We start from the raw sequence: 60,948 nt of genomic DNA, 5'->3' as shown, positions 1-60,948 counted from the left end.
TTCGGAATCACTTTCAAAATATACTGCAGGGATAAAAGCGTTGTGGTAAATATAAAAGTTTCAAATCATATCTAGAGCAGGGAAAAATCCAACAACCAAAATAAAGTGATGTTTGGTAAAGGATGGTTCTTCTTTGGGTTTATATTGTATAATAATGAGACTTGGTCGCTATATAAATTAAACAATATACAGAAATTAATATATGTGTATAAAAAGTAATATTTAAGTTGACAATAGTAAAACGACTTATTACTAAACACTGCAAGAAGCTAGGATGTCGTTGTAGACGACATTTCGAGTGTAAGTTCCAGGAAGACCCTTGATTGTCCCTTTTTTAACTAAAACTTTCGTTGTCGTCTGTGATACTCCTCTTGATAAAGCAACATAGAGTCACCGTGCGCGAAAAAACATGATCGGACAAATAGACCCCAACATTTGGAATGGTTTGACCCTGTGATTTGTTTATTGTCAGAGCAAAACTTAGCTTAATAGGAAATTGTTTCCTAGTCATTTCGAATGGCAACTTTGCATCCTGAGAGGGGCACAATGGAATGCAAGGCAGGAAAATTCGATCACCAACGGAATTTCCAGTGACAATTTCTGCATCAATTACATGTGTGTCAAATCCTCTGCATATTAGTCTTGTTCCATTACATAGGCCATTTTTAGGATTCAAATTTCTCGTCAGTATAATGGGAGCCCCCAACTTTAGCTTCAATTTGTGAGGAGGTATACCACTTGATTGAATTCAAGTATTCTTCTTTGGTATAGACCACTTAGAGTCATTCGAATCAATCAAAAGAGTAATATGTGACTTCTTCACCGGGAAATAGGTAAATTATTTCATCATTCAACAGTTGGACAATATCATTCTTAGGAGTTACTATCGCCCTACTGATCATGTAGTCTTTGTTACCAGCATTTCTATCTAATCCTGTAAAGATTTCATTTATAAGCTTAAGACGTGAATACTCATTCTCCCACGGAATGACAATATCTTTGGGCAGTTCAATGATGTCAACATCACAAATAATTGGCTGAATCCCATCGCCGATGGCCATGAGTAACTCTGCAAAGCCTCGGTCATTTTTAGCACGCATATTTTCCTGTAGACGTAACACACGAACTTGCTCCCAAAGTGGAGAACTTGTTATGCATGCATCAATAGTCTGTTCCCTTGTACCACGAGGAACAATTGGCAACACCTGACGAAAATCTCCACCCATTACAAAAACTTTCCCTCCAAATGGTAAATCACTGTCTGTAATATCTCTTAAAGTTTTCTCTAACGCTTCAAACGCATAACGATGTGCCATCGTGAGCCTCATCCCATATCAAGATGCTTTCGCTGCCGTAACAAATCATTTAAATTGCCGGCTTTTGCTTATTTTGCAAGTGGAAGTGGATGTAATTGAATTGGGATTTTGAACCTAGAGTGGGTTGTACGACTCCCGTGCATCATGATAGCAAAGAATTCCCGAGGTAGTCATTTGCAATAGCAATCATCCGCTTTACTGAGTCTTGCTAAAATTGACTTATATAAGTATGTTTTACCTGTTCCGCCAGGGCCATCAACAAAGTATACACCACCATTCTTCTGCTGAACAGAACTAAGAATCTGGTCAAAAACAATCTTTTGTTCTAGGTTAAGCTGACTTATAGAAGAAAGATTGTCACGCCCCGAGACCCAACACACATCCCGAGGACGTGGAATGAATCTCGAGGCAGACACCTATCCCGATTCTACCGAAATTTCGGCAGAGTTTCTTTTGTTTGATCAACATTCGTAAACCCTAAAAACCTGTCATAACCTGGAAATCCTAACTACAACCTTCCAACAACCATATATATACAAACCAACCTTTTAAACAACATCAAATCCCATCCACCAACTATGTAAGTGTAACTGCTACTTAAATACATTAAATATTACATCAAAATGGCCTAGCTCACTATATATACAACCAAAGGAACTAGCCTCTTACTATACAACCAAAAGAAAAGAGCTATGCTCCTTATATACAGCAAAAGAATAACCTAGCTTATCTCTATACATTGAAAATATAAACTTGACTCTGCCTCTCGCCAAAGCATACGGAAATCCTCCCCAATCCCCATAACCCCCCTCATTAGGGTTAGGAAAGCCTCCTCCATAACCGCTCAAATCGAAATGTTAAGTAGGATGAGCAACAACTATGCCCAAGAGAAACATACATAACCAATAAATAGTTTACTTATAGAAAACATTTAAAACATGCGGGGTTTTCTATAATAGTATTCAAATATTGTGACTATGTATATATACATCACTAACTAGCGTAAATCATCTCGACATGCTTCATTGATATACAAAATATAGTTTTTCACAAGCATCATACAACTATTGTGGGGTCACGATCCTATTAGAATGGTGAGGGTATGCGACCGTACTCTCTCAAATCCCGGGGCAATCTCGGTTCAAGATTTCCCGGTGTGAACCATGCACCGTTGTTTTCCCCGATTTTACCGCAGTGGAGCTGAAATGCCGTTGTTGTGTTCGATTACACAAAATCCCCAAAGCTTTTAGGGCTCGGGTGGGCCCCGGACTACCCACGACCCCCATACACGTCACGTCACCTAACTTCACGGTGGTCAACCGTTCGGCGACCGCAGATCGCCGGGATCCCGACACATCCGAGTGGACTAAACTCTCACTCCTCGCGTCTAAACCTCATCGAGGTAGCATGTAACCCCACACAAGCTAATCACCATACAGCGTGACACGTACAAGCAATGGTTATCTAGAAAAGTAGAAAAGGAATTCCCGGACTACATCCAGTGATGCATCCCTTTAAAGGTGGCCCACCACCTCGAAAGGTGTACACCACAGTTGGAATCTGTGAGCTTAACTGCCGTCTCCGGAAATGCGACAACAGGTTCCTCTTTTATAGGAATTCACAATTCCTTTTCTAAATCCCCTCGTGATAAACATAGTAATATCTATATATATACTCGTATTACCGATTGTTTTCAAATACTCTAGTTACATATTTAGTTTTTCTTTTAAAACTGTTGATTATATAGGTGTGAGTTCCTGGATTTCCGAAATCGAGTAGAAACCCTATGACTCCCAAACGGGCGGTCATAGTAAATAACAACCGATGATTCCCAAACGGCGAATCATCGTAAATAACAACAACCATTTCGAGAAAAATCAAAAACCTCGCACCTAATTACAAACAACCGGGAAATCCTTCCCCCGCATTACAAAATCCATCTCTGTCTCCTTACTGAGACAAGAGACGCGAACCTTTCCCCAAAACCAGTTTTTCACTTTTAACAAAGAAAACAATCCCTCGCTACCCCGATTTTACAGAAAACCCATTTCACGCGAAAGCTATCTATATATATAGTTTATAGCGAGGAAATACAATGCAAAATATGAATATCATATATACATGCATGGTTGATACACAACTATCTATTTCCTAGTTAAACAATTCAATCATGCATGAAAATAAGCAGGCTATATACTGGTATGTAGGTTCCTACCTTAGCAAGCTCCGTTCTCCTCAAGCCCACTTAACCAAATTGAGCCCGCTTACCCGAATCAACTCGAATTCAATCCTATACAGCATATACATATACGTCGGTTGTTAGAATTGATCGAACAACGAGGAATTCTTAACTTAGTATAAGCCGAGAAGAAATCTCAACGTTAAGAATTGGGTTTCGGTTAAATTTCCATCTACTACCGTTAACAGAGTTACAGGCCATTTCTGGCACTGTTACTCTGACGGTCTCTACGGCTATTTCGGCCATTGCAGGCCCTCATATCGACGCCAATCCTATCCCATCCCAATTCCAAGTCCAAATTTCAACTACAACCCATTCTATACCTCTCAATTAACATTAATTCTATTAATAAATCGGTGGGTGTTCCTTATCCCTCGATCATTACTCAATCAACTCTTATACAGTTATAATTCGACATAAATTTCTTGAAATTGTAATGAATAACCAAATTCTTACCAAGTCAGAAATAAAAATCGTTCCTAGCTCGCTGCTCCACCAAAATCGCAGCCCTCCTCCAAACCGAGCTACTGCCGAAGTATACAACCAATTCCAATTATTATTATCATTTTTCTTTTCAATACCACTAATGAACTCGAAATCGAGTTTACACTATCGATTTGTAGGCGAAATTCACTAACCTTTCGCAAAAACCCGACGCACTCCAAGAATTTTCGGCTCCACCACTGTTTCCCTCCACTCCAGCTCGTCCAACTGCTATTGCCGGCCTTCAACACCCCCAATACACTCAGTTACAATCTATATATCCAATTCTATCAATATCTAAATCAAATTATCAAATAGATACGAAATCGCACTCACCTCTTTCTGCGATCCGACGAAATTCCAAGAGTTCTTGCATCTCCACACTCGAATTCACGATTTCTAAGGTTTGGATGTTTAAATTGTTGGTTTGAATCACTGAATTTGGGGAAGAAGGGAGTTTCTCTCTCCTAGGGTTTTAAAGGATGCGAATTGGGGAAGAAGAGAATGGTTTCGCGATTTTTGGTTTGGCCGATTTTTTTCTATTTCGCGATTTTTTTTTTTTTTTTTTTTTTTTTATTTGGGCCGATATATTTAGGCCCAAGCCCAATACATTACAATTTAAGCTTAAGGTCCTAATTCACGCTAACCCCTACTAATTCGACTTAGCATCTTGATTATTTTTCGGCCTATCCCTCTAAATTTAATCTGCTATATTCTATCTCACCGCAGGCTATGACAATAACCCACTCATGCGGGTAAGCTGTTAACTCGTGCCAGCTTCGCACGCAGAAAACCGCTAATCGGCATTCTGTCAAATTTTCGCATATGGTCGCTTACCTAACGTGACTTATGAGTCGGAGTTAAGTTCCAGTAAGTTACGTACGTTTGAAATATAACCCCGACAACCAATTTACATAAATGACCCTAGATTTAATATGAAATTTACAAAAATACCCTTAATAATAATTCAGGACTTTACAAAGATCTTCTGAAGTAACGGGAATAGAAAGTTCCTCTGTGACCAAACTTGATATATCATCTTGGTCAACCTGATCAGAACACATCTGGGGCAAATCATAATCTGAAATTGACTGTCCATATTGTTCCAACAGCAACTTAAGCTCGCTTAGCAAACGATTTGTCACATAGGTTGTGTTAAAACTCCCTAACGCGTAATCTTCGGCCATACAGTTATTAAATTCATTCCACAAATTACGTACTCCGATAGGATTACAATAAACCAGAATTGTAAGAAATAATTGCCGTAGAGAACATGGCATCTCGCAGGTTTGATGCTTCAAGCAAACATTGATTTAACGCCACCGTCTCTTTCTAGCAGCCCCAATTCCTCGCCAGGTTTCTTTGAATGTAGGGTATAAATTAGATCCAACAAAGGCGCAAATGTTCATATGATGTTGGGCCTTTGACATGGTTCAAAGAAGATCCTCAAGTAAAATCTTTCACCTTCCATAGGGAAACTGCAAATAGCCTTCCAACGACACGATTTTGGCCAGCTCTTGGTTGCCAATGCTTAGTTGACTCATCCCACACATAATGCTCAGGAATTTCATGATAAAGATATTGTCTAGCAGCAACGTCCACGCTATTCAGACGGAAAAAATTGGTTAACATCGTGCGAGAGTTCCTATCATCAGCCAAAACATCCTCGATCAGTTGGTTATCTTGATAGGTTATTTCATGCATATTTTCCATGTGGACTTGCAAAGAATATACTGACGGGTATATTTGACTTAGTGGAAATTCGAAGATTCTCCAAAGGGCTTCTTGCGGGCAAATCCAACGGCCATCTACAAACTGCTTTATTTCATCTTTTTCATCTCTATTTGTCGACATAACTTCCATCGCTACTCGGTCTGACCCCTTGTAAATATACTTGTACAAATACTTGACGCTTTTAATACTCGAGCATATTTCGACATTGATATGGCAGTTGTACTTTTTCAATAACCATGGATTATAAGGAACAACCCAACGATTATCTACACGATAATGCCGACCATGATTCTTAACAATAGCAAAAGCGTTGTTGTCCCACCTCATATATGTAGCATAAGAATCACTGCCTTGATTAGTTGCTGGAATGAATTGTTTTGGGAAATTTTTTGAACACTTTCGATCTCTCATGCAGACACAATTAAGATTAACATTACCGCACGGACCATGCATCATGTGTTTAACAACAATCTCATATAGTTCTGCCTCAATAGCCGGATCTGGAATTTATGCTCTAACAATCTTATCGTAAGCATCTGCAGTAGTTAACTTGTCAGCCTCATCAAGGATTAAAAGGATGTGTGCATGCGGCAATCCTCTTTTTTGGAATTCGACTATATGAACATGTGCTGCCACTTTTCCAAGGATTCCTTTAACGAACAGATCATTTTTCAACTCTTCCAGCTTGGCACGGAAAATCCTAACTATCAAATCTGGTCTATCATTTGGAACCTGGCCTTCTAACAACTCAGCTTCGATCTCTGACCACGATGGATTGCATGTCATTGTGATAAACAAATCTGGTCGCCCGTACTTTTGAACCAATACCATAGCACCATGATATCGACGATGCATGTCACAGGGACAGCCCACAAAAGTGGCAGGCAAAATTGTTTTGCGACCGACATTGCCTTCAATTTAAAATAAAAAATGAATTTAAGGTTTTCCATTTGACTAAATTTTAATAAGTTTTTAAATTCAAAGTGTACCTGAATGAAGTTCCCCCAAACTTAAAGAGTCTTGCAATCCTTGATAAAGTTCAGCCCTTATTTTTTGTTGGTGATCACGTATCCACCTCAATCTTAAAGTTGATATTTTAACATAGTTGTCGACTATGTATTATTGTAGAAGACGACCACTACGGAGCAAAAGAGAAGGATCATCTGGGCGAATCTAATAAGGGAATTAGAAATTAGTGGCATCTAATTGGGTCAAAAAATATGTATATATAACATAATATTATAAAATGTTAGTAAAAGGCTTACTTGTAGCAAGTAACAATAAAATTGTTGACATGTAAGTCGGGCCCTATTAGAACGAAACATATGTAAATTCCATCTTGGACTGCCATGAGGGAGTAGAAGAGGGTATTGAAATGGATCATAATAGCCTGCAGTGTCTGACACATTTTCAAATTCACCAGAAATCCTTTGGGCTATGATGTCGCGTTCATTAAGGTTACTTGGATCTTCACTACCAACTAAAATCGCAGCTACTTGAGAAGACGTAGGAATACTATATTGATGATTTCCGGTTAGGTTATCTTTAATAACCAGCCGAACATTTGGTGATGTTAATCATTGCAACACCTATCAGAAAATTTGGACGTATGGATTCTCTTTTAAAACGTTATGGATGATAGCCAATACCCGTCGGTCTAGTACTCCATTTTCAGCCATCCGATAATCAAGTTAAGTGATCTCATGTCATATATATACATTTGTAGAAATCTGGGTCTGTGTCCTGGACTTGGTAATAGGCCACCAATACGGTGATAAATAGCACCCCGAGCTTTATATGTGTAAATTCCTTCCCTACCATCAGCGAGTGCATCATCAATGTCAACGCCCATAGAAGTGAAGGAAAAAACATGGTTGTACGCACGTATGTTTTTCCTAAATTCAACGCCGATTATTGATTGAGATGCATATATAAATTAATCAAATCAGTTGGCGCTACCATAGGAGGTAAACTAATTGTCCCATTCGAGCAACATAAACTGGGTGGTTCAAGATTGAATAATTTTGCTCGACATTTAGAACAATTCCGAGGTGGTGGCAAACGATGTGTTGCTACAGTAGAAGAGTCATCATAGCCTCGAGCGCAGTTATGATTACGCCTTCTTCTAGTCACAAAGCATGTTTGTCGACTATTCTTAACGCCACCTGAGGCAACATGCTTTCGATAGTTAATATACGTATTACATAAACCAAGTAACTTAATGCAAGTAAATGGCTTATATAGATATTCTTAATTTAAGTAGTGAAGCCAACCTTGCACAGCGACAGAAGGTTCTCTTAAACACGCGTTGTCGCCTCCAATTCCATCAACATCTATTACAGCATAAGCATTTCTTAATGAATTAGTTGTAACCATGTCTCCATATTCGTGGTCAACATCTGTTTATACAAATAAAAATAAAGTTATATGCGATACGTAATGAAGGGAAAAAAATATTGAGTAATTATCAACGCAACTATAAGTTTAGATGTATAACCTACGAAAGGCTCGCCGTCACTGTCACTAATGTTATTAATGTCATTCCGATCTGGATTGATGGTATTGATATCATATTATCGCAGAATTTCATCAAAGATGGATTCCTAGAACTTAACAAAGTTACATTTTATTTTGTAAGTACCACGGTATAAATGGAATAAATCTTTTATCAAGACATAATGGAATTGAAATTGTAGCGGAGTAGTTGGTAGAAGGGGGTTTAGCATTACCGTCATTGCTTGCACTTGTGGCTGCAGTTGACGTTGCATCGATAACGCTGGAACCATCGCTTCCCAAGTTCTAAGCATATTGTCGCATATGAGTCAACCTTCTTCGCTGTGTAGTACGATCCACACAGAGTAATTGATCGGAAATATTTCTAGGTTGAGGTCGCAGGCGAGTTACCCTATGAGTAATGCACATGTTGGAGCGTAATGATACATTATAATTACTGCTTGCACTACCTGATCTATTTGGTGCTGCTTCAATAAATTCTGAAACTTCGTTTACCAAGTTGCGAGTGGAACGCCTTATATGAGTTAAACGACTTCGTTGCGTAGGTCGACCATCACAAACCAACTGGTTTGCCATATTTCTTGTTTGGTGTTGTACCTGAGTAACCATCTGAGGCATTAAATTGTTGGAGTGCAATGATTCCTCAGTGGGAATCAAGCGAGGAGCTGCCCACGCTATACGCATGCGGTCTCTTTGAGCAGTTATTGCTTCATTTATTTGTCGTCGCATTCGTTGGTAATAATTTCTTCGTAAACGATTTCTTCTCTCGGCTACCTGTGTTGAATCCATATTAGCTCGCCTCTCTCGTTCCCTAATCCGCCGATTTCGTTGTTGTTGTCGTTGAGCACTATCATAACTTTGGAGATCTAAATTCGAATTACTTCCATTCAAATCCATATGCTAATGCTAAACAAACGGCAATACAAAGTAGAATGATTCAAATTTCACCGTGTATCTACTTTGCTAATGTTTAAAAGTGGAATACGATTAGAAATACTTGTGTACCTGAAATTGCGTTGGAAACAAACTTCAAAGATTTGGTGACCCAAGCATATGAGTTCAGTTGTTTCTCGTTGAAAACAATCTCGCTTTGATTATCCACAGGACAGTGTATGACACTAACGCTGGCAATAAAAATCCTACAGGTAAAGGGCAACAAAAATTTCATTACGTACCATCTTAAAGCAAATTTCCCAGTTGTTAACGTAAAATAGTCATATGAAAATAATATAGCATATCCAACTAATAAATAAGTATATAAATAATTAATGTCTCATAATGCATTTGATTAAAAAGAATAAAGTCAGACTGTAACCAGTATATAGAGTGGTTAAGGTGGACATGTTAGCTTTAGCTATTCATCATTTTTTTGCGTGCAATTTGTATGTGATGTAGTGATACAATTTAATAACATGCCAATTTTAAGGTGCTACATAGTCAATAAAGCAAAATGCCTAAACAATATTGTTGCCAAAACTATTATTGAAAAATCCTTTTAAGCTATCGACTGAAATATTGTTAATGGCAAATGTAAAGTCCTGAATTATTATTAAGGGTATTTTTGTAAATTTCATATCAACTCTAGGGCCGTTCTGTAAATTGGTCGTCGGGTTTATTTTTCACCCATACGTAACTTACTGGAACTTAACTCCGACTCATAAGTCACGTTAGGTAAGCGATCCATATACGAAAATTTGACAAAAGGCCGGTTAGCGGTTTTAGATTAGCCGTAAGCACGAAGTTAACAACCTTTACGCCAGGAGTGAGTTATTATTATAGCCTCATGGAGAGATAGAATATGGAAGATTAAATTTAGTGGGATGAGCCGGAGAAATAATTACGACGCGACGTCAAATTCGTTAGTGGTTAGGAGTCTAAGTAGGACGTTAAGTCTAATCAGGATATATTGGGCTTGGGCCTAAATATATCGCGGCCCAAAAATAGAAAAACCCGAAATCGCGAAAACACAAAAATCGCACTTCATCTTCCCCAATTTTCGCCCTTTCTAAAACCTAGGAGAGAGAAAACAAAGTTCTCTCAATTCCCCATCGATTTTACTTCAATACTTCGGCCTCAAACCTAGAAACACTAGAATGAAGTGAGAGGATTGAAATCTCTTGGAAATTCGAGCATCCCGACGCCAAATCGCCGCTGCCGGGTGAGTGAATGCGTCTCCAATCGATTCCACTCAAAAACTTAAACGCCCAAAACCTTAACAACACTCAACCAAGCGTGGGAATTCAAAAAATTATTGGAATTAAGGTCGTATTGCACTTGCCGCCACGTGAGTTAATTTGCTTCAATTTCGATTTCTTGAGGGTGTGATGCTGAAATGGATTGTATTAGGGTGTTTGAAGGTCGCAATAGCGGTTGACGAAATGGAGTGGAGTGAAACAAAGGTGGAGTCGAAAAATTATTTGAATTAAGCGTCGTGTTTTACGAAAGGTGAGTAATTTGGTTTCAAACGATTAGTTTAAACTCGTTTTAGTGGTATTGATGAAAGATATTTGAATGGGTTGGTTGTACACTTCGGCAGTAGCTCGGTTGGAGAAGGAGAGCTGCGATTTTGGTGAAGCAGCGAGCTAGGAACGATTGTTGCTGCTGACTTGGTAAGAATTTGGTTATTCATTACAATTTCAAGAGATTTATGTCGATTTATAACTGTATAAGAATTGATGGAGTAATGATCGAGGGATAAGAACACCCACCGATTTTATTAATAGAATTAATGTTAATTGAGAGGTGTAGAATGGGTTGTAGTTAAAATTTGGAATTGGAATTGGGATGGGATAGGATTGGCGTAGATATGAGGGCCTGCCATGGCTGAAATAGCCAGAGAGGATCGTCGAGAGTAACAATGCGAAAATGGGCCTCAGTAGCTCTGCTAATCCAGTAGTTAGATAAAAATAAATACCCAAACCAAATTAAGTAGTGTCGAGATTCTTCTCGACTTACGTTATATAAGAATTCTCGCTCGTTCGATAATTTCTAATGGTCGACGATATATATATATGATGTGTAGGAGTAAATCTGAGGGGATTCATTAAATTGAGCTTGATTCGTAAGTGGGCTTGAGGAGAACGGAGCTTGCTAAGGTAGGAACCTACATACCAATATATAGTCCGCTTATTTTCATGCATAATTTGAGTTGTTTAAAATGTTAAGAAATAGTTTAGCATGATCAACCATGCATGTATATATGATATTCATGTTTTGCATTGTAGTTTTCCTCGATATGAATTAAGTATATGGTTAGCTTTAAAGCGTGAAAATGGTTTTCTGAAAATCGGGGTAGCGAGGGATTGTTTTCTCGTTAAAAGTGAAAAACTGGTTTTGGGGAAAGGTTCAAGGCTCTTGTCCCTAAGATGGATTTTGTAATGCGGTAAGGATTACCCGGTTGTTTGTAACTAGGTGCGAGGTTCTGGATTGGTCCCGGGATGGTCGTGTTATTTACGATGATTCGCCGTTTGGGAATCATCGGTTGTTATTTACTATGACCGCCCGTTTGGGAGTCATAGGTTGTTACCGCTTCAATTTCGGAAATCCGGAACTCACACCTATATAATCAACAGTTTTAAAAGAAAAACTAGATATGTAACTAGAGTATTTGGAAATAATCGGTAATACGAGTATATATATATAGATATTACTATGTTTATCACGAGGAGATTTAGAAAAGGAACTGTGAATTCCTATAAAGAAGGAACTGTTGTCGCATTTCCGGAGACGGCCAGTTGCGCTCTAGATTCCAACTGTGGTGTAAACCTTCGAGGTGGTGGGCCACCTTTAAAGGGATGCATCACTGGATGTAGTCCGGGAATTCCTTTTCTACTTTTCTAGATAACCATGTTTGTATCGCGTGTCCGCCAGTTGTATGGTGATTAGCTTGTGTGGGGTTACATGCTACCTCGATGAGGTTTAGGCGCCGAGTGAGAGTTTAGTCCACTCGGATGTGTCGTCGATCCCGAAAGGTCTGCGGTCGTCGAACGGTTGACCACCGTAAGTTAGGTGACAGCCCATGGGGGGGTCGTGGTCACAGGGCCCACCCGAGCCCTAAAAGCTTTGGGGATTTTGTGTGTCTGAAACAACAACAACGGCATTTCAGCTCCTGCCGGTAAAATCGAAAACAACGGTGCATGGTTCATCACACCGAAGTCTTGAACCGAGATTGCTGTGGATCGGGTCGAAACCCGTCGAGGATGCGTGACCCCACAATAGTTGTATGATGATTGTGAAAACTCTATTTTGAATATCAATGAAGCATGTCGAGATGATTTCTCGCTAGTTAGTGATGTATATATACATAATCACAATATTTGAATACTATTATATAGAACCCCGCATGTTTTAAATGTTTTCTATAAGTAGTCTATTTATTGGCACATATGTCGTTTCTCTGGGCATAGTTGTTTGCTCATCCTACTTAACATTTCGACATTTGCCGATTCATGGAGGAGGGTTTCCAACCCCCTAGTGATGCGGGTATGGTGATTTGGGAGGATTCCCTTATGCTTGACGAGAGGCGAGTCAAGGTTATATTTGACCTCAGATAGAGATGACCTAGGTTATTCTTTTGTCAGATATGATGAGCCTAGCTCTTTTCCTTTGGTTGTATAGAAAGAGACTAGTTTCTTTTGTTTGATATATATAGAGCTAGGTCATTTTGATGTAATAATCGTGTTTGGCAAATCGGTTCTCCTTGTTTTGTAGTTATATCGTCATATCCCTTTAGAGTTAAGTGTAGTATATATGGTTGTTGGATGTATGTATGGTTGTTGGAAGGGAATTATAAGATGTCCAGGGTTTATGACAGGTTATGACAGGTTTTTAGGGTTTACGAACGTCGATCAAACAAAGGAAACTCTGCCGAAATTTCTGTAGAATCGGGATAGGTGTCTGCCTCGAGATTCATTCCACGTCCTCGGGATGTGTGTTGGGTCTCGGGGCGTGACAGCAAGTCAAAAAAAAAAAAAAAATCAATCTTCAAACAAAACCCAATATGCAAAGTAGCTAAGTTTGATATGATAGTTCATCAATTTGAAGCCACAAAATACAATTTATCAACCCCCACTCTCTAATTTTTTTTTTAGGAACAAAAAAAGTTATGGTCCTATAACACGTTACATAGTTCATTGTAACATAATAAACATTTTATTGTACCTGATTAATGCACTATGATCATATACAATTTTTTTTTTTTTTTAATATACTATAACGTTTTTGTACCACCTTTGTATTGCTGGGTACCAAAATTCTGTTCAGTAAATTTGGGCAAACGAACCGAAAATTACCTGAAGACCACAGAGGTCAGTAGTTAGTTTAAAAAACAGTAAAAAAAAATGTTAAAACAACAAATGCTAGGGATTGAGTCAAGTAATTTTCCGTTTCAGTTTACCTATCTAAATGGTTTTCAAAGTTTATGAATTAAATTTTGGTGGTTCAAATCGACGTCAAACTGTATTGAAATGGTGGTAAAAAGCGAACCAAAACTGCTAAAATTAATTCATTACAATTTAAATAACAAAAGAGCTAGGAAAAAAAAAAAAATTAGTAGATACCTGGAGTGTTTGACGATTACAAATAAACATTGTATAGCATCAAAGGTTTTTTTTTTGTTTTGCATAAAGCAGTTTAACGATTTTCTTATCAAACACTTATTACGAATGCTGCGGCGGAGGCAAGTATTTAAAGAGGAAAGAAAATAATGGTGGGGATATTAGAAAAACTTTAAATGTAAAGCAGGTTTGTTGTTTAGTGATGGTGGGGATGAAAATAGTATGCTGAATGAGGTGCTTCAAATTTGGGGAGGTTAGATTAAACATTCTTTCCACAAGAGAAGTTATAGCCACAGAGTTATGCATTTAGACAGGGTCCCACATAAGGCTTTTAGAAAATTAAACAGACACTTATCGGAACAAACGAATAGACTAAATAGGAAAAGCAGGTAGGACTCAAACTCATGTCTAATTTGCACTGCTCATATGCGTTAAACCCTGTGGAGTGGAGCCAAGCATAAAAGAGGCGTACATTTGATGATAACTTCAGAAATACATAAAAGCCCTCTGTATATGCACTTAAATTTTACTAAAGCACAGGCTAGAAATGGAAAGCAAAAAATAAATTACAATGTTGTCCCTTTGTTCGCCAATAAATTTTTTTTTTCTCAACATTTAGTAAGGGCAGCACGCGGGTCTAAAAAGGCTGATTACTTTTAACGTGTCAGGTTATTTATAGTAGTAGTGATTATGTTTTTGGCAAGTAAAAAACTTATGATACCTGAGGTACCGTTAAAACCATACTTGCACACACTATCGAATTATTAATCTCCTTCACAAATAGGCTTATCCACCACCACACATTTTGATGCAATTATTGTTAGCTAGCAAACCGTTAGGTGATAATAGTAGAGGTCAAGGCTCAAACCCGTCGGTCAACATTATAGAGTTACTAATCTCATTTAAAACATGATTGTCAATATAAAAAATAAAAAATAAAAAATAATATATATATATATATATATATATATATATATATCCACTATTATGCACAAACCAAAGTGTTGAGTTCAATTGCATTTTTTTTTACTAGGGGAGAGGGAGATAAAAATAAAACCATTTGTATTTAAACAAAAAACAACATTTGTTTTTTGGAGTTGAATGGTTATATCTTCAATATGATTTAAATATACACTCTAATACAAATAGTAGGCCTCATAACAAAAAATAGTTATTCCTAACACACCTCAACAATATATATTGTGTCTCTACATACTTCAACAAATTTTATTTTGTTTTTTCCAACATCACAAACAATATGAGCAACCTTACACTCACACTGAAAGTAGAAGTAACAATCTCACTAGTGTGCAATGTCAATAAGAGCATAATTCTCAATCTTACTAGAATGAGCAAACACTAGTCAACACATTAATGGTAGATCTATATTGACTCATTTGAAAAACTGAGAGTGTCCTGGTTGAGGTGCTCAACTTGTCGTTTTGAAGAGTTCACTCTCAGTCAAAAGTCAAAAGTGTGGAAGTCTTATTTAGCAAATAAAAAATATAATAAGAAAAAGCAATGACGACAACCAAAAAAAACAAAACAATTTATATTTTATTTTTCAAAACCGGTTTGAATACTTGTAAGAATTGTAATAATGGAAAATTTGGATCACGGTTCGTTTCGTTTTTATTTTATTTTGTTTGAGTATTTACATTTTAATTTTGAAGGGTTCCACGCACAATCGATTAAAGGGGAGACTCTTAGCTTTCCTAAACCCTATGTCAATAAATATTTCCCTTCGACGCGTTTTGATTTCCAATTCCTTTCGCCGTATATGAAGCTATATCGTCTATCCTATTTTAAATTTCATATTGCTAAGCATGCAAGTGGCATGTTGTCATGTCCCTGGACATGGACAAATGGCCTAGGTGTCTTACTTTATCTGTATTTGAGTAGTTTGGTATTTCTGTCTTGTAGTGTGAGGTGTTGCTAGATGCTGCCACATGGATAACTTAGATAATTTCAGGTTGTTAGCATATAGAGGAAAAGGACAAGAGATATATGTACTAAAGGAGAGGAAAAGAAAAACATACAAGAAGTTAAAAGAAAATAAAAGAGGCTCTCGTCTTCAGTTGAAGCAGAGAAGTTTCCCTATATATGTTAATGTTATTTATTGATAAGTTGTTATCCAAATGTTTGGTAGTATATAATGTTAGAAATATACAACTTAATTGTACTCACTCTTTACCAATTACCAAATTATATATAGACTTTTTGTCTTGTAAGTGTCTTGTACTTTTTAGTTAAATATGAGCCTAGTGCAAATACACTATGTCATTAAGACAGATTTTCTCCCTCACGGTGCTTGAGGGTTGATGGAAAACTGCTTTCCAATATAGAACGGATTTCCTTATATAGAAAGCTAACACTTCAATTATATAGAATCAGCGAACACAACATAGTATTTGACTAAGAACAGGGGGAGAAGAAAATGATCAGAACTCTGTGTGATCTAGCGTGTCTTTCTTTCCAAATTCATCCACTATTTATAGGTGAGTGGTGCATCTTCGAAACAACACAGTGACTCTTGGAAAAGAATAAACAACTATTTGAAAAATCACATGTTTCGAAAATACACATCATTTCGGCATAAAACATTGTTTCGAACCAATGCCTATTTCGAAAGGTCACACCTTTTCGGCATGATGCACTGTTTCGAACCAGTATACATTTCGAAAGGTCGCACCTTTTCGACATAATGCACTGTTTCGAACTAGTGCATCATTTTGAAAAAGTTTTTCTCACTTTACGTACTGTTTCAAGATAAACCCATTTCATTTCAATGTGGAATAACTTGGGAGACAAATTACTCGTTCATATCTCAATGGATTTGTGCAAATCTATTTTTTTAACACATAACACATGTGTATTATACTCCTCGAGTTTTTTTTTATGATATTTAAGTTTTGAAGTGGCTGTTTATATAATTTTTTATGTTTAACACATGTTATTGTACATGTATAAGCTAAAAAGTTTTAAAGTCTTGGTCTTAAACTTTTCGATTGTTATCCTAAAATCCTTGTTCTCTTCACGAGTTGGATCCCAATATAAAAGTTGATTATGTATAATACAAATAAATTAGGTGTCACAACTCGATACAAAAAAATGTCGCACCAAAATTAACTACACAATGAAACCAATAAAACAGATTGATGGAACGTGTCATTTCTCAAATAGTTTTCACTGCGCGTGTGTGGGGTGTTTGTTTGTCATTGGTATCCATTACCAAACTACTACTAAATAAGTAAATAGTAAATCAGAGAGCGACTCTAGAGGACAAATCGGCCGAAAAAGGAATTCTCGATGACACATTTTTTTTTGTAATCATTCAAAAGGACCGGGTGGATGAAAGTTCAAGTTTACCCTTAACGCGAAATAACAACGACTCGGGTAGATGAAAGGTCAAGTATACCCTTGAAGAAAAAAAATAAATGGCCCGACCCAATCAAAACAACCCGGTTATGAACATTGATTGCTCATACCCACAATAGGTATGAACCTATCCATGCATTAACATTAGCTATGAACATTGATTGTTCATACCCCCAATTATGAAATTAGCTATGAACAATGAGTGTTCATTCCTATTTGAGCTATGAGCAAGCATTGTTTATACCTATCCATGTATGAACATTGATCCAGTTATGAGCATTAATTGTTCATACCCACAGTAGGTATGAACATTGATTGTTCATACCTACTGTTTCAGCAAGATTTGCCAAAACACACCAGTTGAGGGTTGGAAGTAATGTTTTTTAGAGATGGTGAAAGAGATGGTGATTGAGGAAAGATGAGACTGGACTTCGGTTTTGAAGTTGCCTACGTACCCAAAGATATTGCTTGGGATCAAGTCTCGATTGCGTAGTTCTGGAAAAATGACGAATGTTGGATTTTATAGGTAGCATTGGTGATAGTTACTTCCTTGTTCTCCAATATTCCAATCGTGGGATGAAGTTGGAGAACTGGCGGGAGAACTGCCCAATCATGGGATGAAGTTGGAGAGCTCCAATCGTGGGATGAAGTTGGAGAACTAGCGGAGAACTGGCCCAATCATGGGATGAAGTTGGAGAGGCGGGACAACCGTCGGCTCGACCGTGGGATGAAGTTGGAGAACTGGCGGGAGAACTGTCGGCTCGTGGAATGAAGTTGGAGAACTGGCGGGACAACTGTCAGCTCGTGGGATGAAGTTGGAGAACTGGCGGGAGAACTGTCAGCTCATGGGATGTAGGCTTTGAGCGTGAGCTTTTTCATATATAAGCTCTGAGCGTGGGCTTGTTTATAGTTGGGCTCTGAGCATGGGCTTGTATTGAATTGGGCTTTTATTGGGCCACATTTGTGGGGGCCGGAACATCGCCCTCTCTTTGTTACATGGGCAAGGCCTGTGTGGCAAAGAAGAAATTTATTATTATTATTTTTTTTTTTTTTTTTTTTACTTGGTAGGTATGTAAATTATTATATTAACGAGTAAAATATAATTGATGGGGCAATATCTTGAAGGGTTCGATATAAGTGTATCGAAGGTCAAAGCTGAGTTTGATATAGTCTATGAATAGTTAAATATAGTGGGTAAGAACAATTAAAAGAAAAAGGGTCGGCAGTTTAAGCAATTAGTTAGTGCATGTCAGTTTGGTAAATAGGGTAGTTTAGATGGTTGGGCCTTTAAATAACAAAAGCTAAGAAATAGATCGGCTACATTTAAACATGATTGCTTTAAATATGGGAAGGAGACGTTGGCTGTATCACCAAGTTTGTTTGAAGATTGGAAAGGTAAACTCACTAGAGGTAAATTTGAAGTTTGAAGATTGGCAATAATGGAACGGGAATGTTGAAGATTGTCTCATTGAAGTTTGTTCTTAAAATTTTTGGTACACTTAGAATAATGCATTCACCAAGTTTATTCTAAGTTAGAAGATCGACTTTTCTTATCAAAGGATCGGCAAAAGAACTGCAACAGTATACAGCGGCAATGCATAGGGATTGACAACTCATTCAGCGGCAATTCATTCAGCGGCTATTCAAAGTATCGAGCGGCATCGGCAGTTCAAAGAATCGGCATCGGCAGTTCATAGGATCGGCAATCAAAGGATCATCGGTAAGTGCGGCAAATCAACTTCATATGTTAGAAAACACAGTGGCAATTCAATTAGCGGCAAATCAAGTAGATCCAGCGGCAAATTTAACTTCATAAATATTGATTAGAGGCATTTCAATTCGAAGGGATATGATTATGACAATTTGCATACTCTTCTCAACATGCCCATTTATTATGATCGGCAGAGTGTTGCGTAGGATCAGGAGAACCATGAAAATTATTGCAACTGTGCGACAACAGAGAAGGCTTATTGTCGTGTGCATTGAGTACTCATCATAGTCGGGATCAAACAAATTGCGATAAGTTGAAACCATTGCTATAAATCGAGGATTATGCAGATGTGGCAAGTTGAATGTTAAAACCCTGCCCTAGCGCTTGCAAAGAAAGTGCTCGGAGTACTCCTTCAGCTAAGTCCACTGGAAGATCAGCTCTGAGTTCAAGGGGCAACTGAGGTAGGACATGCCGAAGATCACAATCTGCACCTTTCAAAAAATCAACAGCCCGACTCGTCTCGCTTTTCTTGATACTTTTGGTGATAGCCGTCCGCCAGAGGTTTTAGGAAGTAGCAATAAGTTTGCTTCGTGATAATGATAGCATGGCCATCAAATGCAAACCCGACAACATTTCGTACCAAGCATTAGATAAGACCGCTCCTCTGCCTCGTCCTCCGATTAACCCAAACAAATTGCAATTTGTGCTATAACAAGCTTCCTTCTTTAACTAAACCCAATAGAACCGATAAGTAATCTTCAAGAGCCTCACCGAGGATCGACTAGTGATGAGCCTCCATGTTGTGTAGCTGTTTTCCTCCTTGGTTTTGTTGTTCTTTGGTGCTTCTTGGCCACCATGACAACTATTCTAGTTCTAAGAGCGTAGAGGCGTTCCACTAAATTCTTAGACAAGTTATCACCAAGTGGCTGAGAGAGATCAACGGGTTAGGGATCCTAAGTCCGGGTACAAACACGGCAATCTCCCCCAAACAGTTCGAATGGGCAACCATAAATTTTGTCAGTGTTTGAGGTAAAGGCAAAAGAAAAGGAGAAAATCTTTTGCTTCAAACCCGCACGATGACAATAATGCAATTTCATGGAGCTGACATTGGGGGTTTACACTAAACATGGAGCAAGTAATCTTTTCATGGATCAAATCAACATTCTCTAAACTACTTTGATATTGGAACCAACATTCCACAACATCTCTTTCAGCTGTGACCTCATGATCACGGCTTGCAATGAGGAAATGTTGTGGGCTCACTTCAAAATAATGGGATAGATATCCAACTCTATCACCTCCAATCTCATTGACTACTGCTTCCACAATTTTCAGAGGTGACTGACACCGATTTTCAAGAGAATGCTATAAGATTTCCGGGGGCAAATAAAGCAAATGTAAGTCAAGTCTGACCAACGACAAATTTAACTATAGCCAGGCAAATCGAATCGATAGCGCCATTCATGCAAATCGATGGTGGTAATTCAAAGTGATCGGGGCAGAAGTGGTTTCCAAACTCCGTTAGGAATTGGGTATTCACATTAGATCATTATCTTTGATCGGCAAACAAGGCCATAAAGTAGGTCGGGTTTTTGAATGCGTTGTTGGTCGGCAACTTGAAGCGGTCGGTCAATTTTTGAATAAATTTGGTCCGAGTTTAACAATACTAATTGGATGTGGATAAGGTATTTGATATAGAAGGCGGTTCAAATTGTTACATGCATATACTAGATCCGGCTTGCCTCCAAGACCAGCTTCTTGTTACATATATTAGATGAATATCATGAAAAGGTGGATTATTTTAGGGTTGGGTGTGAAGAGAATGATGATATGATTGAGAAGCATGCAGTTGAAACTAAGAAATCTGGGCCGTTGTTGCGTGAAGCATCGGCAAATGTTGGACTTTGGAAATCGAGAGATTCTGAGAAACGGGAAAAATTGCAACAGCTGTTAGATTATTATACTATGTGTTATAGGAAGTTGGAAGATGTATCACCGTCGGATCTAAAAGGTGTTCCAGTTCCATTGGAGGATAACATTATGCCGCAACTTCTTGAGTGAAGTTTTTGTTTATTGTTAGGATGATGTGAGGTTAGGTTACGGTTGTTTATTTCCCGATTATGTTTATTTTTTCCACTGTATTCATGATATTTGGATTTTATTTATTTTATTTTTTATTTGATTGGTAATCAAAATAGATCGAAATATAAGGGGTCGGTCAAAAGATATAAGTGTCTGGTAATCTGGCCTTGAGGTAGATCGGCAAAAGAGATATAAGAATTAAAGATAACGTAATTGGGTGTCGCCGCCCCCATAATATAATAATAACTTAATGAAATTTGGGGTGTCGCCGCTCCCAAAGTGTAATGATAACATAATGAAATTTGGGGTGTCGCCGCCCCCATAGTGCAATGATAATGTAATGAAATTTGGGGGGTAGCCGCCCCCAAGATAATGTAATGAAATTTGGGGGGTAGTCGCCCCCAAGATAATGTAATGAAATTTGGGGTGTCGCCGCCCCTATAGTGTAATGATAACGTAATGAAATTTGGAGGGTCGCCGCCCCCAAGATAACGTAATGAAATTTGGGGTGTCGCCGCCCCCATAGTATAATGATAACGTAATGAATTTTGGGGGGTAGCCGCCCCCAAGATAACGTAATGAAATTTGGGGTGTCGCCGCCCCCATAGTGTAATGATAACGTAATAAAATCTGGGGTGTCGCCGCCCCCATAGTGTAATAATAACGTAATGAAATCTGGAGTGTCGCCGCCCCCATAGTGTAATGATAACGTAATTAAATTTGGGGTGTCACCGCCCCCATAGTATAATGATAACGTAATGAAATTTGGAGTATTGCCGCCCCCAAAGTGTAATGATAACGTAATGAAATTTTGGGTATCGCCGCCCCCAAAGTGTAATGATAATATAATGGTTTAATTTAATGGTTAAAATGTATGAATATAATGAAATGTTATGAATGCTAATTTAAATGTATGCATGTATGTATGAATGACAAATGAATTATAAATGTAAAAGATATTTAAGACGCCCCATGTATGAATGGAAGGTCTTTTATTTGATGACAAAGTGATACTTGTTATTGCAAGATTTTTTTGTAGTGAATCAATATGACTTTGAGGCAGAATGATTGTAAGTATCAGCAATTGGTAAAGCGCTTCTTGTCGTATGGTTGATCCATTCTTTAGGGAGACAACAAATAGAAAGTTATCGACATCATCATATGGACATAACAGCATGTCGATGAGCCTTAAGGTTTGGGCTACTATCAACTTTGTGAGTTCCATTATAAGGTCAAACACTCTTTGTTATATGTCGATCCCTTCTTTAGTGAGGCAACAAATAGAAAGTTATCGACATCATCATATGGACATATCAGCATGTCGATCAGTCCTAAGATTTGGGCTACTATCGACTGTGTGAGTTCCATTATGAGGTCAAACACTCCTTGTTATATGTCGATCCCTTCTTTAGTGAGGCAACAAATAGAAAGTTATCGACATCATCATATGGACATATTAGCATGTCGATCAGTCCTAAGATTTGGGCTACTATCGACTGTGCGAGTTCCATTATGAGGTCAAACACTCCTTGTTATATGTTGATCCCTTCTTTAGTGAGGCAACAAATAGAAAGTTATCGACATTATTATATGGACATATCAACATGTTGATCAGCCCTAAGGTTTGGGCTACTATCGACTGTGCGAGTTCCATGACAAGTCAACCACTCCTTGTTATATGTCGATCCATTCTTCAGTGAGACAACAACTAGAAGGGTTATCGACCATCATATGGACAGATCAGCATGTTGATAAGCCCTAAGGTTTGGGCTACTATCAACTGTGTGAGTTCCATGACAAGTCAACCACTCCTTGTTATATGCCAATCCATTCTTCAGTGAGGCAACAAATAGAAGGGTTATTGACCATCATATGGACAGATCAGCATGTTAATGAGCCCTAAGGTTTGGGCTACTATCAACTGTGCGAGTTCCATGACAAGTCAACCACTCCTTGTTATATGCCGATCCATTCTTTAGTGAGGCTACAATTAGAATGCTATCGACATCATCATATGGAACAGATCAGCCACGTCGATGAGCCCTAAGGTTTGGGCTATTATCAACTGTGCGAGTTCCATGACGAGGTCAACTACTGTCCTTGTTGTATACCAATTTCTCGTAGTTATATCTTGATGATCGAGCTAAATATGAATTGATGGCAAACAGATCGGAATTGTTGAACTAGTGTACTGGTCATCAAATTGAATATTTTTGCTTGATGCCCAAATTGAAAGAGCTTTTGGAGCGCCAAAATTGAAAAAAAATTGATAGATTTTTTTTTTTCTTGCCGATCATTTGAATCAGCAAAATATTCTCTGAAACATTTGGTCGGCAAGTTTTTTTTTTTAAGGTAGGTAAAATTAGATATTGCAAATTGGCAATGGAAAAGACCGAGCCAATTATGAAGATTGGTTCTTTCTTCGCCTAGGGTGAACATTTGGAGTATATGGACGGAAGGTTGGGATCCAATCACTCTTTTTGTAGTCCTCTGTAAGTGAGTCACCATCTACGTAACTACTATCATCAACCCACCATGTAATGTGAAACATGCATTGGGTCGACAATGAACCGCGGAAACATGCATTGGTCGATAATGAGCTCGAGGGTTGGGACCACGACTTGGAGAGGGACCTTTCAAAGAGGTTGGACTACTAAAGCATGATAAGTGATACATACGATAATTTCTTCTAGGAAAGAGCCGATCTCTTATAGCCTTTTGGCTAGGATTGGCTACACTAACATTTTTTTTTTTCATATCTTCGATGAGTTATCTACCCCTCCATGAGTGTGGTCGACATTAAAGTTAGCGTAAGAGTTTTGAACTCACTCATGATCACACTTGAAACTATCGTCTTCATATTGTAGTTTTGTTTGCTTCCTTTAATCGCATCGATTCTTTTTGGTGCATGAGGAACCGCTTTGATTCTCAGAAGTTACTTCACCCGACAACTATATACATGTATATGTTTCTTCAATTTTCGAGACGACGGTCGACTTGAGTTATTAGATCTGCAATATGAATACTCACTCTCGATTCTGCGGATGGTGAGAACCATCGACTTGGAAAGGGAATTATCATTCGGCCCGAAGTTAAGTGTTGAACTTGAGCGGCAAGAGGAGAGCTTTCACGCTTGTTTGTTCTTTGTGAAGCTATTGACGAACTTTTTGTGGTTGAGAGTATCCCCACGACGGCAAAAATATGTTTCAAAGAAGATTTGCCAAAACACACCACCGAGGGGGTTGGAAGTAATGTTTTTGGAGATGGTGATGGTGGGGAAAGATGAGATCGACTTTGGTTTTGAAGTTGCCTATGTACCCAAAGATATTGCTTGGGATCAAGTCTCGATTAAAAAAGTTCGAAAAAAATGACGAATGTTGGATTTTATAGGTAGCATTGGTGATAGTTACTTCCTCGTTCTCCAATATTCCAATCATGGGATGAAGTTGGAGAACTGGCGGGAGAACTGTCCAATCATGGGATGAAGTTGGAGAGCTCCAATCGTGGGATGAAGTTGGAGAACTAGCGGGAGAATTGTCCAATCATGGGATGAAGTTGGAGAGCTGGCGGGACAACTGTCAGCTCGTGGGATGAAGTTGAGAACCGGGGAGAACTGAACCATTTCGTGGGATGAAGTTGAGAATTGGCGGGACATCCGTCGGCCGTGGAATGAAGTTGAGAACCGGGCGGGATAACCGTCAGCTTCGTGGGATGAAGTTGGAGAACTAGCGGGAGAACTGTCAGCTCGTGGGATGTAGGCTTTGAGCGTGGGCTTTTTCATATATAAGCTCTGAGCATGGGCTCTAAGCGTGGGCTTGTTTATAGTTGGGCTCTGAGCATGGGCTTGTATTGAATTGGGCTTTTATTGGGCCACATTTGTGGGGGCCGGAACACCTACCCACGTTGAACATCAGCTATGAACATTGATTGTGGCTATGAAAACGTGAACCCAAAACAAATATAAACAATAATTATTCATATCTGGATATGAATAATTATTGTTTATACCCCCAATTACGAACATTAGCTATGAACAATGAGTGTTCATACCTATTGGGCTATGAACAAAACAAATATGATACCTTCTTTAGGATTATGAACAAAACAGATAAATGTTCGTACAAAAAAAAACATAAACCCAAAACAGATATGAACATTGATTGTTCATACCCAAAACATATATGAACAATAAATGTTCATACCAACAAAAAAAAAATGAACTCAAATCAGATATGAACAACAAATGTTTATACCCAAAACAGATATGAACAATACGTGCTCATACTTAAATATAATGTATGATTAATAATAACACTTATTGGAGTATAGTATGAACAATGAACAATCATTGTTCATACATCAACATGAGTTATGAATAGTCATTGTTCATACCTATTTGGGGTATGAACAATCAATGTTCATACCTCAACATAATGTATGATCAGTAAGAATACCTATTGGAATATGAACAATCACTGTTTATACTTTAACATGATATATGAATAATCACTGTTCATACATCAATATATTATATAAGATACGTTCACCTATTTGGGTATGAGCAATCATTGTTCATATATCAACAGAAGGTATGAACACTCATTGTTCATAGTAAAATGACAGAAAGAGTAAAATTGGAAAATATTTATTTCAAATCCGGACCATTTGTCATTGAGGGTTATTTTCACGCGAAAATTGGTTTTCAAGGTTATTTTTACCCGAAATTTATCATTGTGAGTGATTATCATAAAACACTGTCCTCTAGAGTTGTTTTGAATTGAAATTAGGCCTTGAGACCAATTTCTTGATAGTAAATACTAAATATTAATACTTTGGGCCTTGGCCACAAGTTATTTGGTCCGGGCCGGTTCGGGTAATGTCCCATACAAAATCACTGATCATCAATAATTCAATATAAAAAAGAGAAGGAAGGTTTTTACAAGGTGTGAGAAAAAAAAATGGTGACAGAAGAAAAACAAACCACCCCTGAAAACCCATTATCATTAAATCAAACAACATTACAAGAAACCCCATGGATTGAATACGCAGCCAAACAAGCACAACTGTTTCAGAATAATCTAGAACATTCCATTGACTTAGCTCTTTTTACTGCCAAATCACGCTTTTCTGAAATCCGGTCCACTTCTTCTGCCCATTTCAATCAAACCCTCGTAAGTACAAAACCCATTTATATTATTGTTTACTTGGAATTGTTTTGAGTAGTACCCTTTTTTTACTGTCAATTTGTAGGATTCTTTGGAAAATGTTAAATCAGAGTTTACTGCTTATGAGGACATTGTATTTGCAAAGATTAAAGGTACATTTTTTGTATTTTGTCATTATTAAACGAGGGGCAATAAGTAATTTTATTAATTTTGAACTATTGTTGGCAGAGGGTATTGTTATTGCAGCTTCCAAACCTGCTATCACGTGTGGGGCTACCTTAGGATTGGGGGTTGTCGTTTTGAAACGTAAGTTTAGTGAACTAGTTTTACTATCATTTGTGTATTATGTTTGGCATGTTTAGAATTCTGTTGTCCCAGAAGGGGTCCTGATTAGGAAGTGCCCTTTGAATATATAACTCTATTATGGCTCTGATACACAATGGCTATTCAGAGCACGTGAAACCAGACTCCTACTTTTAACATTGACCTGCTATAAAGCCTTAGGCCATGATCAGTAATTTACGGAGGGGGATCTGTCAATTTAGCACGAGAATTTAAGTCTTGCTTGTGTACCATTTCACAATCAAGGCATCATAGTAATATGAGTCAAGATGTTTCTTTAGTTCTTTTGGGTTATTTAGACCCTACTAAGTTACCATTTTCGCTTTTGGTAACTTCTTTCTTTCTGGTGTTAGATTTGTTGAAAATTATCCGAATATTTACTTTTCAAGTATTCCTCAAAGTGTGAAGTAGGTGGCTTCTTAAAGAAACAGATCACTATTTTCAGGATGGTTGTAGATTTTAAATCAACTAGGCTATGTACTACGTGCATTAGTTTACTTCATCTGAGGACTGAGTTGAAATGTATTATGATTGGAACTCTTTAGATTGAGGTACAGTAGTAGGTGAAATACTGTGTCTAAGCGTATTTTTTTTTTATGTGTGTGTCTGTGTGTTTTGCGTGTGTTACATTAGTGATGTTACCAGCTATGGTCAATTGAATAGGTATGCATTAAAAGATTGTAAATCAAATATGTGGATAAGTAATGTTAAGTATACATAATTTAGGCAGATTATATTGTCACGTCTCACTTAGATTCATGGATAAAATATGGAGATGAAGTTTCATTGATACTTTGCAACTCCAGCTGGAAAATTTTGTGGAGTTTGAAGCAGCATAGTGTAATGGAACTTTAACTCATTAATCAATGATTTTATTGGTGATACTTCAAACAAGGCAGTCTCCAAGTTGGCATGTTTAGGAGTATACCTTCGAGCCTCTATCTTTATTGTAGCTCTGATTGGCGTATTGTGTGTAATACATTCTTATAACAATGACCAGTTATATTTCTTAGGAGTTAGGACACGATAAGTAATACCCAGTGGGGGATCAGTCAATCATCTTCTTATCAACTTGGATAATGATTAAGACGATTGAACATGTTTCTTTAGTTCTTTTGGGTGTTTGTAAAGATCTAACCAACTTACAATTCTTGCATTTGGTAACTGTTATCTTTTTGGTGTTAGATTGGTTGAGAATGCTCTGGTTAAGTGTTTTCTGAGGATTCATGAATGTGTGAAATAGGTTGTTTGTTTTTTTTAGAAAACGAGCAATATTTTGGTAGAGCAGCAGTAGGAAAGCTGAATGAAGAAAAGGCCGAAAATTTGTTTACTGTATTGACAAGATAGAAATCTGTACCGTCAAAGTGGAATGTAGTTCCTTCAAAGCTATGTTTCTGATCAGGAGACCTGAGGAAAGATTTGTTCTTGGGGCTAAGCTGATATAAGGACTGAAAACTAAAAGGAAGGAGGGGGCTGTTAGGGCAAAAAGATCTTTTTTGATAAATGTGGAAGAGTCTGTAACTCTTTCCAACTACTAGAAAAATCCATTTACCATGTCAAATTGTTTGTGATGTATATAAGGCTTGCAGTTCTACATTTTACAATTTTTTCTGATGTTGTGCCCCTGAAACCTTGGTATATGCAGCTGAATGTTAACGATATTATTACATTTTTTTTGCAAAGGGAAGTCAGATGTTGTTGAAACTTTGACCTTTACTTTTTGTGGTACCTGATTTTTGATGCTGATTCCTGAAATCCTGTCCGTTTTTAGAAATTTCGTGACATTTTGGTCTACATCTTCGATACCCCTCCCCACCTGTCTGTTAATGAGCTTTTCTGTTTCAAATGCAGGGCCAAGACGTTTCTTAACCAACAGTCTTTTACGCCTTCTCGTGAGTGAAGAGGTAGGTCTATTGATATTGTTTGCAGATTTAGTGTGTGCAGTGTGTTGTATTTATATCCTTCCCCGAATTTCTTTGTTGGTGTGGTTCTTGTCAGTTGCCATTGCTTGAAGCTCAACTCGTAACTTAAGACAGAAGAGCTAAAATGAATCTATTCGACGTTTTTAGACTTTATCCATGTATATTTTTAGCATTTACAATTCTTGTCACGACTCATGATGTGTGAAGTGCAAGCCCAGGCCATGGTATTTGTGAGCAAAGCTTGATGGTAATTTTATAGATGGTGTTTTCTTTTAGGTGTAGCATTTTATAGTTATAACTAGTCCTGGTAAATGATCAACATGTTTGCTTGTGTCCCAATTTGTTTTTTTCATTAACACCCAAAGGTTTTACCGACTTTGCTAGTCGGCACCTGCAAAAATGTGTGGGCAAGCCTATTTTTAAAGAGATCAGTAACTCAATTGTGTGTAGCGGGGTTCGAACCCCAGACCTCTGGTATCATCACCCAAAGGTTTTACCAAGCTAGAAGGCACTTACTATTTTTTTTTTCTTCAATAAACTTCAAAATATAAAATGCAGAAATATGGAAGTTAGAAATTCTCTCCTCCCCCGCTGCCCCACCCCCACAACTATAAGCCTATAAACATGTTTTTTGCAACTCATCTGTAATCCAAAGAATTGGCAATCTTAAAATATTAAACATCAAGTGTGGCCTAATTGATACAATGGCTGTATTTGTGTTATTATGAATTTGTTGAAGAATGGTTAGGTAATACTAAATACGCATTGTGGTATCTTTATGCGTTGCGTCGTTGCTTGAATGTTTTCAAGGTCAGATGCTGTCTTGTAATCTATACTATATAACATTAAGCAGATTGGCGTCACTTCATTATTGTCCCTGTGTAGTAGATAATAATGACGGTGGGATGTATCATCTGCCTTTGATCAGAAACTCATATGTCATTAGCAGTACTCAAATAATAAAATCTAAATCTCTGATGTTAGTAGTTTTTGGATCCAGGAACTCAGGAAGTGTTAGAAGGGAACCTAAGAGTATACTAATTTGCAAATCACAAGTTGATTTTCATTTAGTGTTTTATTTTTTATTTTTATTATTATTTTTTTTTCTCTGTTCTTTTTTGTTTCTAAAGTACAAGTCAAATATTTGCTGTGGTTTCAGAGGTTGCTTTCCAGAGCTGATGGCAAAGTGAAGGAATTGCGACAAGCTGTGGACTTTATGAAATCTGAGAGTCAGAAGTTGGAGGTAAACTCCTTGTCTTGTTATTATAAATGTTTTGTTCTCTGGACGTTTGCCACTCTAAAAAATCTGTAGTATAACTGAAGGGAAGGTTTTAACTTCTCTGATAAAGCTGAACTTGTTTTTTTTTTGATAAAGCTGAATTTGTTCATGATATCTAGAATCAAATCCCAGATACAGAGACTTTAAATTTGAAAGGGATTTTCAATTTCCCAATTTCTTTTTTTTTTTTTTTTTTTTTTATAGGCAAGCGGGGTTTTTTAATTAAGAGGTCCCCTACCCCTTTCCCATAGGGAGAAAAAAACAGGACTTATTACAACCTTAAGTACTCGACCCCGTTAGCATCTTCAAACACAATTTTCTTTATATCTTCAGAAAATGAGCTTGGGGTGAGTTCAATAAAATAAACAGTTGGTACATTCTCTGCTAGTTTATCTGCTAACCTATTACATTCTCTATAAATATGAGTAATATGAAATGACTCTAGGCTGTTTATCTGTTCCTTTATGTCTTCTATCATCTTCTTTGCTCTCCATGGCTTCCTTTTGTTCTTTATGAGTGAGATCACATTCGTTGAATCTGTTTGGGCCTTGATCCTCTTAATATTGTGCTTGGGGTGAGTTCAATTTCTTTTTTGGTTAATAGCAAATCATCGAAACAACTGAAAGCGGTGCTCCAGAACTGGAAGTACCATACAAATTTGTTTTATTGACATCAGAGCGGAACTAGGAATTAATTTCAAGGGGTGGGGTTGTAAATGTTTGGTGGCAAAATTTGACGACATTTTCTAAAAAAGTAATAAACAACTAAATTTCAAAACTTGGTAATGCAATTAAAGTCAATTACCCAACTAGATTTTTATAATAAGAACATCTTTTTTCAGGAAAATGAGTTGGACTTCTACAAGTAAAACGCTCTTAATATATCCTTGTTCTCATATATACTAACACAATTATAATATATACTTTAGTACTTTACCGATAAAGAAAATCGCCCTTAAAAGTTTGAAATAATTAGTAAAACCTTTATACTGTAACTCTGTAAGAAAGAAAGAAAAAACAGGCAATCCAATGGGCCTAATACGGATTAGCAATTGGCGGAAGCAACAGTTGAATTAAATCTTTACTTTAATTAAAATAAAGCAAAAGCAACTTAAAAAAAGGGGGGGGAGGGGACACATAATACATGTGCACTCTGGGCTTGGACTTGACCACAACTACGATGTCCACACACATACAAAGTTCATGATCCACTGCATATTGGTCAGTCTTTGCTAACAAATAAAAAGGTATATTTAAGTAGCTATACTACCAGAAAGGAATAGAGGCACAGGTTTTAGCTTTTTGTACAAAGTGCCATTAAGTCAGCAACATGGTGAAATCACCGAATGAACCAGGGAATGTAGGTCTATTGAAAGGTAATGTTGGCGGTACTTTGGGAAGTGACATGAAAATATGCATATTAAATTAATATTATATGTATGATTAGACTATCGTATCAAACTGTAGCACTACATATTGGTTTTTAACTTTTTATCAAGAATCTTAGAGGGAGCTGTAGCCTGTCAGCCTACTCCTGGGTCCGCTCCTGATTGATATGCTTCAAAATGCTGGAGCTGTCTCAGAAACTACTACGACAGTTTCCTGCTAATGCCTGCTCAAACTTTAATTCTTATATGTTAGTTCTGTGTCTTATATTGCACTAATAACATTATTTATTTTACCAGAAGCAGGCATTACAAGCAGAGGAGGAGCTAAGACGGGGAAAAATGAAACTCAGGTTTGCTTCAATACATTGATTACACTTAATCTATTAGTTTATTTTCACGGGAGTTATATCTCATTCTCTTCTATTAACATTTGGGTTGCAGACAGACAGGGAAGCAGATTCAAGATGTTATTCATTCAGCTTATAAAATCGAAGGAAAAGCAAGAGGTACATATATATAATCTACCTTACAAAGGGAACTCGAAAAGTGTTAATTTAACATTCAGCACAAAATGGTCTAATCTTGTGCCTCTAACAAATATTTTGTGTGCTATCAGGCTTAAAGGATATAGTTGGGGAACTTCCAGGCAGAGAAGCATCTAGATTCCGCTCACAGGTGAGTTGTTTGGGCAATTAAACTTGCTTACTCTTTTCATTTAGTTCCCGTACATATTCAGTCTTTGTATGGGATGAACTTGGGACATTTTTTTGGAAAGTTAACTATTACCAAATATTTGAAGTTAAAAATGCATACCTCGGTCAGTCAGTTCTATGCTTGAGGTCTGCCCAGAGAAAAAAATCAGGAGTGGTAGCTTTTCACTGTCTAAGTTTGTAGTACATTTATCATTAAAATTCTTATTCATCCAAAAATGTGTTGCTAAAAGTCAAATTCATTTAGTAGGATGCCCTTACAGGTTACAATTGGATAGCGACCTTGTGAAGGATATAGACCCCCCTGTTGCAAGAAAATTTGAACTCGATTATCGTTTAAGCGTGGTAGTAGCCTAGTAGGATTGGAAATTTGGAAGGAGGTCTTTTGTAATAGATAATAGATTGAAGGTTCGGGTGGCAATATGATTTTGAGGTTTTTTCATTCCGTTTTACTGAGTTGTGTTCAGTGAAATTACAGGTTTTCTTTTGTGTGGTAGAACTTTTCATGAACCTTTTAATTTGAAGACCCTGTGGCCCACTCTCTAGACTTGACTGGTGGCCTTTGGGAAAAATCATGTCGTGAAAGCATAGCACTTTTGATTCACTTCCTCATAGTAACTCAGCTTTCCACTGAAAAACTTTTACTAGTGAGACTAAGTTTCGTAATGATTATCAAATGTGGTATAGACAGATGTATATATTGAGAGTAATTCAGTTAGTACCAAATATAGATGGAAAAATGGTAGTAGAAAGCAATGACAACCTTTGTTCTTCTCCAGTCGTATCCTTCTATACTTTTTTATTTTTCGGTTGAGTAATTCTTAAATTGATGGACAATGCTTGCATTTATAGCTAAAGAATTATGCAGCGGAGTGAAACATATTGTCCTATTTAGTTGAAATACATGGTCCAATTTGGTTGAAATATATCCTTTAATTGGATGACAATCTCGTCCAGCTATTAGCACCTGTTTAATAACATAAGATCATTCGATGTGCTTTCTTCTAATTTGTCTGTTACATTCTCATTTGGCTGCTCTTTGCTTCGGGACATAACCTTTCTTTCCGTTCCTCATGAATGTGTTTTAATTGGCAGGTATCCAATCTTGCATCTGAGGCAAAGCGAGAAAGAAATGTTCTAAATAAAGAGGTCTCAAAAATCATCAACTATGGAATATCGATATGATAATTCTTTGCCCAACTCAATTTTGTTTCCTTGTGCATTGGATTTTGATTTTACAACCGATTTGTACGATGTACTGTGTAAGGAGAGGCCGTCATCCTCCCAGTCTGTAACAAATAAGTGAATTAAGAGCAGTATGCATATATTACTCTTCCTAGACTAGACCAGTTATATAACGAAAAATGGTATACCCTCAGCCTTTCTTGTACATAAGAGATCGTATTATCTCAATGTCAGAGCGATCGTAAGTACAAGAAAATATAGCTTGAACCACATTTTAGTTCGAGATAATTTGTAATCAGAGCCATGATGAGTAAGTATTTGTGGGAAGTAGAATTCCTGAACTAGTTATTACCATATTTGGATGTTCTTGCCAAGTTTGCATTAAGGATTTAAGGACGTATATGCGCCAATGTATTCCACTCGTGACAGACCATTCAATCTAGAAACGTGACCATCAATGTGAACGAGCAATTCATACTTGGGTGATCGAAATTCTTGTCCTCTCCACTACCATTTCCCATTGCAATTTTCACATGCTGAACTTGAAGTTTTATCAAAAAACGAACGTTAAATTCGAGGCACCTTGCACAGAACTTTCACGGGTAGGTTGGCTCTAAGTAGTATGGTAGAACTTCTGCTTCACTCCCGTATATATATATTGAGTTAATAAAAATGTTCTAGTCCCTTCTAAAACGCTCACAATAAAGAGTATTCTCTGCAGTCTGCACTGCTTCACGTGGAAAGTCTCATTCCTTGGACTAAACAACACCCAGTTTCTCTCTCTTATACATTAAAGAAGAAGAAGATAACAAATGTTAACTTTCACCAGATAAAGACCTTAACTAGTCCATAAGTTCTTCAGAAACAACAAAAGTAGAGGAGACAATGACTACTGTAATGTAATTAATAACTTAACACTTGTAGGAAGTCAAACATTAACATACTTTGAACTCGTGATTATTATCTTCCATTGGAACTTCCTTTTGTCTTCTAAGCTCCAAAACTTTCCGATGTGAATTTGAATGCTGAGTCAAAACAAATGTTGGACTAGCTGCTGGCCTATATTCAGGAACCAGTCGACCCGATTTGTACCTAACACCACATGCATTGCACAGCGTCTTTGGTCCCATTGGTCCTGTCCGCCACTGGGGCGTTTTCTCTGACGCGCAGTGTGTACATTTTCGCCCACTTGCTAACCATGAATGCGATGAAGAAGAAGCTGGAGAATGGGAATTTCCAGTATTAATTGACTTGGACTTACTAACGACGGGAGGGTCAGATGCCGGGGAGGAGGTCCAGCTATGATGTGCCAAATTTGATCTGGACTGCTTGCTTCTTGCTTTACCGGGAAGTGAGGCATCTTGGAGGAAGGTTATGCTGCTAGTGCCGGTGAGTGGGAAGTGAGACAAGGACTCGTCGACAAAGTTTGATAGCCATTCTAACTCTGCTACATCATCACACTACAAGTAAATACATGAAAGTCACCATTAGAACAAGAGAAGAATATCATCATAGCTCTATATGCGAAAAATTAAGAAAATAATTAAGTTTTTCTTTGGTGAAGGGGACTCACAGGGACGCATAGATCGTGAGGGGAACTCAGGGTTGGTCTCAATGGAAATGCGCTTAGAAGTGGTGGTTTCTAGCGTTGGAGGGTGAATGTCGTCGCTGTCGGTAGTGGTGGTGGACGAGGAGAAAAGGTCTTGGTTGGAGAAGTCTAGTAAGTCGTCAATGTGGAAGAAATCAGGACATGAGAGATCGTTCATTTCCGTGTCTTTGGACATTATTTGAAAACAAACCTGGACAGTCTCTCTTATCTCTATCGATCTCTCAAGCTGCCTAACTCCTAGTTAAGGAGAGACAGGGAGGAAAGCGAAGACTGATGAGGTTGTTTGGAGGTGTGGGTCGTGAGAGGAAGGAGAGTGTGTTCACACTTCACACACTTCTTAGTTCATTCATTTCCAAGTGGTAAATGGAGAACGTGCAAAGAGTGTCCATCCATGCATATGTGATCTGACGATATTCTATTCTATGAAATTAAATCTCCTACACTAGGTTGTTGAGTTCAAACTTGCAATTAAATTCAAATTGCGACCTGTCAAGCTTAAATGGAGCTCATCAAGAGATTCATGGCACTGTGGTTTGTCAATATATACCATGAATGTGCGCGGTGCGCCCAACCTAGTGTAGTGCTCCCAAAGAGGATTTGGTGATAAACCGGCCTAATTCCAGAAGGGCTAACAAATAATGTAGATAAAAAGGTTAATGTAAGAAAGTAGTACCCATTTTCGTTGCAATAACACAGTGTCGACAAATTGGACACACACAGTATCTCTTTGAGAGAAGGGGTTGACTTACGTACACTCGTGCCACACATTGTAGACGTACGCTCCATTTTTCTCTATAATATATATATAGGTTGATACAAGTAGATAACTAAGAGGCATTGATGAAAACATTGGGGCATTGACTTCATATACCATATAAAATGATCCATAAAGTAAAATATATGTTTCTTATATACTTGGTGCCAATTTCGAAAATTGGTGAATGGATATCTCAAATTTATGAAGCTACGTTCACGAGGAACATGGGCACTCCTTACATTCCATAACGTCCCCAGTTCCTACCTCAGTGAACTCGATGTATGGTAATACGAGCGTTTACCTATCTTCATTTCATTCTGCCTACCCACACCCGAAGAGCTGTTTTGCTACAAGATATTGTAGCTTTGCTAAATAGTTGTCAACAATTATATGATAAGTCTGCATTCGCACCTTACAGTTTTATGCAAAAAACAGATGTTACAGAATTTTCAACAGGATAAATGCCGAACCCAAATGTGTAAACGATATAGTTAAACCATCATGAGGCAATCTTGTGTCGTAAAAGGTTGAAATAAAATAGTTCGGAAGTCGGAACTCAAATTTTAGTTATTTAGTTGGAAAATAACCATTGCTGGTGAGAAAATTTGTTTATCAAACAGGCGCTTAGTTCTTTAAAGTTTCACACGAAGGTGATAGAGGAATGAGGCCATGGGGGTATGGATAATGGATTCAGGAGACCATATTTTGATGAGCACGTGAGCCATCATGAGATTTGGGATCCCAGAGTAACAAGTAAAATCTGCAGACACTTAAAAAATTATGGTCATGGAGAACTTGTTAGTCATTCACACGGCAAAATTCTATTTAAGTAGCACCGACAGAAAGCCAGTGGAATCAATCCTACAAAAACAACGAAGTCATTCTAATAGGAAAGGCACATGGTGTGTGATTCTCAATAGATTTACAATTGCTATATAAACTTATAGTTCGTGCATTTTTACAACTATTGAGATTGTCAACGGTCTAGAAACTAGTCAATCTTCAAAAATTAAGTATTCATTGTATGAACGGGCTGTTATTCTTGACTTCTTGTGAGTCTGTCATATATAGTCATAATCATATGCATAGTTCAGATTCGAAGAAGTAGTTGCCATTTAGGATACGCCGATGCGGAACGAAACCCGTTATTCATGAAATCATAACCAGAAAGGGAGCATCTGTGTTTTCAAAGTAAAAGCATAATAAAAAGCATATGAAATGAAACTCAGATTATGGAGCTAGGACTAGGTGAAGGAGTGGTTGATTAGCCCGTGGTTTAAATCTTGGTGCATGTTTAAAGAGGCTTATATTATGTCAACAGTCTTTAAAGCACTGTTCCTGAAATATACGGGCCAATCTGTGAGGGAATTTGGTGGTGGATGTTTGTCCTCGAAGGTTGCATAATGGCAATCTTAATCTTAACGAAGGAAATGTTAGGGAAATTGCCAGTAGAATGTACAATTGTCGAAATAGTGACGACTCTCGGAATTGGATCAAAATATATGGTTGTCTGGGATTGGATCAAATATATGGTTGTGCCTTTAGCACCCAATTTAGGGATATCATCAGGTTTGGAAAGAGCGGGTCTTGAAAAACTTTTTGGGGAATTACATAGAAATAATAGAAAGGAATGTGGGATTGGGGGCTTGATTAGGACTATAATCAGCCTATCATAGAGAGAGAACACGATGATAATTTTGTAGACTAACTTAATAAATCGCTAGCAATGATGTATTAGTTAGAGATAGGGATAAAAAATGAGATCTCTCGTCTAACTTTCGGATGTAGTTAGTTGAGAACTTGTAATTGGGATCGTTATAGGGCGTAACCTTGGATTATTAGAATGGGCATTAGGTCTTAGGAGGTATCTGGTTGTACTATGTAAGTGAGTTTCTCTCTCACATTTGAACCATTTTTACATCCTAATGAATAATTTTAAGTATTTATTATGCCACTGATGTCTCTACTTTTGCTTTTGTAGTTTTCTGCTGTCAGACTTTTGAGCTTCAGAACCACATTTTTAGGAGTTTTGGTCCAATGTCGTTGGATAAGATTCTTGATGTTGCTAGTAGTACATGGAGTCTTTGTCTATCCGATTTTGATCTCAATTCTTTGGTTATGAATATTACCGTTCTCTTAAAACCACAAAAAGTTTTGGTGGAAGCGTTCTACGGTAAGATTGCTGCTGGTCTTGAGAGAGAGTATGAGTTATTTGCTCGTCAAAAAGCAATCATTGGATGCTTGCAGTCAGAACACGCAAATGATTTTCTACTTGCTATTCCAATGGAGGGACTTGGACAACGTATGTCACCGGTGGAGTATCGTTCTATTCTCTGGTACCGTCTAATGATGAACACGCAAATGATTTTCTACTTGCTATTCCAATGGAGGGACTTGGACAACGTATGTCACCGGTGGAGTATCGTTCTATTCTCTGGTACCGTCTAATGATTCATTTGTACTCTGATAGTGGTCTATGCCTTGCTTGCAAAAAGAGTAGATTGGATGGCTTCAGGGACCATACAGTACATTGTAGATATTTTCAAGGTTTCAAATATCGACATGATCATGTTAGAGACATTTTATGTTATGCATTTTGGAGGGCTGGAGTACAAGTAAAGAAAGAAGCTCCTGTCAATTTTCTTACTAATCTGAATGAGAGTAGATCAACGCTTCGGCCTGCAAATGTATTAATTTACAGTTGGTCTGAGGGGAAACATGCATGTATTGATGTAACTGGAGCATCTCCGTTGGTTTGGCTTGGAAATAGAGTCTTTAAGGTGGGAGAAACAGCTAATAGAGCAGCGGCAGGAAAGATTGAGAAACACGAGAATGCTTGTAGGGCTAATCAACATTGTTTCATTCCGTTTAGCTTCGACACTTTCGATTTCTTGGCACAACAGTCTGTTGAGCTCTTTAAGAGGTTGCAGAAAGTTATGAACAATAACGTATCGACAACTGATTCTAACAAGTTTGCATTTAGAAAAATAGGATTTGCCATTCATAAAGGACTTGTGGCGCAGCTTCTTATACGTTTGTCTTAATCATTTGTAAAACTCGTTATCATTATTAATAAAAATTTCCACATAAAAAAAATAAAAAAATATACAAGGGATCAAATGATCAGGCCTCGAGCAAGGTGATCACAGATCATTGCCCATTGGGCACTCACTGGAGCTAGCTTCTCGGTCTTCTCCTCTCCTTTTGCAGTAACTTTAACAATTATCAATTTACAATCATCCCAAACAGGAAGAGTTCTTCATTGCATGTTTTCCTAGTCTTTTCTTGTGTAGACCTTCCACGGCATTCTTATGTTGTGGGGCATGAGAAGGGAAATCTAACTGCTATCTTGGACCTACAATATTTCAGTCGCTCTCTGCTATATTCTAATTGCTAATCTTGGACCCCAAAAAACCTTTCAATCACTCACAAGAGATCCATTCAAAACCAGTCAAACGACTGAAAAAAGTGCCATGAGTTTAGTTTTGAATAAAATGAACAGAGAGAAAACAAATCCTAAATGAAACCACAAGTGCACTGGGCTCATAATACCTCACTCAAACATCAAATTCGTTATCATATTCTCTACTAAGTCAATCATAGAGAGACACAAACTATAACAATAGATGACTGCAACCAGTAAGACTCAGAAAATAAATTTACTCAAAATAATTTATTAAAGGTGGGATTCAAATGTAACACCAACCGAAGGCAAGAAACTTGAAAAATGTAATCAATAGCCTCTAATAACCTTCATTTTCTTATCAAGGTAGAACAATTTAGACCTGACAAAATAAATATAGTACCGCCTTAAACATATTTATTGAGCTCACAAAATGGTGAGAAGATTACAAAATCCAGTATGATCAACTGCCAGAAGAATAATGTTTTGGTGGTGGGCTTCTTAAACTTTCACCTTGGACCTGACATTCCGAGCTCTAATTCAACAGAAAAAGATGATTTATATCAGGATCAATATGATAAATAAAACCACAGTAAAACCACACTACTTAAATCAAGGAGTAGGAAACAACATACAACTCAAAATGCATATTGAGTCATTCAGATACACCAATGAATTCAATAACTTATCAAGACTAACTCCCTTTGCAGCATAATTTGAATAGAAGAGGTTGATGGAATAAACCAAACACCCAAGTTCCTTCAGATAATGAAGGTATTGATGAGATATTGATTGATCATTGTATGAAGAACTAGACATGAATGGGTAGATGGATAATGACAAGGAACATGCAGGCAGAAGTTCAAAAATGTGATGGGTACCCACCTCAGAAACAGCAAGGGAAACGAGGAAAATGAATCACGTATCATCAATTCCATCTGGTAAAAGGAGCAATATATGTTTGTTACCATAGTATCCATGATGTCTTGGTCAGAAGAAAGCAAACTGCAAGTTTCGTATTTGAAGAAAAAGTTTCTTCTTTCTGAACTATAATTGAGTTGCTTTCAGATCGCATGACCAACCTACCGATCATTGTACGCAATATCTATCACAAAATAGTTCTCCAATGGCAAAATTATTTACTAAATATTGATGTGTGGTCTGACATGAGAAACATATTTCTTAATCAACTCTATGGAATAACATTTTCTCCTGTGCTCAACTAATTCCATGTTAGCTTTTCCAAATCAAAAGAACTGAACTAAGTATTCAATGCAACTGTTTTCCAGAACATAGAATGAGTTTTTTCGTCCACGAAGGCTTGACCATTGTTCCAGATGGCCAACTTTTGCACAGGTGACAAATAATAATTGAATATTTTGTCATTAACAGAAAATAAGACAATCCAAAAGGAACGATTGCGAATATGAAGCCATGTTTCTTTCATTATTTGAAATAGCAGGTTCAAGGACAGTAAATATCTCATCCAAAAAAAAGCTTTGTGTGATGCATGTTTAAAAAGCAACCAAAGAAAACAAATCAATCAAAAAACAACACATAGAGAAAATGTATGAGCACAGCATAATAAAAGAAGGGATGGTCTTGTTCTTTTGAATAATAAACACTGGGAACACAAACAAAAAGCACAGAACATGTGATGCATAGCTTAAAAATTCATATGATAAGTTATTTACTATATGGCTATCAGATACCCAAACGAAATAGTTATTTCCCAAATTTTATGCCTACTGGGAATGGCGTTTACAAAATTCAAAGATATAATCACCACCAAATATAAGTGTTTTCTTGTGATATATCATACAACCATGAATAAATTTTCCTGCTTTGGAAATATCAAATGATATAAAAAAAATGAGTATTTATATACAAAGATAATATACCAAAATCATAGTTCAAAAAGTTTTTCACATACCACAAAATTACATCAATATAATACTCGGACTTGTTATCAACACAAAACTACTTTTCCTCCATACTAGATAAATGTTCGTTAAAGAACTAAAATATCATTTTCTAGGGAAATATGTTCAACCACAACTAGAAGCAAGGGTTCTAGGGGAATATGTTCAACCACAACTAAAAGTAAGGGTTCTAGGGGAATATGCTCAACCACAACTAGAAGCAAGGATGCCCCTGCAATACAACCTTGTTGCAAGCCATATTCAAACAACATACATAGAGCCAGATGTCTGTCTTATAATTGGTGTAAATAAGGCACTTTGCAACAAAACTGGCACCCCAGAAAGATTTTGTTCTTATTGTCCTATTTGATCCATGTTAATTATAATATAATTCCATAATCTTCTAATACGCCATAATAAGATACATAGTTACTATACAACAGAGATGCAAGATATATTATTGTTCTGACTGTGCATCTGCCTTTTCAATAAAGAGTTGGGATTTTGATCCAAGAAAAAATCAATATTTAAAACCTCAAAAAGAAGAGCACTTACACAAACGTCACTCAAATTCATTGTATGAACATTTCAGAGTCATAAAAATAGAAAATATCAACTGAAAAATGTCAACACCTAACGTTCACGAAAAAAATTGATTAATATTTTTTCTTTCTGATCGGATTAATAATAGTATTAACATAAAATTTCTCATTACAAACAAATATCGTAAGTTTTCACAAGATTTGGATGGTGGACTCCAGCTTATCATGCCACCAGCTTTTCAAACAAAGATTGGATACAAGAAATGGCAAGATGGACAGCTATTATTGACGCAAAGGCTCCATTATCTGCATCTAAAATCCCGAAGAACCTATTGAATATGTCCATTGACTTCTTACAGAACTAAAGTATAAAAATATCTCATGAAGTTAAATTGCAACCTGACACCTATCACCATGTAATTACTTTTGATTGATTAATTCTAAGGTATGCTTGTAATGAAGTGTTCGTACTTGAAACCGAATTGTGAATAGCATGTCCAGCGAAGCCCACTCTATTTCTTTCAAGCATTGGGTAACTCATGTGCCTGCAGGAACCACATATCTGAAGTTGGTTTCAAGACACATTGCAAATCTAGCAGTGCGAGTTCTCATACAAACAAAAGCAAATTACTAACATTCCCATCTAATGAAGATTAGATGGCATCAGACATCTTTATCAGGATTATATGGCTTCAAACATATGGACTACAGTATAAATGTGGTATCCATCACGAGAGGGTTACTGTCTAGTGGTGATCATATAAAACCACATCTTCACAAATAGTGTTAAGAGGCCAACATTCCTTTTGGCTTACTTCATTTAAAAAATTAGCGACTATCTATGAAGAAACTGGTTTGTTGTTAAAAAAGAAGTTTCAATGCAAGATAGACTAGTTCAAGGGGACCTTGTAAACACCAGAATATACAGAAGTTCAAAAACAAAACAGACTAACAACACAATCTTAATAGTCTCACACCCTTTGTACAACATAAAAATCTAACGTGAGTTCCTCATCACGCAGAATAATACTTAGATCAACAGAACCCTATGGAGACCACCAAAGCTACTAGTATGCACATAAGCTCATTGCAAAATCCTTATCATACACTACACTAAGTCTGATTGAAAAAAATTATATTGTTTTAAATCCGAGCTACTAGGAAAACCAAAATCACTTAACAAGAAAGACACCTAAAGTATGATACAGCCTATATCTATTTCACGAATAATGATTTAAAACGAGTTTAAGTGTGGAATCTATGAGTGAAATTCAAACGAAGCACCTACACCCATGAAATTTGACACATAACTACCTCCATATAAACATATAGCACAAAACCATAGGCATAGTGAATTCCCAAGCATAAGGAGCAAATCATGCACCAGGCGGAAGAAAAGAGAAGCTGAGGATTCTAGATTCCCTAATATCATATGAACCCTGCTGAAAAGAACAAAGAAGAAGCTCCTCCAAAAAAATCCCAAGGACTATTAACTTAAGCATTCTGCACTTTTAAAGGGCTTGTCATGGGCGCTTTGGCAGTGCCACGAACAACACACCAAAGAGGTATCCTCGTTCTATCCTTTTAAAGTCAATGTATCCTTTTCAAGAACTATCACTCACAAAGAATGCCCCTAATGAAGTATAATGTTTACATCAACCTAAATTATTTGTTAAAACAAACCCTAGGATGATTCAAAAACTAGTAAGCACATTTTCTCCACAACATACAACTAAAAACACCAATTCACCCATCGAACACGACAAGTAACAAAACATGAATAGAAACACACTAACAAGAGAAGCAGCTACTCACACTAAAAAACAAGTAAACTACTAGAGGCCGGGAGAGGTACAGCAGAGGCTACCCTGTAAAAGAGAACGACAACTCCTCGAGTTCAAGCTCAGGCATGAATTCAACCTCGATACCGCTACAGCACTGTGAAGTGGCAACAGTGATTCCAGACATCCAAGTTCTGCACGTGACCTGTTTGACAAAATTCCCAACAGAAATACAAATTTATCAAAACAATTATAACAAATACTCAACACGTAAAAACATTATAAATGAAAGTTTAATAGTGTGACCTTGTTATAACGGAAGAAATGGTGCGTCGAGAAGATTTGGATTGGCTTGAAAGGGGAACACGTGTAGCTGAAAATGGGGATGTCGATTTAATTGCGTTTTTTAGAGAATTGAGACTTGTCCTGTTAATGAATCGATTACAAGCCATTACAAAAAGATCAAAGGTTTTACAGATAGGTTTTTAGGGTTTAAGCTTAAACAACATTTTGGTGTGTTTATTTTCAACCAAAACCCGTTATTTGCAGGCATGTAAGGTTGTAATTTGTAAATATACCTGACTATTGTTAATTACACCCTCTGGCCAGATTACATAAGGGAGGGCTAGGGACATATCTTATATTAATATTTTTTGTAGATATGATTTTCTAACTATTCTAAACATTGTCACAAATAATAAAAAAAATTAAAAATTTCTAAACTTGCCAAATATAGTATCAAAAATGGTGAAAATGAACGGTTTACAATTTGCCAATTTTGTAAATTGTTAACTACATTTGGCAAGTTTGGAATTTTTTGATTTTTTGATTATTATTTGTGATAATGTTTAGAATAGTTAGGAGATCATATCTACTAAAAATTAGCCTAATCCAAAACTTATAAATGTCATAACGATTTTGAGTTTTTTTACGTGTTAAGATAAAACATGTCCCTAAAACCACTCCCATTACATAATTAGTGTTGAAATATTGATACATTTATTCCGTGCAGTGATACACGTGATTATTATTCAAGTTCAAAGTGCATTGGTGTTGTCACAAATTGCTTATGATCTGTTAAGCTCATTGTTTCTTCACAACTTCCCTGGTCAGCCTGCACGTTTTGATGTTCTTTGTTGAGTCCATCAAGCACATCAGCCACTTCTTTCATTGTTGGCATTTCAGTACTTGGCATTGCCACACATCTAACTGCTAGCTTTGCAATTGTGTAAATCTCTTTAGTTCCAAACTCTTTGACATCTCCGAACTCCAAGAATTGATCAAGCTGATTATGTTCTAGTGCCGATGTAAAGAGCATAACAATACTAATCATTTCTCTAGATGTATCCCAAGAAAGTGCTTTCCTTTTGCTTAAAAGTTCCATTAGAACAACACCAAATCCATACACGACGCTCTTTATTGTCAGCTCGCCTGTTTGAACATACTCAGGATCTAAGTATCCGGCCCATTGTCCCTTGACCTCGTGTGTATGGTATAGTTCGATCCAATGGCACCAACTTGGAGGCTCCAAAATCTGACACTTTTGCGGTGTAGTTCCCATCTAAGAGAATGTTAGCAGATTTGATATCTATGTGAATGATTGGTGGAGATGCTAGAGAATGCATATAGTCAAGTGCTCCTGCTGTTTCAGCAGCAATTCGTAAACATCTAGACCATGAATGTAGGATCGTTGGGTTCCTGCCATGTATGTGGTGGAAGAGACTGCCATTTGGTACAAATTCATATACCAACATTGGAATTTTTGTTTCTAAGCATACACCCAAGAGTTTCACCACATTCTTGTGGTTGATCTTTGAGACAACGTCAACCTCGTTTAGGAACTGCTCAATATGGTTTTGGTCTACTACTTTTGATTTCTTAACAACAATTTCTGTCTTGTCGTCTGATAACCCTTTGTACACCCAACCATTGCCCCCTTCACCAAGAATCCCATGAGCATCAAAGTTGTTAGTTGCCTTCTCTAGTTGTGCTTCTTTAAAGATCTTTACACTGCACTAAGGTGATTTAACAACAAACCTCCATTCCTTATGCGATTTTTCTCCTGGATTTTCTTTTTGTACACCCAAGATAGGTAAAGAGCCAAAGTTAGAAGCAAAACACCTGTTCCAATGGCTGGAAGAGAGAAAAAGAAAAAGAAAATAGTCATTCATTTAGCCTAATGTCTTTTGAGACTAATTATGTTTTGAGCTTTGTACCTACGCTAACAACTATGTTCATCAAAAAGCTACTTAAAGGCGATGAGAGTCGAAAGTATAGTACCTATCGCAACTTTAGTCACGATTCTGAGACTATAGCCAACTTTAGCATCACTATACTTACCAAATGGACAGGGGCAAGTGTAATTTCCTAGAGTGTTTTTGCACCTTCCTTTGCAAAGATTATGTTTTGGATCAGCACACTCGTTGATGTCTTTTAGAGATTGATATCGATGCAATCACCAATAAATATGTCAGCAAAACGAAAGGAAGTTTGTAAGGTTTAGTACTAATGAAACTTCACAAAGAATTAAATTGCACTTGTGCATCCCGAGGAGACATATGGGTTGCCTTCATATCCTTCCTTGCAGATGCAATAGTATCCAAGGCTATTGTTTGAGTTGATGCAAATAGAATACAGACCACAACTATAACCATATAGGTCTCCACTTCTCTTCGGATCTTTACAAGTCTGATTTCCTATAGCCCAATCAAGCACAACTGGTGCTTTTATGACTTTCATTCCTGGCTTATACTTGAGATCAAAGTTTGGGTAGTTTGTCTATTCTTTAGAAGCAAAGAATGCGTAGTTGCAAGAATTGTACATGGTTGTCGTATGGTTTTTTGGATTTATGATGACACCAAGGTCATCGAATGTGATCCATAAATCTTTGAGACTACTCGGATGATTAACAATGAGTACGTACTGGGGTTTGAGTGCATCCATCCCCTGGACAAGAAGTCCTCTTTGTTTCTAAAAAGCCAAAAGATGGACAAGCCATGCATAACAACAAAAGATGTATGGTCACGAAGAACACCTAATGCATTATAGCCAACGACAACAAAGTTATTTTGAGTGGATGACAGTGTAAATGAACTTCCTTCTAAACGTTTTAACGGTAAATCGTTCCAAATTTTGTCTCCATACTCATTGTAGCAAGTAAATGCTATTTGAAACTCTACAATGGCTGTTCCAGATTCAATCGATATGTTTAAAACAGAAATGTTGTTAAACATCAGAGTATGAGTGGTGTGACTACGGTTGCACACAAGCTTAAAACTTGGGTTATTGAAAATTTGAAATATCCTGAATTACCTAAACCAAAAGGGTATGGAACAAGAACATCGCCACATATTTCCTGGCTCAAGGCGAACACCTCACCTGAAAGAAAAATTAAAAATAAGAACGGTAACATATCTCGCCCTCTTTTTTTTATGGTAACATATCTCGCCCTATTTTGTGTTTCGTTACCAACTTTTCTAGCTTATTTTGTGTTTCGTTACCAACTTTTCTAGCTCATATCCGAAAATAATGACTAACTGTTAGAATTAAACCGATTTGGAAAGAACACCACACTAACTTAACACTAACTTAACATGTATTGAATAATTGAGAGAATGAAATAGAGAGAATTCTTATTCATTGAGGTAAGTCTAAATAGGAGAATGTTACCTTTATATACAACTAGGTAACCTCCTTTCCAATATAAAGGATTATCAGGATAAACACCATATAGAGGGTTATCAGGATAAACACCAGATAGAAGGTTATCAGGATAAACACAGATCAATGGTGGGCATCCATATAAACCCACGAATTTCATAACACTCCTCCTTGGATGTCCACCGTTCTTGTGGAAATTATAGTGGATGCATCTTTTTGTAGCATTCTTCTGGATGCTCTATAACTATCCAATGATAGTTGCCTCATTAAAACCTTGCTAAGGAAAACCCAGTGGAAAAAAAAAACCAAAGCGAAGGAAAAAGAGTACAACATTACTCATAATCATTGTGACTTGCTTAATACTGCCTCATTAAAACCTTTACTACGAAAACCCAGTGGGATAAAACCTAGATAAGGGAAAATAGTACAGTACATATGTCCTGAGACACATTCTTCAGGATGCTCCCCCTGTTCTATCACTCCCCATGATAAAGACAAGTCTTTATATGGCTTGGTGGTGAACTCTGCGAATGCTGATCCCATATACAAGCTTTTGAAATGTATGCTTCGGTAGTGATTTAGTGAAGAGATCAGCAACATTGTCGCTGGATCGGAACGAACTTGCTCCTTCTTCTTCTGAAGTTGATGAGTGTAAAAGAATTTTGGCGCAATGTGTTTTGTCCTGTCTCCTTTTATAAATCCTTCTTGAATCTGGGCTATACAAGCTTCATTATCCTCATAAATAATGTTGGGAATACCTGTTATAGAAGGTAATTGACAAGAACTACGAATATGCCCAATTAATAACCTTAGTTATACACATTCACAACTAGCTTCATGAAGAGCTAAAATTTCATAGTGGTTAGAGAAAGTTGCCACAAAAGTTTGTTTACAATTCCAACAAATGGCAGCATTACCACTAAGAATACATACCTGTTTGGGAGTGACCCTTCTGAGGGTCAGATAGATAACCAAAGACTGCATAGCTAACTAGATCATAGTCATTAGTGGAACCGTAAGAATAAAATAGTTTCATCATACCAGTTATTCCATAAAAATATCTCAATATGTCTTTGACATCATTCCAGTGTCTTTTAGTAGGCGTTGAAATGCACTGCTAACAAATTCTGAGAAAAGAAATGTCCGGTCTAGTGTATTGTGCTAGATACATTAATGCATCAATTGCACTCAAGTATGGTACTTCAGGACCCAATACTTCTTCATTTTCTTCTTTGGGGCGATATGGGTATTTTTCTGTATCCAATGACTAGACGACCATTGGGGTACTTAATGGATGTGCCTTGTCCATATGAAAATGTTTCAAAACATTCTCGGTGTAATTAGTCTGGTGGACTAATACACCACTAGAACTTCTCTTGATCTACAAGCCGAGACAAAGTCTTGTTTCCCCAAGGTCTTTCATCTCAAATTCCTTCTTTAGGTATTGAGCAGTTATCTCGAGCTCTTCTGGAGTTCCAATCAAATTTATGTCATCCACATAAATGGCTAGTATTGAAAATCCATTTAAGGATTTCTTTATAAAGACACATGGGAAAATTGCATTGTTTGCATACCCTTCCTTAGACAAATATTCACTAAGACGATTGTACCACAATCTTCCGGATTGTTTCAAACCATACAATAAACGTCTTAGTTTAATTGAGTACGTACTCCTTGATTTTGCTTCAGGCAAACCAAATCCTTCAGGGATTTTCATGTAAATATCTTTGTTTATGTCCCCATACAAGTAGGCAATCATTACATCCATGAGTCTCATATCTAAGCTTTCAGAAACTGCTAAACTTGTTAGATATTTGAAAGTTGTAGTGTCTATAACAGGAGAGTATCAATCCCAGGTTTCTGCAGAAAACCTTGTGCCACAAGACATGCCTTATATCGAGAAATTTTATTTTTCTCGTTTCGTTTTTGAACAAACACCCATTTGTAACCTACAGGGTTAACACCTTTTGGGGTTTGTATTATAGGTCCAAATACACCACGATTTTCAAAGAGTTTAATTATGCTTGAATAGCAAATTCCAGATTGGCCAATCTTTCCTTTGTCGACAAAACACGTGGTTCATTTATTTTTCATCATTGTCCTTTGATGTTCCAATGGTATAGCTAAATATGTCATCTATGACAAGTGCTTTCACATCCCACAATTCACCTGAACATGCATGGAATATTGAGATCGATCTCTTTATTTCAGGTACCTGTGCCTCTCCATGGGCAACCATAGGCATTTCAGTGAATTTTGGATATTTGCATATTTTCATTATTTGTTTATGGAGCTCCAGCCATTACCTGGCTATTATTTGGACAAGATGGTTCCTCAATTCTCCTCTCCTAGGAGCACGCTCTTTGGATCCTATAGGTTTACCACACTTTTAGCGTATAGTAGATTCATTTGCCGCCATGTTTGGACCCCGTCCAAATGGAACATCAATTATGGCTGACACATTCATGGTTACTTTTACCATATCATTGAATGTTTAGGCATTTTCTCTGCAACCACTTGCAAGTGTATTATTCTCCTTATCTCATATAGTCACATTCATTGTTTGGATCCTTAATGAGACAGAGGACGTGATCCAAGTTGTTTCACGTTGTTCCTTAAAGCAACCATTGCTTTTCTCCCCCTAACGATGGGAATATTGTCTCATTAAATTGACAATTATGTAATACAGACTGTCTAAGTGAGCGTCTTGCTCCCAACGTTAGATATGATACACAATGTCTTTCTCATTTATGGGTATAGTCTACTGGACATATATATCCATAATACTTTTCTCCATTTATATATCCATAAAGCAAAATAAATTTGTAAAGATTGATACTAGCACATGTATATTAAGAAAAATAAAACTTGAGATTCATAATAAGGAAATTCAAAATATTAATGACAATCCTGGCCTAGACTGTCCATGAAGAAAACACAATATTAACGGTAAACGTTCCATGAATTGGTAATAAAAATATAATTAACTAAATAAATCATTCCAAGGATGAAAGTAATTTGCTCATCAAACTTTCCCATTGCATTTGGTAGTATGACCATCTTCTGGTGATCATACCTATCCTTCAGGGATTTCCAAAGACCTGCTGGGTCTTCCTCTGTTAGGTACTCATTCTTTAAGTCGTCATGAATATGATGACGTAGGAATATGAGAGTTGCGGCCTTTTCCTCTGGGCTCATTTTGTTTCCTTCTTTAATAGCATCACCAATTTTTTAGATTGTAAATGGATCTTGGCATCCAACTGCCATGATAAATAATTGTCGCCTCTAATTGAAAGAGCTTGAAAATCGAGTTTAGTAAGGTTTGACATCTTTCAAGTAATTGTAACAGATTAAACATACATGGAGTTAAACATACATGATTTTTAGAACTGCAAGTCCTTATTTATGTTAGAACTTCAAGTTCTTGAAACAAAATAGCTATAAAAACGAATTGGGCCTACATAATTGACTACTGTAATGGGCCAAAACCGGACCAGTCCTTATGGGTTGGACCTGACCAAGTCGGTATAGTCAACCAGACGATCTTGGAACTTCAGGTTTCTAAAAATTGAATCTTTGGAACTTCAGGTTCTTAAAAGAATAGATCTTGGAACTTCAGGTTCCTAAAAATTCGACCTTAGAACTTCTGGTTCCTAAAAATTAGATCTTGAAACGTCAGGTTTTTAAAAATAATAGATCTTATAACTTCAAGTTCCTAAAAAAAATAGATTTTGGAACTTCGGGTTCCTAACAATTTAATTCTTGGAACTTCAGGTTCTTAAAAAAATAGATCTTGGAACTTCGGGTTCCAAATATATCGTAGAACTTTAGGGTCTACATCATTGTTCAATAGTATACATAAAAAAAAAAAAAATGAAAAGAAAAGAAATTTCCTTAAATTAAAAACCCTAGCATGTAATTCTATGTTTTAATCCATCTCACAATATAAAACAAAGAATTGCATATATTTGGTAAGGAATACAATACCTATCTGATTGAAAAATCAGATTACCACGTTTCGCTATTCGACGAGAAATTGACCCATAAAGAATTGTAAAACTGAATCAGCTCTAGACGAATTAGGCTCAAAGCCATACACCGTTGGAAACATCTCTGAGTTAGCTTTCTAATGCAATAAACGGATTGCAAAACCGTTCACCGAGTAGAAAGTTACAACTGTTTTCGTCAGAAGTGTCTTTCTATTCCGAATTTCGAATTATTTTTCTTTTCCGGTAATCTGTGAACCTCAAGCTCGGACGTTCCTCACATGTAGGTGAAATCAGTTGAGAGAGTTATAAAATAAATAATTATATCATCAAATAAAATAGATAGATTCTACCCTACATCTCCACCATCCGTGGGCTTTGACATTTAAAAGTTATTAGGCCTTTTATCCAGCAAAATATAACATTATAACATGTTGTTATTATTGCCAACTGTGTTTTACCGCATCGCATTTGCCTAGCTAAATATCCTACCAAAATGTCTTGAACAGCAGGACAATGCAGAAAACTGGCATGCGATAAGCAACTCACAAATCTCAAATTTACCCGAGGGTGTACGGTGGTCCCCTAGTCAAGCCTTGGGTGATTCAGTCATATGGTCTAGGGATCAGAACCCACCTTCACCGCTGAATTGGTATTTAAGAGTATCTGGGTTGCATCATACAAAGCCGTACCAATAACAAAAGAAAATACAACTAGAAGGAATCTAGCCTTGTATTATTCCTTAAAGACATCCTTTGAGAGGTAGTAATCTACTAGCTGGAAATAAGTGTCAATGTTCTCTAATGTTCTCTAAAGTCTAAACCCATAAACGGCGCTCTGCTCATCATATAATGTTTTAAAAAAATATACCTACTCACAGAAGACACATGCTAGCATCAAAATACATGGAAATTATTTGCAACGCACATACAATATATAACAACAATAGGATTAAAAGGTTAAGCAACAACCACTTAATTCGATCACCCTCCATTCACTTAAAAGAGAAAATCATACCTTTAATCCAAAGTTAGAGACTATCGTGTTGATAACGTGTTAGAATTAAACCGATTTGGAAAGAACACCACACTAACTTAACACGTATTGAATCATTGAGAGAATGAAATAGAGAGAATTCTTATTTATTGAGGTAAGTCTAAATAGGAGGAGGTTACCTTTATATACAACTAGGTAACCTCCTTTCCAAGATAAAAGATTATTAGGATGAACACCATATAGAGGGTTATCAGAATAAACACCAGATAGAGGGTTATCAGGATAAACACAGATCAATGGCGGGCATCCATATAAACCCACGGTTTTCATAACAGATACTTGCTTTTTCAATTAGTTATCTTATTCTCAGTTTTAGGCCAAAATTTTTAATCAAAAGGGTACCGGAAAGTCGGACAACCACTTTCTTTTTGCTCTTTACAAAAAAGGTAAATTGGTCATTGGACAAACAAAATTAGTTACAAAATCCAATTCTTCAAAAATCAGTTCGAAACGATTCTTCGTTTCGTTTCCATCTTTCAGAGAAACACTTGAATACAGAACGATCAGTACTTTCTCTTATATCTCTCTCTCTTCCAAGCACAAATGATCTGGAAAATCGAGATACACTCACTTCTCACTTTCTATATTTTATATAGTGAAACTCGCTGGAATTTTCGTTTTTGAAGACTCACAACATCTAAATTTTAAGGCTAAGGTAGAGTTTTCGAGTATTGTTTTTGTATTTTTCTTTCCTTAACCGCTGTAGGTTTCAAAAGAACTCTATTTTAGTGCTCCCAAATTCTGCAAGGGTTTTTTTGTATCATTTTCAACACTTTCGCTACGCTCGTTTCTATTTTCTCCTTTTCTAGATTGATGATAATAACTAGGCTCATCGGAGGAGTTTAACTTCAGCAGTAATAATCTATCAATGTAAGTTTTTTTTTTTTTTTTTTTAATAATTTATTATTATTATTTTTAGAGTCCCCGCATTGCCGGACCGATTTGTGTTGGGCGCACTCGAAGTTAGGGCGAGGGTCTACCCATTGTGTTGGGCACAACCTGCAACAATACACCCCCCAACCAAAACACGTGAGAAACCAAGAAACCGGCAATCACCCTTCTCCAATAAACCCCTCGATTTTGATTTTTCTGCTCGATCAAAAACTCAAAACTCAAAACCCGAGAACCGCTCGATTTCGATTATTGCTCAAAACCTCGATTTCGATTAACGCTCGATTGAAGTATAGATTTCTTTGTTTCGATTGAAAAAGGCAACCTTGATACTGTTTCTCCGTCTTGATACCCTTCGTCTCCAAATTCTAACACACTTACTTTGACTTTTGGGAATGATATGGGAATGAATTATTTGAATCACTTGTACTTTGATTTTTGGTATTTTGCGTGTTTGAAGAATATGCGTGTTTGCAGATATGGAAGTTAAGAAAAAACAATCCGAACTTCGCCAAATTTCAGTTCAAACAACATGGCCACACCGTTTGGACTAAGTCCCAAACGACATGGACACACCGGTAAAGAGGCCAAAAAACAGAACTTTATGTTTTTTCCAAGTTTAAATCCCAAACGATATGACAACACCGTTTGGGACTTAGTCCAAACGGTGTGGCCATATCGTTGGGGACTTACTCCAAATGGTGTGACCACAAACGTAAGTTTTTTTCTAAGTCCAAATCCCAAACGACATGGACACATCGTTTTGGACTCACCCAAAGCGGTGTGACCGCACCGTTTATGTCAACGAACGACCGAAAGCCGGTCGTTTAAGCCTAAGCTAAGTGTTCGAATTTTCTCATTCAAATTTCAAAATTTGTACACATGCATATTCAGCCATAGTGTTTAGTGTTAGTGTTAGGATATAGTTTTCTTTATGATTTAAGGTTTAGGATGGTGGAAGAGAAGAGAAGAGAAGAGAAGAGAAGAGAAGGGCTGAAAATGTTGCAACAAGTGAAATTCACATTGGTTTGGGAGGTACCCAACACAAAATAATTTTTGGGGCCAATGACACATTTGTAATAATTGTTTTTGTTTTGGGGTCTGCCCAACACAATATGGGGTCTAACAGTAACGAATACCTTTTTTTTTTTATCATGACCGTCTTTTTTATTTTTGATTGGAGTTTTTAAAATTCCATTGTTGTTGTTTTGCTTGGATACGTATGAATTAGATGACATGCATTTTGTGTTGGCCTGTGGAATTGTATAAGCTACCATATGGAAGTCGAAGAAGAATTATGAATGTTTTTGTTGTAGTATAATGTCCGGAAAACTTCGGGGCATGCAGCAGCGATTCTTCAAAAGGAAGGACTTCATTGTGTTACTGATGTTATAAGGGTATTATATATGTTATTTTTGTGTCCTTGGTTCCTCAAACCATGTCTTATTTCCTGATAGCCAATCAAACTCTCTATTTGGCAGATTTTACTTTTCAAAGATTTTTCTTTCTACAACTTCAAATGAATATAATGAAAATGTTTATCTAATTTGGACTTCCGAGGATTGGGTCCGAATTTAAAGGATGTTCTCATTTTATTTTATGCTCTAGAAAAAATATATGACTTAAGTCCCATAACCCCCATTAGATGATTATGGTTGAAAATCATCCAAGTTCATCCAACATAAATTTGTTCCTATTTCTAATGTTATGATTGTGCGCACTGCAACAAGAAGCCATCAAAGGCATCCCATTTGTAAAAGAACATGCCAAGGACTTTTGCGTGTATCGCACTTGAATTATTGAAGTCTATGAGAAAAACTATAATGAGTTGGTGATATATACATACTCTTTCAGGATGCGCTTGCTAGAGATGGTGCCTATTGAAAACCCTTAAAGCGATTGTGGAAATATAGGCGTGACTTTTAGTGGGTTATTTCTCTTGAAATGTTATTGCTCAATTCTTAATTTTAGTTTATGGTTTACAATGCAAATTGGTGTGTTGTGGCAGCTCTCTCTTTTAGTACTTCAATTTGTTTATATTTTTTTTTAAAAATTGTAAACAGATCATTGGTTTTACTGCATTGGCCAAAAATATCATATTAGCAGCCTGTTAATTAGTTGTTTCAAAGTTTTACCTCATTGATATCCTTTGTCTTTATTGTATGCAGATAACTTTAATACTATCAAAGGCCAATCAATTAATGCTAAATCTGTCATTCTGCTAATGAAGGTAATGAAATAACCTCAATCAATTGTAGTTTTACCTTTTTTTTTCTAGATGCGCTGCAAGTATATATATATTCTCCCAATCTATAAGTGATGTTTTCAAGTTATTGCTTTCAAATATCCGAATCCCTTGGAGATGTGGTTTTTGTGTATTATAGATCAAACACGCCTGTGGCTTACCAACTTATATAATGACAAGCTAGAAACACAAACAAGTGAAATTCTAGATGTGCTTCACAATTGCATAGACTTAGGTAACAAGTTCTTACTTCTTTGTGGATGCTAATATTTTTGTTTTTTTTAATACTATTGGAAGGTCATACTATTGTTGCTTCTAGTCTTGTTTTTAATTATAGTGGTTATCATCCGTTCTGTTTTGCTATGTTGGTTTATGTTCGCGTAATTTGACTATCGTTGTACAACCATTTCAAATGGTTTTTGTAATAGAAGTGTATACTGTCTCTTTCTTCGTAGGGAATTAGGATGCATATTATCACGCTGGTCTTAGGTTATGTTAATTTTAATACACCGATACAAAGAGATTTAGAAAACATCTTAATGAGATTTTTTTTATAATTATTTTCCTTTGTATTATTATTTACTTATGTCCACAGTTCTTTGAATTATGTATAGGCTAAGCGAATTGGTTTAGAGATAGATTTATCTAGTTGTCCTTCATTCATTACATCTTTAGGAGGACTAGAAAAAAAAAAAAAAAAAAAAAAATGGGTATTGCTCGATCATGTGCTCGATCTGCCAGGTTTAAAGGCTTACGTAAGAAAATGCATGCATGTTTTAACCATATTCTTATCATATTATGGTGTTAAGTGTTTGTGTCGATGAGTCTATAGGAAACACATTTTTCTTAAGTGATACTTGGTAGGTGGTATGAATTAGATTTTGATTAGTACTTTAGCAGTATCACACATTTTCCTTTTCCTTATCAAGATTCCACAAAACTTCACATGGTCTTTTCGATTGTATTGTTTTCGTGCACTACTCCCAAGTAGAGTAAGATGTCTCTGCTAGAGAATTTTAATAGCTCCCTAAGTCCATGATCTCTTAAGTGGATCATGCCTCATTAATAAATCAATGGAGCACTCATCCATGCATGTAGGAATCACGTACGTTGAATTTTGATTATTTTTTGGTGTTATAGGTAATCAATTAGCATTTTGGCAAATTTTCTATAACAAATGAATTATTTTGGCATCTCTGATATGTTTGTAGTATAAAAGCTCCTACATGTCAGGCACTACATCTTTGCGCCTAGGAGGATTATATTGAGTTGAAGAGCTTTGATGGAAATGAAGTCGACAAAACAGTTAAATTAGGCATAACATCTCATTTGCAAGCTTATGTGTTTTGCAAGCATAGACTAATGGATATACATCCTCTAAGTTATTCAAGAAAGCTAGCTGAATGGATGAAGCCTCGATGACATGGGAGGTGGGGATTGATCAGAAAAGTACAACCATTGTTAACATGTTAACAGATCTACACAACAATAATCGTCGCTCATATCCATAGTAGCTTAATTGTTTGCAACTTAGGAGTGATGTGGAGGCTATGAAGAAAATGTTTATGAGTTGTAGCAAGCGAGGGTATGCCTGATATGTATATAACCTTGATAGAGCTCATGTCAAGGCAAAAACTATTGCTACAGAGTTGCTGAGGAAAATGTTTTTTGGAGGAGTCGAGCCATTTGGTGGGACATACATTCTCATGAAACTAGCATAGTAGTTTTGGAGTTTACCTTTGTTTTAGAGTTCACAAAATTATGTTGCCTGCTCGTGACTGCTCATGATAGAGAAAATGCCAGCAAGATATCAAAATTGAAAATTATTTATCTGTAATTTGTTGTACTTGCCGTGTATTATATATTTATTTATTTATCTTTTTTTTTTCTTTTCCTAACATGTTACTTGATGGTGTTCTTAGGAAGTTCATTACCAGATTTAACATATAGCAAAGTTTTGTACTGTGAATATTTTTGCAAGTAAAAGTGTAGAACAACTAAGAACAAAGTTGAAAACGAATAATGGGATCTTTTAGGAAATTAATAGTAAAATTCATTTTTTAACAAAAGATAAAGAACAAACAATTTTCTAGCTTTACCCCCCCCAATACTTATGTCAATTAGCTTTACACCCCCACTTCTTTCATTTAGAGGCTTATCCCCCCAAGATCACAGCACATCCAAGTCAACTTTGGTTGACCGTGTTCTTTCTGTTGAGTGCATTTGAAAATACATAAACACCCCTTACCCAGTGCAATTACTATAATGACCCTTGACTTGGAGAAGACTGAATTCAAATTTTTGACACGTGTCATCATCTCAACAAATCAAATCGACGATCAAAATCATTTTTTTTTTTTTTTTAGACCCATTCAAAAAAAATGACAGGTGTATTTTCTTTTTATATATCATGGGCCTCAATGTAGGCCTTTTTAAGTTTACAAACTAAATTAACATATTGGCCCATTCTCATTTCCACATACTGTAGTTGAACACGTACTTGAACTGAATCAAAACGAGTCATCAAAACACCTCAAATTGAATGGGACTCTCAGCATCGAAGAGAGTCTCAAAATCACTTCTCCTCAATTCACAACTCCTTCACTCCTCTACCAAAGATATTGACAACAAAATTAAATGTTGTCATCATCTGTCTCTTCCCAAAGATATTGTTTTTGTGGCGATCCAGTATATATAAGAAGTTCCAAAACTCCTAAAAACCCAGGGATAGATAAGGATACAACCCCCATTGATCCACTTGTGTTAATAATGTTACAAGAATGACAGAGGTGAGGTGCTTTCAACAGTTATTGTGCTGAAAAAGAAACTTGGCTGGCACTTCTGGGTCATGTGGTGTTCTGTAATACTATTAGTCTATTAGTGTATACTGTATACGCAGACAAGTCTAATTCCAGGAAATCAGTAAGATACATTTAAGAACTTAGAGAATTCAGAAATTATCAGCTCCTCACTTGTGATTACCCTTGGCCTTTGTTTTTGAAATGGATATAACTAGAAGTTTCAAAAAAGAAAAAAGGAATAAAGAAGAAGAAAGGTTAATCTGCTTGCATTCCTAGGAAAAAATGAAAAGCACTGGGAACCGCAGCCAGGTTTGGTTTCAAAGTATCCTTCTTCTTGTTGAAGTTAGTTTCCTTTGCTTGTTCTATTTGGAAGTCAAGAATGGCTGCAAACCAGGCAAACAACTTCCATCATTTTGTGTTCACCTTTTGTCACAACATGTAAAGTCAATACCACTTCATCATAAAAATAGTGAAGTTCCATGAACACCACGCTCCTTGTTCCCAATCAATGAAAGAGATCTCTGCCAATTCATAGAAAAATCCATTGGTGTAAAACCGGCGGTTGCGGCGGCCAAACACTATCCAGTGAGTTCTTATTAGCTTCAGTTGACTGTGTTCATATCCTTCTACGTGAAGCATCAATTTTTAGTATGCTTAATTCAGAAGTTGTGATTAATTCAAACTTTCGTATTAATCTTTGCGACTGAATTCAAAGCTAGCAAGAGGAACTTTTCAAAGTTTCCTTTTTATTTTGTTGTCTTGAACAAGTCATTCTCCCTTATTTTGTTAAAACCCAATTCTATCTTTCTCCTTTTCTTTGTTACCAAGCACAGAAAGAGTACACATTTACGAAGCACAGAAAGAGTACACATTCTTTGCGATGATTATATAGTTATACTCCATAAAAGTAGACTACGTGCACCTGAAATGAAATGAAATGATTATACACATTTAAGTTCTATCAATCATGCTTCACTTGGTCGAAATAAATGACTGTTGAAACTGCAGCATCCCTAAACAAGATCAGTATTGAAACAACATTGATTCATTGATTCAAAACATTTACAAACATTTATTCATAACATTAAAAATAACAGTAGTATTGAACAGTGTAGTCAAGGCGTGCGCTTAAAGCGCAAGGCGCACTTTTAGTGCCTCGCCTTGACCAAGGCGCGATAGGTAATATAAGGCGTGCGTTTTTTGCGTTTTTTTGCGCTTTTTGTCTAGGCGCGAGGCGCACAAGGCGCGCCTTATCAACTTTTACAGTTTTTTCGTTTTTTTTTTACAATTTTTGCTATACGTGACACATTTACACTCGATCCAATTGTTATATGATATTAGAAATTGTACAAATTTAGTAAGTTTCATTGTGGAGTACACTTTAAACTTAATTTTGACTAGTTTTTGTTAAGTTGTATGGATTAAGAGAAGACACAAAGATGGATTAAATTTTAAATGAAGTTTTACGGGATTCTAAAATTGAATCACGTGTTCTATTTTATGAAGAACTCATTTGACTCAATTCTATCGGTTCATTATTTTAGTTTATTGAAGTTGAGCTAGATTGTATTGAGATATACGAGTTTTATTTTGCTCTTTACTTATTGTTTAAGATTTTTCTTTTAAATGACTACAATGGTTTTATGTTTACAATCACATAAAATTAATTTTAAAATTTGGCTAAGCAAATCAGTGATAATTCATGTCATATTTAATATTTATTTTATTTTTTATTTGATATATCTATTTTTTTATTACTACGCGCCTCCCGATTCGGTCAAAGGCCACACGCCGCCTTAGCCCTAAAAGGCACAAGAGGGTGTTATACTTTTTAGGTGCTTTTTAAGCGCCTTTACTACACTGGTATTGAAAGAACAGACTGTAGAAACAAACTAAAAACATAATTGCAACACAACCTAGACCAACAAAGTCTAAACCACACTACATAACAACATCACACTATATAACCACACTTCTTTAACTTGCTTCCTTTCTTGGTACCTGCATTGAATTTATTATGGAGTATTCATTTAGCTATTACCACCTAAAACAATTTACAAAGCAATAGAAAATACAGTAGAAAGTTACGGAAAATGCAAACTAGGACATTCATGCATTCTCAAAAGGTAAGAGTCAGTGAACATTCAGTCCTGCAGACAAATCCATAATTGCATAATCCAAAATAAAAACAGTAAAACAAATCCAAAACTAATTAGTTTCTAAATAGTACTGAATCCAAAAACATAACCCATAAAGTACTCTTAATAGGCCATAACACATGTCCATCCATCCAAAATTAGCAAAAGCAATCAAGGTTGCGACTGGGATGGTGGCCTCACAGCTTTGCTTCTACTACTTTCTCTCAACGGGGGTGCAAGAGGAGGAAGGTGCTTCTTTGGCTGAGTTGATAGTGTTGGAGCTTGTGCTGGTGCTTGTACTGGCCATGGATATGGTGTTGGTTCTCTAGTCTGAGGTGGTGTTGCTCCTGGTGCCCCAAATGTTTCCCTTGCTGCTGTCAACACATCTACAGTCGACTTGTGATGTTGCTTTGCTAGCAAGTCTCCCATACTGTGTCTATGCTTAGGTCCCTGGAAAAATCTTTGTACTGGCTCTTTTGGTGCTTTTGTGCCTTTCAAGTAAGCTTCACTTGGAGAGTAATATACTAAAGTTTGAGGCTGAGATTTTAGTTCATTTCTCTTGCTTACCGACTTTTTTCCAGTTTGTTTTGCACTTGGTTTTCCTTTGCTGCTGGTAGCTACTTCAGTTGCATCTTGATTTGCACTTGATTTCCCTCGACTGGTAGTTGCTTGATGATTTACCTTTTTTGACCTACATGAGTTATTCTAAACTACATTAGCTTGGTAATTAATAATGTAGTTTAATAATGAGGTTCAAATATAAAATACTTTTCAACCTTGGTGGTGGTGCTGGCTCCCGACTACTTGAACCTGAAGTTACTGGACCAGAATTTGGTGGTACTGAATCAACTGGTACTGAATCAACTGATTCTGCAGCAGTAGTGTTATTATTTCTTCCAGTTTTTGAAGCAGGGGGCCCTTTGCAGGTCCTAGAGTTTTGTCCTTGTTTCTTACATCTTGTGCAAGTCATCTTCCTCCTCTTGTTTTTGCCCCTCCCTATATCTTCCTCATATTCTTCCCTGATCCTTTGTTTCCTAGGCCTTCCAATGCCTCTCTCAAATGGAGGAGGACGGACAATTTTGTTAGGGTCCTACACAAAGTAATCAATATAAAACGTATTTTGAAATGCATGATAAAGCAAAAAAGTTAACTATT

General features: G+C 36.8%; 4 protein-coding genes, 3 long non-coding RNA genes and 2 pseudogenes across 7 annotated transcripts; 1 reads left to right on the top strand and 8 right to left on the bottom strand.

Moving 5' to 3' along the window:
- Positions 1–791: 791 nt before the first annotated feature.
- Positions 792–1,316, bottom strand: LOC147512932 (uncharacterized). Its single transcript, XM_086598826.1, has one exon. It carries the CDS (start codon positions 1,314–1,316, stop codon positions 792–794), a length of 525 nt encoding a protein of 174 aa, XP_086454952.1.
- Positions 1,317–4,011: 2,695 nt separating this feature from the next.
- Positions 4,012–4,506, bottom strand: LOC147512931 (uncharacterized). Its single transcript, XR_015217301.1, has 3 exons — positions 4,375–4,506; positions 4,194–4,280; positions 4,012–4,082 (listed from the first exon to the last, which is right to left on the bottom strand). It is a non-coding gene; the product is annotated as an uncharacterized LOC147512931 (long non-coding RNA).
- A 978-nt stretch (positions 4,507–5,484) lies between these two features.
- Positions 5,485–6,099, bottom strand: LOC147512930 (uncharacterized). Its single transcript, XM_086598824.1, has one exon. The coding sequence runs from the start codon at positions 6,097–6,099 to the stop codon at positions 5,485–5,487; it is 615 nt and encodes a 204-aa protein (XP_086454950.1).
- A 1,629-nt stretch (positions 6,100–7,728) lies between these two features.
- On the bottom strand, positions 7,729–8,346 carry LOC147512929 (uncharacterized). Its single transcript, XR_015217300.1, has 3 exons — positions 8,270–8,346; positions 8,046–8,171; positions 7,729–7,937 (listed from the first exon to the last, which is right to left on the bottom strand). It is a non-coding gene; the product is annotated as an uncharacterized LOC147512929 (long non-coding RNA).
- Positions 8,347–19,269: 10,923 nt separating this feature from the next.
- LOC147512928 (uncharacterized) lies at positions 19,270–19,939 on the bottom strand (annotated as a pseudogene).
- Positions 19,940–25,788: 5,849 nt separating this feature from the next.
- Positions 25,789–33,356, top strand: LOC147512927 (alanine-tRNA ligase). Its single transcript, XM_086595930.1, has 9 exons — positions 25,789–26,183; positions 26,263–26,329; positions 26,406–26,483; positions 28,371–28,423; positions 29,601–29,684; positions 31,405–31,457; positions 31,549–31,613; positions 31,724–31,782; positions 32,913–33,356. The coding sequence occupies exons 1-9, from the start codon at positions 25,971–25,973 to the stop codon at positions 33,000–33,002; spliced, it is 762 nt and encodes a 253-aa protein (XP_086452056.1). The 5' UTR covers positions 25,789–25,970; the 3' UTR covers positions 33,003–33,356.
- A 399-nt stretch (positions 33,357–33,755) lies between these two features.
- Positions 33,756–34,929, bottom strand: LOC147512926 (GATA transcription factor 4-like). The gene is given in 3 exon segments (XM_086595929.1): positions 33,756–34,462; positions 34,576–34,590; positions 34,592–34,929. Coding segments are annotated over 3 exon segments (735 nt in total). The 5' UTR covers positions 34,787–34,929; the 3' UTR covers positions 33,756–33,937.
- A 4,364-nt stretch (positions 34,930–39,293) lies between these two features.
- On the bottom strand, positions 39,294–43,071 carry LOC147512925 (uncharacterized). The gene is made up of 4 exons (XR_015215135.1): positions 43,051–43,071; positions 41,707–41,780; positions 39,657–39,709; positions 39,294–39,306 (listed from the first exon to the last, which is right to left on the bottom strand). It is a non-coding gene; the product is annotated as an uncharacterized LOC147512925 (long non-coding RNA).
- A 972-nt stretch (positions 43,072–44,043) lies between these two features.
- On the bottom strand, positions 44,044–45,223 carry LOC147512924 (wall-associated receptor kinase 5 pseudogene; annotated as a pseudogene).
- Between the last annotated feature and the right edge of the window lie 15,725 nt (positions 45,224–60,948).

This window comes from Coptis chinensis, chromosome 3 (genome assembly GCF_015680905.1).
Source record: "Coptis chinensis isolate HL-2020 chromosome 3, ASM1568090v1, whole genome shotgun sequence".
In the NCBI taxonomy this organism is placed as follows: Eukaryota; Viridiplantae; Streptophyta; class Magnoliopsida; order Ranunculales; family Ranunculaceae; genus Coptis; species Coptis chinensis.
The sequence above is the reverse complement of the archived record's forward strand: the minus strand, read 5'-3'. Positions and strand labels throughout refer to the sequence as shown.

Excerpts from the sequence above, each read along its gene's own strand:
- LOC147512932 (XM_086598826.1), bottom strand. The coding sequence starts at position 1,316 with ATGGCACATCGTTATGCGTTTGAAGCGTTAGAGAAAACTTTAAGAGAT.
- LOC147512930 (XM_086598824.1), bottom strand. The coding sequence starts at position 6,099 with ATGAGGTGGGACAACAACGCTTTTGCTATTGTTAAGAATCATGGTCGG.
- LOC147512927 (XM_086595930.1), top strand. The coding sequence starts at position 25,971 with ATGGTGACAGAAGAAAAACAAACCACCCCTGAAAACCCATTATCATTA. Across the intron at positions 28,424-29,600 it reads GCCTTCTCGTGAGTGAAGAG|AGGTTGCTTTCCAGAGCTGA; the intron begins GTAGGTCTATTG and ends CTGTGGTTTCAG. Across the intron at positions 31,458-31,548 it reads CGGGGAAAAATGAAACTCAG|ACAGACAGGGAAGCAGATTC; the intron begins GTTTGCTTCAAT and ends TTTGGGTTGCAG.